The sequence below is a fragment of the Canis lupus genome, chromosome 7 (assembly GCF_003254725.2).
Source record: "Canis lupus dingo isolate Sandy chromosome 7, ASM325472v2, whole genome shotgun sequence".
NCBI classification, from domain to species: domain Eukaryota; kingdom Metazoa; phylum Chordata; class Mammalia; order Carnivora; family Canidae; genus Canis; species Canis lupus.
Window position 1 is genome coordinate 52,149,579 of NC_064249.1, and position 60,948 is coordinate 52,210,526.

The 60,948-nt window shown below is 40.6% G+C and overlaps 2 long non-coding RNA genes across 5 annotated transcripts; one reads left to right on the forward strand and one right to left on the reverse strand.

The window, feature by feature from the left end:
* Nucleotides 1-15,183: 15,183 nt before the first annotated feature.
* LOC112647841 (uncharacterized) lies at nt 15,184-58,140 on the reverse strand. Of its 3 annotated transcripts, none has more exons than XR_004817286.1 (4): nt 58,006-58,140; nt 35,087-35,213; nt 17,778-17,857; nt 15,184-15,333 (listed from the first exon to the last, which is right to left on the reverse strand). It is a non-coding gene; the product is annotated as an uncharacterized LOC112647841 (long non-coding RNA). The 3 variants fall into 3 exon arrangements; XR_003128522.2 differs by lacking the exon at nt 58,006-58,140 and adding an exon at nt 41,549-41,717; XR_003128521.2 differs by lacking the exon at nt 58,006-58,140 and adding an exon at nt 41,215-41,519.
* Nucleotides 27,739-35,600, forward strand: LOC112647842 (uncharacterized). Of its 2 annotated transcripts, none has more exons than XR_003128523.3 (3): nt 27,739-27,901; nt 30,667-30,755; nt 34,194-35,600. It is a non-coding gene; the product is annotated as an uncharacterized LOC112647842 (long non-coding RNA). The 2 variants fall into 2 exon arrangements; XR_007412081.1 differs by lacking the exon at nt 27,739-27,901 and adding an exon at nt 28,784-29,185.
* Nucleotides 58,141-60,948: the final 2,808 nt, after the last annotated feature.

Below are 60,948 nucleotides of genomic sequence, written 5' to 3' on the forward strand. Positions count from 1 at the left end.
TTCTGATCCAAATCCATGTGCATAGACATTTTTTAATTAAAAAGGAACTGAACACAGAAAGGAGACAAATAAGGCTACAGAAAAAGATAGTTCAGAACACATCTCTACTTAATTAATGCCAATTAGCTGTCCAAAAGATATATATTCAAAAGAGACCCTCCATTGGTTGAGTATGAAATGTGATATTTGCCAAAAAAGCATTGTAGATTTTTAAGCTTTGTAAAACTGAAGTATAAAACTCCAAAAATTATTATCCTCATAATCACCTGTCATTTAATTAAAATCCAATAATTGCCTTATTAGATCACAAAATCCTTCCTGGATGCATGTAATAGACAAAAAGAACCTGAACTTAAGTTTTTATTTAAAACAAGCTATTTGGTTCTTTGTCTTACTTAAAGATGAAGGAACAATAATAATGGTATTATTCCAATCATATGAGCCAGCCTTGTAGGATAGCAATTGGTAATGAAAGGGACATTGTATCAAGTAAGAAATCATGTATTTAAATCAATTACCTACCAGCTTTATTACTAATGCACAGGAAAGCCAAGGAGATATATAGAGCACCTAGCACTGTTTTTGCTTCATATTATTTTGGGGCTATTTTTAAAGAGGAAGCCCTTGGAGATTAAAGCACACTCTATACCTCCCATGATTCTACAATGAGATTTATCTCCTATGACAGCAGAGAACATGAGCTTTCCCTCACCAGGCCTGGGAGGTGGTGACCGACCTATCCTAGGGACCTAGACCAGGAATTCCAGAATTCTGTACAAAGCAGAATGGAGGGATGAATGGATGAATAATTCCACAGGGGAGTCCAAAATCCCCAGGTGATTTGAATGTGTAGCCAGGAGGGTAGTTCCTGGTCCTTGTCAGTGTCATCTGATCTCTCTTCCAGGGTGAGCATGTCTTTCAGGGTTATTACCAAAATGCAATGAGCAGCATACATACTCTTTTCCCTCTCTCACAATATGCATCTGTTAAGAGTAATGCTCTTTATTGTTAGATCATCATATTATCTCATTTAAACCTCAAAATTATTCTGTGGGATAGGTATTATTATTCCCACGTTATGATAAAGACGGTTAAAAAAGTATCTACCCAAACTAGGATAATATGGGGTGATAGCCCTGGACTCCACTCAGGTCCTGTGATTTGAGACCCAAGGCACACCAATTTCACTTTTGAAATATGCTTATTCCTGGGCCTCCCACCATAAGATTCTGATTTCATTAGTGGGTCGTGGGCATCACTGCTTTTTTAAAAATTCCAAGGGAGATTCTAACATGCAACCAACATCGAGAAACTGTCATGAGAGCTGGGAGGCAGAATGAAAACTCCTGGCCATTCCAATAAGCACAGGAGAAGATGCTTCACATCATTTTTCATTAGGGAAAAGCAAATTGAAACCACAATGAGATACTACTTGACATAATTAGGACGGCCATTATCAAAAACAAAAACAAAAACAAAAACAAAACCAGAAAATAACAAGTGTCAGCAAGGATGTGGAGATATTAGAAGCTTTATTCATTGTTGGTGGCAGTGTAAAATGGTGAGTATAGACCAGAGTTCTCAGGCAGGGTTTGCAGATGCACTACATTTGAACTGCTCCTTGAACTAGGCTTTGGAATATGAATAAAAAAAATCCTTCCAACATACCTATTTCCCTAGTACTAGGCCCTCCTGTTTTACTTCATACCGAATAGCTCAGCTGAAAAATGCTCACTGAAGCACTCCATGGACAGCAGGCTCCATTCACTAAATACCACCAACCAGGTGGCCACCCCACTGTAGCCCCTTTGAGTTGGTTCCCCACATAGAATGAGACCCTCCCCTCGGGGCGCCTAGGTGGCTCAGTTGCTTAAGCATCTGCCTTCAACTCAGGTCAGGGTCCCAGGGTCCCAGGGTCCCAGGGTCCCAGGGTCCCAGGATCAAGCCCTGCATCAGGTCCCCTGCTCAGCAGGGAGTCTGCTTCTCTCTCTCCCTCTGCTCCCCCAACCACTTGTGTGCTCTCACGCTCTCTCACTCTCTCTCTCAAAAAAAAAAAAAAAAAAGCCAACAACCAAAAGACCCACTCTACTGCACAGCTTCAAGTAGCAATACCTACTTCATTTCTAAACCCCACAGGGCTCTGAGCTTTAAAGAGGCAGAGCTGTGGAGATGAGCTTTCACCAGTATGTTGCTTACATGGAGGTGACTCTGGAAAAAAGGAGTGAGCTCTGAATGCAGACAAGCTGACTCCTCCCCAATTTATGGAACCAAAAGAGGCCTTTTCACCCTTATCCTGAGAGAGAGAAACAATCCTCAGGCCAAAGGCCTCCTGCAGGACCCACATCAAGTTGGTCCCTTGTCAGGTATGTTTAGCTCAGGTAGTATGTTTAAGGAAGTTATAGTTAAAGGTCATGTCATGTGCTCTGTGTACTTGGAATCTGCAACAATTCAGGCCAGAACACATTTCCTAATGAGAATGTTGGAAGTTTATTTTTTTCTGAATTATATCTTGTGCACTTCCAGGATCTTAGAAATAAGAAAGTAGTCTAAATTTAGTCATTTGAAAAAATAATAATAATAACAAAATAAAAAAATAAATTTAGTCATTTGGGGTGTTTGATAAACTGTTTGGATAGATTTTTTTTTTTTTTTTTAATTAAAAGGTAGTCTTCATCTGGGATAGTCCTGGGGCCTTTAGGCAGAATTGAAAAGACAGTGAGTCTTGGCTCTTCCTGGAAGGGAATTCTGTCTGGGGTCCCGTTACTACCCTCTATGTTGAGCAGCATATCTAAGAATTCAGAGGAACTCAGTCTGTGCCCTTACCCAGAGAAGAGGCTAACCATACAAACCCAAGGAAATCCCATTCCTGAAGCCTTTTTCTTTCAAATGCAAAGAGTGTGTAAGGGTGAAAAACCTCTAGCTCCCAAGACAGTTCTCCAGAGATCTGCTTCTTCATAATACAGAGGACTTTCAACCTAGTAAAATCTTCAGGCTGACAGGGGAGAATAAGACTCGCCAAATTCCTCTAGAATTGTCAAGAGATGCTTTATAATCCCTAGATGCAGCACAGTGGAATGAACAAGCACTGGCATGTGCCGTCCCCACACCCAACTGGGCAGCTCTGAAGAAGTCTTATAACAGCTCTGAGCCTCAGTTTCCCTTCAGACAAAAAAAGTAATGAAGTCCATCATATCTACCCCAGAAGAAGTCAGTATGTTATTAAACAAATGTATTTTATGAAGGTATCCAGAAAAATTCTAATAAACTCTTAGCAAATATAAAACAATTTCACATTTATAGTACTCATCTTGCCTTAATGCAGGCACCCAATCTATCCTGGGGGGTGGGAAAATGAGGAGTGGCTTGTGGCATTTGGCAACAATTTATACCACGAATAAATACACCCACGTTGACATTTTCAAAGACTGGCTCATAAGAAAAGTCCTTTTTTTCCCTGAAGCATTAAGAGAAAATGTGCATGATTATCATCCGTCTAAAAAAAATGGGGAAAAAAAAGAGGGAGGAGAAAAGGAATACAGCTGAACTGACACCGAGAAACTTGCCATTTTATTCTGCACAATTGAACTTCATTAATCATAGAAAATCAGAGATGGAAAAGACCTCATAGGTCACCCCATCTATCCCTCTGAAAGCATTAAAAGCTTTCAAATGAGACAGAAATCGGAGGTCCTGATTGCTGATGGTCATTAAAGATGTTTTTTGTGAAGAAAAATGTTAACCTCCATGTCCCTGACAAATTACACTCTGGGTGTTGACAGGCTGCCTTTGCCAAAACGCCCTGGCTCTGAGGTTGGAGGTCACCACCTCTTAGCATGAGTGCCACTAAGTGGCTTCATCAGGGGCCCCTATTAGATAACCACCACTTGCTGTCTGACAGGGCTCTGGGGGAAAGGAACAGGGTCTATTTCCCTGGTTTTCCTTTGCTCCCCTTGCATGAAAAGAGGAATGCAGTTTCCCCTCTGAAAACACCTTCCTCTCATGTTCTACTTCTCACAGGGAGCCTTCCTGCTTTTGCTACCTCTCAGTAAGAGCCTCTCCTCTAGCAAGAGCCCAGCTCTCTTATTTTAGAGAGTTGTCCTTCTCCCACTCCATATAGCTCTTGTGGGGCAAGACCCTAGTTTCCAGTTCAATAGAGTGCTCACATGACCCAGCCTACCCTATCATAGCAGCTCAGCCCTCTGACTACAATTACTGGCCAGAAATGAGCACATGACCAAACCACTCCAATATGAGTTATTCTCTGGAATTGTATATAGAAATTGTATATAGAAAGAAGCTTTCTTTTTCCACTAATGTCACTAAGGTGGCATAAAACAAACTGAAAACTGGAGCGGCCACTCCTACTACATGAAAAGTAGCCTATCAGATCAGAATAGAATGAGGACAATAATCAGATGTATGCATCTCATGAGTCCCTAAGAGCAACCACCCCCCCTTTTTTTTCATTTATGTAAGCCAATAAATTAAGCTTCTTAAGCTACTTTGAGCTAGGTTTCTCTCCCTGGGAATCCATGGAGTCCTGACTGCTAAATGTCCACCAGGTTTCTGACATTTTATGCTTGTTTAGGCATGGAAGTTTTGACTCCCCAACAGAATGACAGCCTGTTTGGGGGGGGGCGGGGTGCAGAAATCATGCTTTCCTCCTCTCTGCAGAGCCTCAATATAACAGGTCAGGATTAAGTAGTAGGTCATTGAATTATATCCAAGTATTTTTGCCAACAGGAACTTTACTTTTTTTTTTTCCCTGCCAGTATCTGAGAAGCATAGTGAATCATACCCCCAACTCATTGGTTGATGTCCTCACAAGGAAGGCAATCCAATTCCTGCTGGGGCATGCATTCTCCTCTAAGGATAGGATGAACATGCCTATGTTCAGCCTGGGCCAGCTGAAGTGTCTCTCAGCTCAGCAGGTCACTCCTGGCATTGACCTTCATTTCTCCAGGGTATCCTGTGCTATGACTTTTTGTTCAGGGCTCTGCTTCACACTGTACATATCATATATGAATCTTCTCACACCACCTAAGACTGACCCTTTTATTTCCTTCTTGTCACATATCTATGCTGTTGTAACCAGCAGTCAGGCCCAGTTTGGGGATCTGCCCCTTCAGGGTCAAGGAGAGAATCTGGTGTGGGGAACTTTCAATAAAAGCAAAGGAGACACTTGGCATCAGTCACACTTCAGCCCAAAGGCTGAAGATAACAAGAAAAAAACAAGTTACCTGGAAGCAAGTCAGCAGGTACTGCCCTAGGTGGGTAGCACACAGATGCCATAAACTGTTCTCAGGTGCACTGGCCCCAGACTATTCCTAGGCAGACTGTAGGAGGGCAACACCAGGAAGAGTAGCCCAGATCAGGGAATGGTGCCCATGAGCAAGACTCCAATATTCTGGACTCAGTCTCTTCAAGACTGGGGCTTTGTTTCTATAGAGAAATATAATCTGAGTTTCAAATGATAATATAATGGTTAGAATGTAGGGGACTCATATATTATAATACTACAGTATTTTGATAATTTTAATTATCCTTAGGAAAACAGATGATTTATATTTAATTGCCTTACTACAATAAAATAAAATGGTTGTAACTATAATTGTTATATATAATATAGAATGCACACTATAAACTAGAGTAGTCCTATTATAATAATAATTTTAAAAACCCACATGATTTAGTTAACAATTGCTCATTTTGGATGTTTGAACCTGAGGCGTTTTGGGGGGTTTTGTTTTGGTTTTGTTTCTTCGTCTGCTTTGTTGTTGTTGTTGTTGTTGTTGTTGTTGTTGTTGTTTTCTTCCAGGCTAACTGTAAGAAGAATTGTAAGACCTCAAGCAAACGTCTATTCTATAAAATGCTATACCCCACTGCCAGGTCAGGACATGCATGTTCCCTGCCTGGGTGACTGGATGGTCAACTATCAGGAGGAAATAATTGTCCTTTACAAGCTAGCCTCAAGACAGGAAAGGCTTACCTCCATTTTTAAAAGCAACTTTATTGAAATATAATTTATTTATAATATACTTCATCCATTCTGAGTGTAAAATTTGATGAGTTTTGATAAATTTGTATATCCATTTAGTCATCACCACAATACATGAATATTGAAATAAATATTTAAAAAAATGCAAACAATATAGTACAATTAGGGCTCCTAATGATAAGGAATGGGATAAAGAAATTCAACCTGAATCAATACAGATTTGTTTGGTAATGGGATTAAAACCACCCAGTACAATGACTGGCATGTTATCAATGATAATTTTATGTAAAAAGTGATATCATTTTTATATGCTAGTGTGTTAGACATTAAGTATTGTGGCACAAAATGGTGATGCAAACTATTTAAATAGTAGGTTGAAAGTGATGCAAACCCCAAGAGAGGAACATATAATGTGGAAACTAAGAGAGAAATGAAGAAGTCTGACTATAGAAATGTGAAAATCACTCATGGTAACATTTGAATTGAGATTGGATTTAAAAAAAAGAACTAGCTTTTGAAAGATACAATGTAGGAGTCATCAGTGGTGAGAACAGCTCACCAAAGAAACTGCTCCAGCAAAAGCACAGAAGCCTGAAAGTGGTTTGTGTTCATAGGACAATAATAGACCAAAAAAAAACAAAAGTAAGAAAGTAAGTTAATATGCATTTGAGGGATCCCCCTACCCAAAATGTCCTGGCTAACTATCTATCCAAAGCATGTATTTTTCTCGAAGCTTTACTTCTTTAAACTATAGAGGAGCCTGGGTGACACAGATAGTTAAGCATCCAACTCTTGGTTTTGACTTAGGTCATGATCTCAGAGTTGTGAGCTCAAGCCCCACATCAGCTCTGTGCTCAGTGTGGAGTCTGCTAGGTTTCTCTCTCCCTCTCCTCTGCCTCTACCCTCCAAAATAAGTGAATAAATCTTTAAAATACATATACACACACGGAGCCATGCTATATGATGTTTTTTGAGTATGTGTTCCTAAGGTAAAAATGGGAAGGAGATTGTGAAGTAGGGAAGAAGAGTTTAAGTTACCAAGTATCCAAGAAGAGAGAGAAAGATGTGCCCAAAAAGGCATCTAGGAGCAGAAAAATAAGGAGACCTTAAAGGCATTCAGTGACATGAAAGTCTTGCTCCATCCGATTAACCCTGAAAGTTGATTTGTTGGAATGAACCATGTATAGGAGAGCACTATTTACAGCTATGGCTTATGAATCAAATGATTTTGTTCAGCCATCCTGCCATGTGACTGCTCTCCATCACTAGCTGAGACCTCTCTCAAAGTGGAAGCTCTCTGCAGGACCCCTTTGCCCCCTATGGTGGAAGCCCAGATTCCAAGAAGTTAAACCTTGGCTGCCATCACCAATGTGACTACAAAGGAAGCCCAAATTGTTAAGTACAGTGTGATTAAATGTCTGTCAACCCTCATGTGTTTGATTCCTTCCCTCTGTACTCTTCAATTATGGGAAAACCTTAACCCTGTGGTTAAGGTTATTTTGGGAGCCAAGGGCATCTCCTGCCAAAGACCAAGAGTGATATGTACCATTATGGCCCAATAGTTCAGTGCAGCTGTTTTCTGAGACTGTGTTTCCTACAAGATGAAAAAGCATACTGCCTCTCTCAGAGGTACTGATGCAAAGAGGGCAAAAGGGTGATGGGCAGTTCAGGCACCAAGCTGGGACTCTAGAATCTCATCTCAGGTCTGCTTAGGAGATTTCAGACACTCTCAGGCCTGGAGGACTTTCAGAACACTATTCCTTTAGTCAAGTGAACTATAAATATCTCTACTCTTCTTGAGTCTTCAACTCCAAGTTTGATTCCATCACTGTCAGAAAACTGAGAATATTCTAAACAAATAAATTAAAGTACATGTATTACTCATCCAACATGTGCTGGCACTCTGCTCTTAAGAAATTGACATCTTGATTGGAAAATGAAACACCCAAAAAGTAATGAACATAGCCAGGACTGAAGAAATTTCAAGGGAGTTAATATTACAGAGAATGGGAATTTATTTTCTCTTTACTGATTTATTTTGGAGAGAATTAGGGGTAAGACTTCCCATTCTTCTCATCTAAAACAGAAATTTAAACTTTTTATACCCAACTCAAATTTCCCAGGCTTTAATTTTCTTTCACAGGGCGCTTTACAGATATGGAAAGTGGGAGACTACCAACCAATTTATAAAATTCAATGATACCTAGTGGTGAACTTTCCATTAGAAAAAGACAGACAAACTCTTTTCAAATGTTCCTTCCCTGACCACTTCACTGGTTCTTTTTTTAAAATTCTTCTTTGTCTTCTTAGTCCCTAAATGTGGATTTCTTTAATATTCTGACTTGGTCCTCATCTATACTCTTTACATACTCTTGCTTGAAACTCTCAGTCATGCTTAAGAGTGTTAGAATGATAAAATATTTTACAATTCTATGCACACTATGTGAGAAGATACTGTGTTCCAGGCACCAAACTGAGATCCAGACAGAATAATTGACTTTCTGATATCATATCACAATTTAGTTTTGTAACAACTAATAAAATCCCCATTCATAATAGCAAAACTCAAACAAGAAAAATGACTTACGTGGTCTTTCACTGTTTTCACTGATTTAGTTGATGAGATATTTTATGATTGTGAAGATACAAACTCAGTGCTCTAGCTTTTTGCTGTTGTAACCAAGTTTAGTATAATGACTGGATGTACAAAAATGAGATTATTCTGGCAGAACATATTTCTTCTCAGGTCATCCAAGATCAGCACTCCTAAGAAATGCTATGGGGAGCTAGTTCATTAATAAGATAGACTCCCTTTGGCCCACATTGTCAAACACAAATCCTCTATTCCCTTTCTTTCAGCAATGAGCTAACAGATCTAATATATCTGTCAAATGAAAGAAAAATATATAGCTCCCTAGTTTTCTCTCTCTTCTGCTTCCTTTATCTCCCAGGTGAAGCCTAGATCCTTTGAGAATGGGTAAGAACCCTGTGATGGTGCTGATGATTGATTCAAGGAAACAGAATAAAAAGGTCACTAGATTACTCATTTTATCAAAGTTCCAAGTTCCACTATTAACTCACTGACCATACAACCCTTAGCAATCTATTCAATCCTCAGGACTACAATTTCCTTAATTGTCAAGTCAGAGTAATACACACCCTACCCATCTAGAGTGGTCATTCTTTCTAAACCAGATACCAACAAACATATGTTAAGTCCAGGTATCCCTATGGATGCCCTTTATTCTTCTACAATCTATCATTATTTACTCAAGTATCAAAGACAGTTTCAGCTCAGAGAAGCACCAAAATCTACTCTATCAACACAACCAGTTGATTCTACTTCAATAATATTTTATTAAGTCTTCCTCTTCCTTATCCCTTTTCCCTACTTTAAACTTTCATCATGTTTCATCTGGATTATCTGAGTGGTTCCCAGTTGGTCTATGGATCTCCCTGCCTCCCATCTTGGCCCTGCCAATTCATTCTATTGCCAAAATGACATTTCTAAAACTTAAAGCTTAGATACCATTTTCTAGTTAATATCCCTTAATTGCATTGCTTTCGTGAAAACATTCATGTTCTTGGCTAATATTAAAATGCCCTTCCATTGAACACTGAGTGTTATATGTAAGTGATGAAATCACTAAATTCTACTCCTGAAATTAATATTACACTATATGTTAACTAACTAGAATTTAAATAAAAACTTAATAAAATAAAATACCCTTCAAAATCCCTATCCCCACAACCTGGCCCTTACTTGTCCTATTTCCTTCACCTGGTTTTACTCTTCATCTTTCCCCGACCCTCACTTTTGTCACCCACATCCTCACTGTTTCAATTTGCCTAACACTCTTCATATTCTAGCATATAATTGCTATTGTATTAGCTAAAATAAGTACACCTTCTTCATATTCCCACAATAGTATGTGTCAAGATGTGTGAAGGGTCTGAGATTTTATCCTACCTACAAGCTAACAAGTTAGCTTGCTACACTTCATGGACATAAGAATCATTGCATTAATCAGAGTATCATCTTTTGTTCCAGTTTCCAGTTCCTACAGGGTAACTCAAAGGAAGCTAGAAGGCATCTACAAACATAGCAGATGATGTTATAGGAGAACTCTGATCTTAGTGAAACCAAATATTTTATAATGAGTAGTAAATCCACCTGCCCTTTGTCCCAAATGAAGACATACTCCATCTTCCAAGATTGTTCATTATACTAACATCCTTGGAAAGATAGTAAAAAACAAGGAACAGTGCCCACTTAAACAACGTGCAGAAACTTGAGAGAGTCATACAAAATTGTCTTCCAACACACTGAATATTCTGCAATCACAGTATTTATAACACTGAGTTCTTGCTATCCCCATAACTATCCGTCACTAGATTTTGAACTTTTTTTAAAAAAAGATTTTATTTATTTATTCATGAGAGACACAGAGAGACAGACAGACACACAGGCAGAGGGAGAAGCAGGCCCCATGCAGGGAGCCTGATGTGGGACTCTATTCCGGGACTCCAGGACCACATCCTGGGCCAAAGGCAGGAGCTAAACCGCTGAGCCACCCAGGGATCCCCAATTTTGAACTTTTCTTGAGAGAGAGGGGAAGAAAAAGAGTGTGTGCACACATGTGCATGTGCACGCATATAAGTGGGAAGGGGAAGAGGAGGAGGGAGAGAGAGAATCCCAAGCAGACTCCATACGCAATGCAGGGCTCAATCTCTATGACCCCAGATCACGACCTGAGCAGAAATCAAGAATTGGATGCTTAGCCAACTGAGCCACCCAGGTACCCCTTTGAACTTCTTGATGATAGAGATTAAGCCTTGTAATAAGGATTCTTATTTAGTGTACAACACATAGTTGGGATCTCAAATATATTTATGGAATAATAAGATAATTTATGAAGAATCTTATATGCACATTTCTCTGTACATTCCTTAACAAAGAATTCAGGTAACTTCAATTAGATAATGGATATGGAATTTTCTAGGTCATAATAAACTATTTTTTAATAAGATGTTTTACTAAGTCTTGAAAATTTTCTCCAGATAAGTTTTTCTTATTTTAAAAATGGAGTAGTTGAATTGTAAGATGCATTTATTACTCAGAGCCTTGTCTCTAGGTCTCAATTTTCTTGAATGTCTTTGAACAATTACTGTAAGAAAGCAAACACACACCCCAACCCACACTATGTTCATAGAGTAATTCCTGATAGGAATCATTGCTGTGTTTACTTCTATGGACTCCCTCAGTTAGGTGAACCCAAACTTTTCTATTTAATTCCTTTGTAAAGCCTCCAACCTCCTCTAGCCAAATTCTCCAGATCCAATTTCTTTTTATCTCCTCTTAAAAATTCCTTTACACAGTGGTTACACGATAATGTATTCCCTTGCTGGGGTTTGAGAAAGGATAGTATCATCCTCTGATGCCATCTCATTTATAGAGCTAGAATTCTCTGAAAGCTATGGTGTTAGTGTTTTAGGGTATGGAGAACTGAGGTGTCAGCCAAGAGATTTAGAGATGGATATAAAATTAACAAAAACAATCTCCCTTAGAAATTGTGAGTGTGGTGAAACTCAGAACCAGCTCAATCTGCAGGCATTATATATTTTTTGTATGTCTCAAATTATCCCCTCATTGATCTATTCCTTCTTACTTGTCTTCAAATATCCTTGCCCCATTCACCATTTAATAAATTGGGAACACTGTCTCAAGAGCATGGTGATAGCACACATATAATTTAAGAAGAGACTAAGGGAACTAAGGGGAAATGGGCTCACCTATAGTCCTTTTTACATTTGCACATCATTAAAAACATATATGAGCTTTATTGTATTTTATTATCTTTTAATGGGTAACATTTATAAGCATTTATATTTATTGCCATAATTGATGTCCTTAGGCTTTAGCATTTCATAAGATTCCTTAGCATTTTCTTAATTTTCTGTCTTTTGCTGGATTGTGATTTAACTTTTTTATTTTCTAGCTATCTAGAAAGTTATAAATCCATGCATACAGTTGTATATATATATATATATATATATACACATAATGAGATATAGATAGATAGATAGATAGATAGATAGATAGATAGATAGATCTATATATATATCATTATATTTTCAGGAAGATAAAGCTATAGAAACCAGGATATCAAGAAACAGAACATTGCTGATATCTTAGGAGTGCCCTTGTCCTCCATTCTAGCCTCTAGCCTTCCAAAGATAATTGCCCCCCTGATTTTTAAGAGCATGGGTCAGTTTTGTACTTTATATAAATGGAATTATCCAGTATGTATTCCTTTGTGACTGTCTTCCTTAGCTCAACATTATATTTATAAGTTATATCCACATTGTTTTATGTGGATATAGTGCATTCATTCTCATTGCTATATAGTAGTCCTTTGAGTGAATGTACCATAATATATCTAACCATTGCACTGTTACGGGCATTTTTATAGTTTCCAGTTTGGGAGTATTAAGAATAGGGTTACTTCTGGCTTCTCCTTAAGATGTAGAAAACGAGAAAGAGCGTAACTCCCCCACTTACAACAAAAATGCTGCACAATCCACAAATTCATTACATTACTTGAACTTGTCAGTGATCTGAGCTTGCAGAACAAATAACTCATCTGAAATCTAAGTAAATACAATTGTGTGCAAGGAAAGAACAGGGATGCCTGGGTGGCTCAGCAGTTGAGTGTCTGCCTTTTGCTCACAGCGTGATCCTGGGATAGGGATCGAGTCCTGTATCAGGCTCCCTGCGGGGAGCCTGCTTCTCCCTCTACCTGGGTCTCTGCCTCTCTCTCATTCTCTCTCTCTCTCTCTCTTTGCCTCTCATGGATAAATAAATAAATCTTTAAAAAAATAAAAGAAGAAGAAGAAGAGATAGAACATAAGCACTTGCTCACCTGGGGCAGATGCTGCCAGACATTGGTTAAGTATTCAGCAAAAAATTCTTACTGAACTGTTAAGGCCAACTGATGAATCTCAAGAGAATATAGAACTCCTGAGGATGCAGATACAATGGAAACTTGCAACCATTTGCAGGCTCTTCTATATGTACCTAACCAGTGATCCGGAAAACAACTGATGAGAGTCCTGAAGAAGTGCCCCCTTGTAGTTCAAGTCTGAAGGAAGTGAACAGCAGCAGGAGCTACAGGAAAGGTATAAAATCCCATCTAGATTCTCCTTGCCTGTTGCCTCTTCAGAATAATAGTCTTAAACCACTAGGAAAAGGCAACCAACACTATCACACTTAGAGCTATGAGTGAAAGCCTCCTGTGTCTGGGGGAGGAGAACATAGGAAAAAACAACTTCTATTCCGGGAAAGGTACAAAGATATGAGGTGGGCCCAGTACTGCCCCCAGGGGTGGGGCAGGAACACAAGAAGACCACAGCCCTGAGACACAGTGCCTTTATAAAACTGAAGTTTAATTATAAGAACTTTGTATACATGCACTCCCCATCACAGGCTAAGAACCATCAAGTTACAGGTAACAATAGAATACTGTTGTGGAGGAACAAGAGCATAAAAAGAAATTCAAGCATAATGTAAAGGGAAGCTCTAAAGTGGCTTCAACATTGAGAAAAATTCTCTGGCAAACCAAAACCCAATCGCAAGACAAGGCAGTATTGAGGTATTGGAAGCATGTGGCCCGTTGAAGGTAACCATAGCAACAACAAATCTTAAATCCAGCTCAACTCCTAATCACATTCATGTATATCCCCAAGCTAAAATTTTAACAGAAGGAAAGGCATACCTATCCTCAAGCATATGGATTACTTACTGTAGCCTCCAGTGTCTACACAAGACATGTCTTTCAACAAAAATTTATAAAGCATATCCCCAAAAAGCAAGGGGGCAAAAAAATGCTGTCCAGAGACAACACAATTAACAGAACTAGATACACATATGACACAGATGTTGGAACTATCAGACATGGAATTCAAAATAACTATAGTTGATACATTAAGCTCTAATGATAAGATGGATAACATGCAATATCAGATGGGCTATTTGAGCAGAGAAATGAAACCTAGAAAGAAGAATCAAATGGAAATGCTAGAAATGAAAACACAGTAACAGACATGAAGAAAGACATTTAAGAGCTCATCAGTCGACTCAACACATTTGAGGAAAGAATCAATGAACTTGAAAACAATAGAATTACCCAAACTGAAACAGAAAACAATAATAATAATAATAATAATAATAATAATAATAATAATAGTAAAAGAAAAGAACATACAAAAGCTACAAGGCACCATCAAAAAGTAGAGCATAGGGATCCCTGGGTGGCTCAGTGGTTTGGAGCCTGCCTTCCTCCCGGGGCGTGATCCTGGAGTCACAGGGTAGGGTCCCACATCGGGCTCCCTGCATGGAGCCTGCTTCTCCCTCTACCTGTGTCTTTGCCTCTCTCTCTCTTTCTGTGTCTCTCATGAATAGATAAATAAAATCTTAAAAAAAAAAAAGTAGAGCGTATTTATAACTTGACTCTCAGAAGGTGAAAAGAGACAGAAAATGGGACAGAAAACATACATGGAAAAATAAGAGTTGAGAATTTTCCAAAATTAATGCTGTTTGTGGCACCAATCAAGGGGAAAAAAAACAATAGTAAAACTATAGAAACCAAAGACAAGGAAGTATCTTGAAGGCAGCCAGAGGAAAAAGACATCTTACTTATGAGGAAAAGAAGGTAAAAGCTAAAATAGATTTCTCATCAGAAACTATGCAAACCAAAGGAAAGTCAAATGGCATTTTAAAGTATTTTAAAACGCTGTCAATTTACTATATTCAGAAAAGAAGTCTTTCAAAAATGAATGAGACACAACTACTTTCTCAAAAAAAAAAAAAGAATTCAATGTTAGAAGACTTATATCTGAAGAAAGATCAAAGAAAGTTTTTAAAACTAAGATACCAAAATAAGAAAGAAAGAATAAGATACGAAACAGAAACTGGGATCTATGCAAAATAAAATAAAAAAGGATGAAAATAGAATTAATAAAGGCAAAATAAAATTTTCTTTATTGCTATTTTAATAGCTCTGGAAGATAAACATCTAAAGCAAAAAATAGTAGCAGTTTATTGTGCTTATAGTATTTATAAAAGTAGCATGCATGATAAAAATAATACAAAGGATATAAAAGAGAAATTGGGAGTAACATTCATGTGAATTAAGAGTCTGCTATATTTACCAAAAATACTTAACTCTGTATTTTGTAGGCCCCCTGTACATAGAACAACTGGGTGGCCAGAATATGTTGGTCATGGAGAAGAGGCAGGCAGGCTTCTCATCCACTGGTTGCTCTCAGCACCTAGGCTAGACAAGGCAAAAAACCAATCACCCTTCAGAGTCAAGGCCACAAAGCTCCTTATAAAACAACTCCAAGGAGAAAGGAAAGCCAACTATTTTTATGTATTCCTGCTTTTCTTTAAGCTTTGTCATATTTTTTCAGACACTTGGAGAAAGAGCCCACACTTAGTCTCCTCGCTATAATTCAGCTTCTTTTCTGGGGCCCCAGTTCATGGAGAGAAAGCCTCTCTAGAAATGAAGACTTCAGGCTACATAGACCATGGAAGGGGCAGTTCCCCCGTAGCTTTTTTTTTTTCTTTTCTTGCTTTCTCTTCCACCATACATACCAAGGGAGCCCACTTAGAAGAAAATTTACAACAGAAGCTGGAAATCCAATCTTTCAGGCAACAAAAAGCTGCAAGAAAAGCTCAGGAAGGTAAAATTTGAGAAAGGAATAGTTGCAATTTTGATGGTGTGTCAAATCTGCAACGGCTGAGTGAATTCCGGGAGCTGCCCAGGGCCGCCCAGCCCTAGGGGTGCTGAGCTGAGCTAAAGAGGTTGGCAGGTGGTAACAGAGACGAGCAGGACTACTGTGGGCAGCTTCTCAAGGGAGGCAAGGGGCAGCCTGGGGATATGACACAGACCCAGGCTTACCTCCAGAGCCACCTGCACCATTCTATCACAATCCAATAAAACATGAACCTGGAGAGCCACCATTTGTAAAGCAACAAGCAGCTACCTGTGTAAAATCCAGAGCTAAAACATACAGCAAGAACAAATCCTCCAGCAGCCACCAGCTCAAGACTGGAAAGCAAAAGCTGTTGGCACCATGGAGCTGCTCTGCTAATGCCTATTTTGCACAGGGAGCCTAAGAAGCAACCAAGGGTAAAGAGTCCACACACACAGTCCAAAATTGCCACCAACATGCTTCTGAGGTGGCCCCTAATGTCACTTTCTATGTGTCCAGGAGATGGTCCTGTTACAGTATCACAGGTGAGGGTGAGCTATACTTTCACACACTTTCCTCCACCTCCTAAGACTACATGGTGTTTGTGTCTGCAGGAGGCACATCTCCCAAACACTGAGCCTCAGGACAGAGTGTCACAATGACAAGCAAGCTTCAAAGAACTTCTACATGCAATTCAACAGGTCAGAAGCACTGAAACTGCTAGGAACCCCAGAATGCTGTCTGATTCCATGTCCCTGTCACCAAGAAAAATATCTTCTGCTAAAACAAAACTATTCATCCTTCAATGTCACCATCTTCCTATACCACAAACCCTTTTCTGACCATGTCAGTCAAAACCTAATTCCCTAAAGGGATTTGTCTAACACTTAAATATAACTTTTCACCTAACAAATAGACAAAGATAAAAATATCCAGTCCTGGCAAAATTAAAAGGAAATAAGGCATTTATTTGCACATTGGTACAGTTCTCCAAAGACCAGTTCAGCAATGTCCATAAACTGGAGAATGTATGTAACCCTGGACTTGGAATTTCTCTTCCAGGAATTTCTCCAACACAGACAAGTATAGACATGGATGTTCGTGAAAAGCAAACTCATATTGAGGGTAGGTCTGGAGATACTTCCTAGCTCTGCTTCCTGGAGCTGTCCCTTGGAAGCTCTAAAACCATCTGAATCTCAGTTTTTGTAACCGCAAAATGAGGTTACACACAGGGTTATTATGAAGATTAAATGATATAATGCATGCAATCTGGAACTTAATGAAAACCCCCCAACTTCCCACTTTTGTTATTTTATTGTAATTCAAATATTTTTCAGAAACTTAGAGAGCTACTAATCAGATTTGATCAGAAAGATTATGATTGATCTCTGCAATAGAATTCCCCACAGGATTCTGAAAGAATAAAAGTTCTATATACATATTGAATTTTCAAAAAACAGATTTCAGAAGAACCTCTGTATGTATGTGTGACTCTATGCCCCCATGCACATATGTGACTATGGTGTGTATGGTCTGTCTGGTGTGTATATTTCAATGTGTGTGTGAGTCCTGTGTATATACCTGTGGTGTATGTGTGAGTTTTCTGTGTTTCTCTATAGTATGAGCATGTCTATGAGTTCTGTGTACATATCTTCAGTACATATGTGTGAAATCTGTGGGTGTCTGCAGTATGTGCATATGTGTGTGTATCTCTGGTGCATGTGTGCATGTCTGGGTGTAAATTCTGTGTGTCTGTAGGGTGTGTGGGTCCTTTGTGTGAGTCTTGCCATATGTGTGTCTACAGGGCATATGTGTCTGTGCGGTTCATGAGTTCTGTGTATGTATGTGTGGTGTATCTGCACGCAGATTCAGTGTGTGTCTGTGGGGTGAAAGGAGTGGTACAGGTGTGTGCATGTCTACAGGTTGTGCATGTGCCTGCATATGTAGCCAGTATAAAAATCTGAGCTCTAAAAAAAAAAAAAAAAAAAAAAAAATAGAATCTGAGCTCTGGTACAAGAGAAACCTGAGTTGGGTTTTTGTCCCATCACATAGCAGTTCATCTTGCACAAATTATTCAACTTCTCTGTTTCCAACTTCATTACCCTGAAAAAAAAAAAAGGCTATTATGCCCTGTCCATGGACCACGTGAGAATAAGATGATAGAATGCATGGGAAGTACATAGCACTGTGTCCAGCACATAGTAGGTGCTCAGTAAAGTGCAGCAATTTTTCATCATTGTCATACTCAGAGAGATGACTGAATAGATGTTATCTGGGTAACAGGACTATAGTAAAATTTATAATGTTTATTTTGCTTGAATATTTTGCATGCATCTATATTATCTCTGAATAAACCAGTACTGAAAAAGTACCGTACTGAAAAACAGTACTTCCCCTTCTCAACAACAACAACAACAACAACAAAAAACCCTGAGATCTACATCAGTCATCACCACAATACAGGCAAAATACCTCTTAAACCCAGATCCTAGTGCCAAGTATCTCTCTTTCAGAATGCATCTCTCTACTCTTCCCTGAAATTCTCATCTTTATTGTATTATTGTATTTAATCCAGCACTTCTGGATTAAAAGCCCAGGCTGTGATGTTATGTCCAGAAATCCCTGCTTTAAATTCCCATGACACCTGGGATTGGCCAGTTGTTGGAGCAACTGTGTATCTTAATCCCACTAGAATTGATTTTTTAATCAGATTAACTTGTTGTCACTTTGGAAGGTATGATGGTAAAGGGCAGCTCAGTGTTAGTCCCTGTCAGAGTGTGAGACGGGGAAGCCAGGAGTGATGGAGATAAGTCCTTGGCAGAAAGGGATTTTAAAGGTGAGCACCTGACATCATGGGCTGGGGGTAGGGGGCGGGTGACTAGAAGCCCTGCATGAGTAAAGAGGGGGTGGTATGGGAACACGGAAGAAAAAACTCACTTTCTTTATGATTTGGTTTAGGTCACATTCCCCCACAAGGGCAGGGTTCTCATTTAGCACATTTATCTGAATCACCTGGAGAGCTTGCTAGAAATGCAGATTTCAGGCAAGACCCTTGCCTCTCCCCCAAGAGATTCTGGCAAAGGTATGAAGTGTGGCCTGGCTATCTACTTCCCTGGTGAGGACTGGATTAATCACTACAGAGCAATAAGGAAGGTCCTTGGGGTTAAAATCTCACTGTGAAAAATCGATTGCTTGACCACTTTTGCAGCTGTGTGTCTTCAGTTTAGTTACACAACCTCTCTGGGCTATTCATGCCAGGAAATAAGGGTGATGGTCCAGAACAAAATGATGATGAGGCTATAAAGGTTGGATAGTTTCTGCCTAAAGATAAAAGCTGGCTGATGTGAAGCCAAAGCCCAGTTCGTCCATTCTCTGAGAGGGTACAGGGTGCTCTGAGGATGGTTTCTGACCCTAGGGTCGCCTAGCCTGTTTCCCCGGCCTCAGAAGCTTCGCCAACCTTCCTGGTCCTGCAGCTGCTGCCTCCTGCGAGTGTGCTCCACTGCCCCCTGGTGGTCTCATCTGGGAAGGTGAACGGCCTCTTTCCCGGTTGGGCTTTATCCAGGGCCCGAGCAAAGGCACAGCTGCCAGGCCAAAGGTAGAGGACTGAGTGAGCCACTCTGGAGGCTCTGGGAACGGAAATGCTCCCACTACCACTGCCGCCTGCTCGCTGGTGCTCAAACCGTCCCTGTGGAGCGTCGCCACTCTGCATAAGGGTTTTGTGTCCTTCAATGCTTCCCGAGCCTTGAGGCAGGCTCTTGCTGCGAGCAGCACACACAGAAGGGATGGGTCTGGGAGACGTACCTGTTGCCTCTGGAGCTGAAAGAGCTCGGTTTGACCCATGAGGTCATTGCACATGCGGGCAGGACTGCTCAGAATTCTGCACTAAAATAGGTTAAGAAGTCAGCTCTGAGGGCACACCTCGAAGACTCCCAACAGTCACTCAGCTTCAGCAGGAAGAAGGACCCAAAGGCTGAATGAGAACTCTGCACTCCTGGGAAAACCTGACCAAACATCTAAACCTCAGGGCTAGCTGTAAGCAAGGCTGGTCAATGGTCAGAGTGAACCCCCCATCCTGAGAGCCCTGTTGCCACCAGCTTGGCCTTTCTGACCCTTCCTGTTGAAGCCTTAGGCTGCACCACTCCTGAGTCCACCAGCAAGCCCCTTGGCTCTCCACACAATTACACACCCTGCCCTGTACCCCATTTCCCTAGGCACGTACCCCTAAGCTGGGCCTGTGGGCAGGATGAAGCCCCTATTTGCACCTTCCCGAGTCACCTTGGTGACTTGGTTATCCAATTCTTTAGTGACCCTATTGGTGTCAGATGGAGGCTACAGGGATTTGAGGGTAGCTAGTGACAGAGGCCACAGAGATCTGGGTGCCATCCTTTAGCTGAAAACATACTACCTGGACGTGGTCTGACCACAGGGAGCAGGCGTTCAGGATAGCTGTCACGTGCCCCTGCATTCAGGGACACCCTCTATGGACTGAGGACTGGCTCATTTCACAGTCCGTGATCCCTACCTGGGTGTCTGTGAGGACAGAGGGGCGCCCAGAGCTGGTCATCTCACACAACCAGCCCCAGACAGTGTGGTGAGAGAAGGAAGGCTGGGGCTTCACGTGGCCCTCATGAGCATGAGGGAATGAACTAGATACTGCTCAGGAAGCCCACTCTTCTTCCCATTAGCAGGCTCTGGAAGGGCAGGTTAGAGCTGGTCATCTTTAATGAGAAGATGTGTAGGGACCCATGACAGCATGAAGCTTGTGTTATAAACATGAAGTCTAACCTTTGCTGTCATCCTTGTGCTAGAAGTGATCTCAGAGCTGCAATCACCTTCCTTCCCCCACAGGAGTTCCTAGACATTCACCAACCGAAGACTACTTGCCCTGTTCCTCGGTGTTCTCCCCTAGAAACAAGCCCCCACACTGTCCCAATTTAAACAGATAAATAAATCTGTTTCCTTGTCTTTGTAAATAAAAATTACAAAGACAAGGAAAATGAATGCATCACATTTCTATAATGGATTAGGCCTACATAAATTGATTGTAGTATAATTCATCCCACTTAACTCTTGCAGCAACACAGATGAAGTAGGGCTATACCCAGTTTTAGAGACAAAGAGACAAGGGCTCAGCGAGGCCAAACTAGGATGTGGCAAAAGCTAGATCTGACCCCTTTACTCTGTAAGTTCCTGGTCTTGGTGCTTTGTCTACAATTCCCACTGCTGGCCTGAGAATTCTTCCCACTCCAGGACTGGCACCATTTCCCCTCTGCTCTTTTATTCTGGCCTGTATTAATGCCATCAACACTTCCAACTGCCTGATGTCTGGCTGGCTTCTTCCTCACAAATTCTCGCTTTCCACCAAGCATGCCTTATAGTTGCAGTTGGGCTCTGCTCAAAAGGAAGCTGGTGTCCACAGAGGAAGGAGTGTTTGCCTCAGGCTGCTCAGATGGCACATTCCATACCCACAGCTCCATCTGCCCCAAGAGAAGTCAGCTCATGGCATTTCTCCTGTTCTGACCTCCCCCCCACAGCCCCATGCATACACTGCTCATGACATAGCCGTTCCTGCCTTCACAGGACCAGTCCCTGGCGTTCAGGGCTCACTGCTTCCTCCCTCCACCCACTACATCCTGCTTTCAACCTTTGTCATGTTGAAAACATCCTGAACAGTTACAGGAGAGCTTGGCAATATTTTCCTCACTTGACCTTAGACCACCTCTCTCCTCGCTTCCCTCCATCTCTGTTCCTTCCTGGTCCTGCTAACCTGTGACAAGGCCCGGGCCTGGCTTTCTTCTCTGTCTATACTCACTGGCTCAGGGATGTCATCTGGCTCCAGGGACTTCCAATACCAAATATATATCCTGAAGACTCCTGTTTCTACTACATACGAGCTCTTCAGTTTGATGTTATATCAAAGGTAACGTGGATGCCTTATTTCGTTCAGGCTGCTATAACACAATACCACAGACTGGGTCGTTCATAAACAACAGAAATGTATTGCTCACAGTCCTAGAGGCTGGAAGTCTGAGATCAAGGCACCAGCAGCTTGGGTATTTAACAAGGGTGCACCCCCTGGCTCATAGATGGCTGTCTTTCTGCCATCTCCCCACATGGTGAAGGGACTGGGAAGCTCTCTGGAGTCTCTTTCATAAGAGCACTAAATCCATTCATGAGGGCTCTGCCCTCCTGACCTAATCACCCCCCAAATGCTCCACTTCCCAATGCCATCACTCTGGGGATTAAAATTTTAACATATGAATTTTGAAGGGGACACAAATATTCAGTCCATTGCAATAGATAAGACCAAACTTCATTTCTCTTCACACCTGATGTTTCCTCAGTCTCCTGGCATCTCAGTAGAGACAGCTGCTAGCTGTCTTCTAGCAGCTCAGGCCATGGAGTTAACCCCAGCTCTCCTTTCCTTTCCCACCCTCCTCCAGTTTGCCAGGAAATCCTGTCGGCCCTACTGTCAGTATGTCTCTAAAATGCACCACTCCTCCTCGCCACTGCCCCATCCGCTCACAACCCCACGCATCCTACCTGGATCATTGCAGTTGCCCCTGACACATCTCCCTGCTGGTGCCTACGTCCTCAAAACCACAACACCCTCGGCTCACATGTTTGAGTTTTCTCACCCACACACAGCAGGAGCCAGCACACCTTGGCCCTCCCAGTAGATGCCATGCACCCCAGCCCACCCTCGACCCTACTGCTCATGTCTGTCCTGGACTGATTACAAGCAGCACGTCTTTCACTATCAGAAGGTGCCAGCTGGACAATATATTATATGTTGTCCTCTCCCCATGCACTTGCCTGATCCAGATCTTGCTCCTGTGTGCCCTCCATCCTACTTCCCTCCCTTGGGCCTCATTATCTCTCCCCCTATGTCTTCTGTCTCTATCTGGAACACTCTCTCTTCCCAAATAATCTTATGCCTCCTTCCCCAATACCTCCAGTTGTTCAGATGTCACCGTGAACAACTGTAATGCTTCCCCACAGCCTCCTCTCAGGACAAGAGCCTGGTCTACTCTACTGTCATACCCTGCCACATCCTTCCTTAGGGCAGGTATCCCCACCTGGCAGCTACATTTCTTTTTTCTTTTTTTTTAAGATTTAATTTATTTATTCATGAGAGACCCACAGAGAAAGAAAAAGAGGCACAGACACAGGCAGAAGGAGAAGCAGGCTCCATTCCATGCAGGGAGCCCGACGTGGGACTCCATCCTGGGTCTCCAGGACCACACCCTGGGCTGAAAGCGGCGCTAAACAGCTGAGCTACCCAGGCTGCCCTACATTTCATTCTTACTCCCCTCACTGGAAGGCAAGCTTCCCAAGCCCAGGGTTTTGTCTTTCTGCTCCTGGCTTCACCTCTAGGACCTGGAACACTCTTGGCACATGGGAGGCGCTCATTAAGTTTTCATTACAAGAATGAACAAATGGATGGATGGATAGATGTTTAAGTTCAAGAAAAGTCACCAAATGTGGAGCTTTTTGCTTCCTGCATCTACCTGAAAACCTGTTACATCTAATTATAAAGCACACAGAGGGCAGCTTCGATCAATGTAAACCAAATACACGTTAGAAATAACTCACATACTGGTCTGAGGTTCAGAATATGTGGCACCGATTTGGACTGCATCACTGAGGCAAGCCTCAGGACTCTCCTGACCCTCAGCTTTATTTTTAGAATAAAATAATGTCTATAATTGTTTCTGGCACCAATATTCTACATGTTAGGTCCCAGAAAAGTGACAGCACAAAAGAGCAAAGTAAATAAACAGAATCATCAGGAAAGTGAATGTTGTGCTGCCTTCTCTCACCTTCTGCTGTGGACACCCATCTCAAAAGGTGTTAGCCAATGTGTGCCTGCTCTGGAAGCTCTAGGACCAGCAGAGACACCTGAGCAAGGAACACTAAGGTCAATGACCTTTAGTGTGCTGCCCTCCCCAGAGAGCACTAACCTATAAATATTTATGGGGCATTGACCTTATCTGTAAGCAATATGCATCAACCTATTCAGGTGTATTAGCCACTCACTATACTCACCTAAAGCTGTCACCTTAAAAACAGTAAACAGAGGAAATGCACTTGGGGGAGCAGAGAACACAAAATGACCTGTCTGGGGGCATGATTTCTCAAAATGCATAGGTACCATATGTCATAGGGTAAGGGCCAGGGCAGAAGAGAGAAGAAAGAGATGTCTCCATGACGCCCATCTAGTGTCACATCCGTCTCCATCCTGGGTGTCTGGAGGCCCGACCTGGTTCTCTGCTCTCAGAAACTTTACAAGGAATCTTAGGCCAAGGAATGAGGAAGATTATTTGTTCTATAAAATATTTTCCTTAACAGATCATTAGCATCCCTTTGAATTAGCAAGTATGTTTGGGTGTTTATAGCTCATTTATTATATTTATTCCTAGGTATGTTGGGTAGTGGGGGAGTGTTGGGTTATAGGAAGACAGAGATCCTAAAAGATCATCAGAAATAAAATTGAATCATCTCAGAATTAATTCGCAACTTAAAGAAAGATTATCAATTTATCCACAAAAGAAAAAAATCAGTCTACACAGAACTTTTGGAAAGGGAACAAACTGATTTGCATTAAAGAGCTGGCAGGATGGTAAACGGAACAATCCCTGTCATGGCCAGGTGTCTCCCCTTCATTTTCCAGCCCCTGCTTCAGGGGCTGCACCATCACACAACCACCCCAACTCATGTTTTCCCCCTGTGCCAGTGCTCATGCTCCCCTCTAATGCCCCCTGGAAGGTCTCTAGAATCCTGTCCCTCCTCAGGTAGGCCTGTTTCCCTCTTGAGGCACATGGTTGATTGGGCGTCACTCATAGGCTCCATGAAAGCAGGAGCAGCCATGTAGCTCTAGCCTGCCCTCCCCGGCCTGCTCCTCAGAGTTCCCCCATTAAGAGACATCTTCCATACAGAAACATTCCCAGCTATAAAAAGGCCACGTCACAGAATCAGTCAGGAAGTCAGAAGATCAGCTCCATATGTGCCAAGTAAGGATTCATTTCCTCAAGGTTCTTGAGGAAATGAATGCTGTTGTCAAAGTGGGTCTCGTTCTCACACATATTTGTTCTGACACATCTTGCTCCCTGGCCTCCTATCCTGGGTTCCTATCTCTCTGGTTTTCATCTGGTTCTCAGAGAATTGAGGATGGGGCCGGCTCTTCATGGTACACATTATGGAAACAAACTCGAGACCAGTATTCTTTTACCCTCCTGCTGCCACCCTCACACTCCAAGGCACAATCTATTGCCAAGGCTCTGGTTCACGGAGTTATACATACACTGAGTTTGTAATCAGAATCTAGCAGAATCTATTTTAAATACACGGGGACTACAGTACATATGAATATGCTAATCAACTAAGCTTAATAGTTCTCGTTTGTATTAATGCAAATTAGGCAGCTGCATTTCCCACCAAATATTTTCCTTGGTATTTACTGACGAAATCAAGGTCCTTCTAATAAGTTCTAATATTTAATCTAAAAGCTCTAAAGAAGGTGCTTTAGTTGAGCATAATCTAATTTCACTGAACAAAATTGCATCTAAAAGCAATATAAAGTTACAATTTGTTCCTTGTCAAATAGTAAAAATGGCCTTTAAATTTTACATGGTTTTGACCTTTGGTTTTTGCATTTCAATTAAACTTCCCTCAGAGCCCAGAGGATCAAATGTTCCCTGAGTGTGAATTAGGTCCTGGTGAGAGGTGTCAACTGACCCTCTGCTTCTTTCCTTTTCAAACTGACATCTGTCTCCCTTTTGACACAGAGCAGAAATTTTCTCCCTCAATAGCTGGAGCGGAGGTAAACAAAAATAGTAGGTCTGAACAATATCTCATCTTTAGACCCTTGAAATTTCTATGAGTCAATCTTCAAAACTCATTCAAAATGGATCACTATGCCACTTTGCCAGACTCCTATCTATCACTGGTCTAAGAATGACCCAACCTCTCCTGTTAGCCATGTTCGAGCCATGATTTTATCTGTATAATACCTGGGGGCAACAATTATTCTCCTCAGGCTTGGTAGGAACCCAGAATGCAGAGGAGAGGTCATCTTTTTATTTCCGATCAAATAGAATCAGGTGCTCAGGTCTGAGAGGCCATGACGCCACTCAATATCCATTCTCCCCTTCTTTCTGGTAATAGAGTCTGATTTTTATTCAGGGCAATGATGCCCCCCAGCTAAAATCCCACACTTCCCAGCTTCCCTTACAACTAGTGAAACAAAAAGGTAGAGGAAGTCCTGGTTTCTTAATGATATGGTGGAACCATCTTACTAGCCCTGGTTGTTACCTCCAGGCACTTTTACGTGACAGAAAGAAATCAGATGGGTTTTTATGCTATATGCAACTGAATTTAATCATAAGCCTTGTGAAATTAAAGTAGTTAGCACAGTTCCTGGCACATAAGGGCTCAATAAGTCATAGCAATTAGTCAAGAATCAGATGAGTAATCAGTCTAGATGACACACTGTAGAAACCAACTAAGGACTCAGAGAGAGACAGAGAGAGAGAATAGATAACACCTGCATATCTACAAATATAAAGCATAAATGGAGAACTATATGTATCACTTCAATAATAATAATAATAATAATAATAACAACAACAAATATTTGGGGTTATAGGCACTGGGCACCATTTCAAGCATTTTACATGTATTAACTTTTGTATACCCCAATATTAATGCAGCATTTGTAAAATTATATATTTTATAATATAAATATATATAAAAATTGTGTGTGTGTGCGTGTGTGCACACACGTGTTGAATAAACAAATACACAGACAGATAGATGACACCTTGCTTACCTCATCTGTTCATTACCCTGGGTGAGATCTAGGTCAAGTGACACACTAACTCTTCAGGTCCATAGACAACATATTCCTATGATCATGGTTTCCCCAAGGCTGAGCTCATTTTATCCCCAGCTAACTGGGGAACCCTCAGTAAAGATCATATGTCTCTTCCCTCAAAGAGGGAATTTTATCAGTGCATCCCCTTCCAGAGCTTTGCAAACATATAGCACTCTTCAAGATTTTGCCTCACCCTGACTGGGTGGTTCCAGGATGACAACTTTGGCAGGGCACGGTGTTGAAGGAGGGCTTGTTGAAGACTGAGTGGCCATCTGCCACACCACAGGGCTAGGCTGATACAGAGAACTCTGGAGCTTCCACAATAACCTACCATGAATTGAGCCCTTACACATATTTTAGTACCTTTTATCTTTACAATGACCTCATGAATTGGAACACTATTTTATCCAAAACACACTAAAGAGCAGAGGTACTCATTTTTCTTCCTTCCTTCATTCAAACTTATTAAACACCTATATGTACCAGGCAATAACTTTTAAGGATATTAGGGAAAATGTGGCATATGATCTTTTAAGGAGCTTAAATGCTGGTGGGGGAAGGGCAGAGATAAAAAACAAAAATCAGACATGTGACTCATGCTGTAATGAAGGTATTAAATATCATGGGGACATATTAGGACTAGTCACAGTGGAGGTACTGTTAGGGCTGAGGCCCAGGTTGGGACAGAGGTAGGAAGCAGAGGGAAGGTATTCCAGTAAACTGGTGCAGTTATGCAAAGATTTTGGGGGTAACTGGAACATAGGCATGATGTCTTTGTAAAGTGTTGACCCCCTAGGCTGAACCATATTTCTTGCTATTTCCTTTCTTGTGTATTTCTAGTTAGGGTGGTCTCAAGGGAGGTTCCTTGGAGATCTGAAGAAGCAGAAGTGAAGTAGCAGCTATTTTTGTAGCTCACACATACAGTTGCTTATCTGCAGATTCACCTCAGTAGTATGAAACAGTAACTGGGGAAACAATTTCTCTGCCTTCCCCTGGATCCTCCTCCGGCCCCTGAGCCAGGTATCCAGTCAGCTCTGTGATGAAAGAAAGGTCCTGGCTTTTGCAAGACAGCCTCATCACAAGGTAAGAGACACCGAGCATGGACAGAGGTTTCAGGCCATGCTCAAAAGTCACAGCTTGTGCTTTCAGCTTACAGCCTGCTTATGATCTTCCTTTCCTGACTGCTGTTCCCAAAGCCACAGCAAACAGGAAGAAGCTAGAAGACTTTTGAGGAGCATGGTAGAGAAAGCCTAAAGAGTCTTGAGCAAAGTGTGAGTAGAAACCTAGATGACAAGAACACTGCCAGTGAGGACTCAGAGTAAAGAACATTCTACTGGGAACTGGAGGAAGGGGGACCTCTATCATGTGGCAGCAGAAGGTCTAGCAAATTGTCATCTGCTGTAGGGGAAAGCAGAACTTGTACGGGATGAACCTGGTTATCTAGCCAGGGTGATTTCCAAACAAAGTGCTGAAGGCACTGCCAGGTTTCTTCCTGGGGCTTATAGTAGAATGTGAGAGGAGAGAGATAAATGAGGGAAGAACTGTGAAATAAAAAGACATCAGGATTTGATGGTTTTGAAAATTCTCAGCCTCTCCAGGTGGCAAAAGATGCTAAAACTGAGAAATGACTTCCAAGCACATCAGGAAAACACGGTGTAGAGGTGAAATCTTGCCTCAGGATGAAGCCACGACCTTCCTAGAGCTTCTGAATCACCTCTGATAAATTACTTGTTTCAGGGTCTAATTTTTGGAGAAACAACCTGAAATGCACTCTTACTCTTTCCTAAATTCCAGGGATCTGAAACTTAACCTGCCCTCCCTCAGATTCACCTTGCTCTTGGGCTATTCTTTCCCCGTATCCCATAGAAGGTCCTTTTTTTTCAGTCCAGCATGCAAAAACTGGAGTTCTCCAGAGCATCATCTCTCCTAGGATATTCTGAACCATTTCCATGTCTTCAAATATCAATTGGAAGGCTGACACCTCACAAACTTGTATTTTGATCCCAGTCTTCCCTTGTAGACTATATCCTATCTATCCAAACTCCCTCAGGAAATCTATACCATAGTGTTGTAAAAGCACCTTCAGTTCATACATCCACAACTGATAATGCTCTCTTATTCTGTTTTCCTATCTGTTTTTATTTCTATCTCTCTCACATATGTGTGTGCACACACGTGCATGCACACACACATACACACATGCACACCAGAGCGAATCTCCTTTTCCAAGAGTTATATATCTGGCCTATAGAACTAGATCACCTAGATTTGAGTCCTGGCTCTAGCATTTCCTGACTCTGAAAACTTGGGACAAGTTTGTTTGTTTACCTCCCTATGTCTCAACTCTTCTCTGATGATTTTTTTTAAAAGATTTTATTTATTTATTCATAAGACACATAGAGAGAGAGGCAGAGACATAGACAGAGGGAGAAGCAGGCTCCTCCAAGGAGCCCAAATGTTGGAATCGATCTGGGATCCTGGGATTACGCCCTGAGCCAAAGGCAGACGCTCAACCGCTGAGGCACCCATGCATCCCTCTTCTCTGATGATCTGAGGTTAGTGATAGTTCTTACCTCATTAGATTATGGGAAAGATCAAATGGACTATATGTATAAAATAAAACAATGTCTGGCACATGTTACACTCTCTGAAAATTTTAGTTCTCAATATTGTTATATTCTGGTGAATTGCATCACCCAATAAGCCAAGGAGGATGCCCTGAAGTCCCCTATTGCCCCGTAATACACACATATCCTATTCATCATCAAACTTGTCAATTCTACTTCCTAAGCATCTTCAGAATTCATCCCCTTCTCTCCATCCCAATTATCACCTCTTTAGTTCAAGCTTTCATGATTCCATCATCAATTAGAAGTAGTATATAGCTGCCATAGCCCTTACCTGAGTTTTATGTGTCCAGTAACCAAAACAACCCCATCCCAAGATATATATATCCAAATCCTTTCTCCATATTGTAACCAGAACATCCTTCTAAACTCTCATCATGCATTTCCCCTGCTTAAGAGGCCTTAAGAATAAAATCTTGACTTTTTAGCCTCACATGACACAATGGGCTCCACATTCTCTTTGCTCAGTGCTCACTGTTGTCAGCCTTACTCACATCCCCTTGCATCCTATGTTCTAGTCATTTTGATCTATTTACAAATATTGAATTCCTTGAACTGTAACATGTTCCTCCTCCTAGAAACTTTGGTGCTAAAAAAGAAGGACTCATAATATCAAAGAATACTCTATCATGATAAGTGTCCAGAATTTAGCAACAGGTAAGTAAGAGAATGTCTATGGCTAGAGAGGGATGGGAAGATCAGATCAAGCAGGAAGCAGTATACACTAGCCCTGGGCTGCTCTGACCCCATCACAGGGCAGCCCCTGATTGAATGTAGCCCCAAATTCTGCTTTGATTGCTTCCAAGGCAAGGGATAACTTCGGTACTGCCAGGTAACTAATCTAATCCCAGCAAAGGTTAGGAAACCCACCCGCGGCAGTACGTCCTTCCTGCAACAGTGGAGGAGACTTTCATGGCAGAAGCCAAACTGGGGACACTCTGAAAGGCTTTTATGCTATAGGATGTAGGTTTCCTTTTTTTTTTTTTTTAAGCCTTTCTTTAAAAAAAAAAAAAAAAAAGTAGTCGAGAGGCTGTCAGGCAGCTCCGCGTCTCCATTAGAATTCAGAGTATTCCACGGTAATTACAAAACAGCTGTAATGGAAAATTGGTAGTCAAACCCATTTTCCAGCGACTAGAACGGTGAATGGGCTCCATTATGTTCCTAATTCTCATTAACTTAATTTGCATAGGAAACAATGAAGGAATACATAATGAGGTACAGTGGGCTAGCAGCCCAGCCCTCGCCCCCCAAAGAGCTGGGTGCAACCTACAGTGACCCACTCGGAGGGAGGAAAAGCCCAGTGCCTCGCTGGCTCCACTTTGTTCCTGTGACCTGCGGCTGCAGGCCAGAGCTAATCCGGGGCAGCGAGGTAGAGGGTGACTCCAGGATCCCCTTGCCTCTGCACACAGGGTGCAAACTCCATTTCTTCGCCCATCCCCGCCCCCGCTTCTGGTAAGACTGAGAACTGGAGCAGAAGGAGGAGGGAACGTGTTTTCGGGTAAGCAATTCCAGGCTTTGGCTGTGTGTGCATGCATCTTGCTTCCTACAAATCTGGTTTAAGTATAATTAGCCCTGGCAAAAGTATGAGATCAGCAACCCGGGAGCTGGGTGGGGTAAGGGTACTGGGCTGGGCCTGAGCTGGCTGCCTCTGGGAGGAGGAGGCCAGCATGGCCTCACCCCAGTCTCTACTCTAAGCAGTGACCCTTTCAGACCAGAACCACTATTGGCAAACCAAATGGAACTTGAGACAGAGAGGGATCATAGCCAAAGCTCAGAGCTTAAACAGCTAAGTTATCTCCTGACTCCATCCACCAAACTGTGAGTAGTGGAAGCCAGAAGTTGTACTCTCTACTTTAACAAAGAAAATTATAAATTGAAAAAAAGTGGTACTTTCAACCCACCATTATCGGATATTTATGTTATTTCAGACACTATACCAGACAGTCTCTCTGAATCCTTACAGCAAAACTACAAGATGGGGGATCCCTGGGTGGCGCAGCGGTTTAGCGCCTACCTTTAGCCCAGGGCGAGATCCTGGAGACTCGGGATAGAATCCCACGTTGGGCTCCCAGTGCATGGAGCCTGCTTCTTCCTTTGCCTATATCTCTCTGCCTCTCTCTCTCTCTCTCTCTCTCTCTCTGTGACTATCATAAATAAATTAAAAAAATTTAAAAAAAACAAAATTAAAAGATGAAATTATATCCATTCCACTCATGAGGAAACTGAGGCTCAAATAATTCACTATGCTGGGGTTAGTTGGCTATTCAAAGGTGAAGCCAAAATTCAAGCTGTCTTCTAAACCAGCTAGACTAGTTAGGCCAATGCTCCCTAACCTTGTTTATTTCATGGCACATATGGAAAATTGTAACATTTATATAGTACCCTACAATGAAGGAGAGGGGCTTGGAGCCTAGAGAAAGTGCCCTAATCCCCAACTGAGTAATATGATCCTTATTTCTAGCCATACTGGTCAGAAAACTCAAGTATAGGAAAAACAGGGGCTCCTTGTGTAGATAACTTAAGAACTACCAGGAAGGTGGATCTATTCCAATAATATCCCAAGAGTGTCTCTGGGTGAGACAGAAGTGCCTGAAATGCCATTATTGGTTTGGATTAATCACTGCCCTCCACCCATCCCTCTTCTTAAAGGTGTATCTCTGTGGATGGTGTGTAACACTCATCCCACTGAGAAATGTAATACAGGGAGTATTTCTCTTAAAGTAACAAGACTTGGGTTATAATTCTAACTCTGCCCCTTCATAGCTGCAAGACCTTATGCAACTCACTTCCTGGGAGCTGACCACATAGTGTTCCTGCTCCTAAAACTCTGTAAATGTACTTACCTTAGGCTTTCCCCTTGACGTGGGAATGGACAAGCGGTAGGTAACATGCCAAAAGGAAGAATGGCATAGGCAAAGTAACTGAAAACAACTCCCTCCAACAACCTACCTTACCCAGCTGGTCTATACTAGCTCCTTTACCAGCAAAACCTCCAACAACTTTCTGAAAACCTACTGAGCACCGGACATCACATATATGTGGTTTATAATCCCTGAAAAACATTTTCAGATGAGTTTTGTCTTCACCATTAGATGAGGAAGCTGTCACAAGGTGGTAAAGCCACAGAGTGGAGTGTTTTCCTGACCTAGGTGTCCATCCCCAATCCTGAGCCTTTATTTTTTGTAGCAAAAAATAAAGAAGGCGGTCTTTGGCAAAAGAAGTCTCTTCTTTGGCAAAACTCCTTCTGCACCTAGAGTTGATGGCACACACTCTTCACTACTTCAGTGAGTTCTCCATGCTCAAAGTATATTTGAAAACCCAGACATGTCCCATCTCATTTGCTCCCCAACCTTATCCTTGGAAATGCTGTCCACACCCATGAGACCTGAAGACACATAGTTTAAGCAGAACTTCTAGTTGACTTGACCCATTGGGTTGGTTCTTCATGTGGCATACCAATGAAGCCCAGACAGGGACACTCCTGAGAACTAACACAGTGATCACTCATGTGTAAAACTAAGGAAAACAATTAGTCTGCACTTGTGTGAACAAAGATCTTCTGCCTTTCTGTCTGTGCCCACCAACCACCAGTTCATACAAGGCTTGGTAAATGTTTGTGGATTAATGGATTGACTTAATTAATTAATTATTATACTGAATTATTATTATACTTAATATATTTATTTGTATTTATATTCTATTTGATTAATATAATTATTATAATTAATTATTAATACCCAAGGCTATTTACTAAGTACCTGATATGTTGCAGTCACTGTGCCAGAAGTCATGGAGAACTTCACGTTTCTCTGGTTTGTATAGCACATTCTGATTTTCTGTCTACATCTTCATATTATTACTCAAAGCTGCTTAACTGGGACTAGATAATGGGAGGTTATCCTTCTTGATGCTAACCTCACTGTTTGGGTATATGCTATAGGTTATGGCAGGAAGGAGACCAAGAGACCAAATCCAAAGTTCTAATGTTGTTCTACTTCACCCTGATGTTAAAGACAAATATCAGATCTTCTCCCTAACCGGAACACCAATCCCAAGCAATTCCCACTCTCAAATGGATTGACTTTTAGGTTAGTTTTCCTGTAGGTTCTCTAAACACAATCCCTGGTCTCTCTATTTATAAGAGAACAAAGCTGAAGATGTTCTAGGAAGATTCAGGGCTGGTTTGTTTGTTCCCTTCTTCGGTTCACTCAATGGCACTTACACACCAACAAAAACCCACTTATGGTTGAAGTTTCCCACGCTGAGTTGCAGGCTCTCTGTGTTCCCCCAGTAAAGAGCCTCTTGCTGTGTTCCCGGGAACCAGCACTGCACCGCACAGCTTTGCCAACTGCGTCACTTTTAGATTCTGGGCTTTGAAACCAAATAAAAATTGATATGTGTGTAATCACATTTGTTTAATTAAAGTAACACATCTGTGCAGTAAATATTCCAGCACGAGCTGGTCAATAGCAAATCCTCAGCATGTACAGTAATAATTGACTAATGTAATTAAATGCATGTCAGAGTTTTAAAAGAAAATATAATGAGATTTCATCATTTTATATGTACAGGTAATTAGTTCTTAGGAATGTGAGTAAAAGCAAATTATCTACAGATTTGAACTATCAGCAGATAATTCAAATGACCTAGTTTGGGAGAGAAAATGGTATCTAAAAATGAGAGAAATTCAAACCAAAACAAACGTTCCCTACGATTAAATCTGAAAGCTATGTTAAGAAATGAGCATGTATAATTTTGCTCAACATGTTTCCATCGAGCTTTCATTTTGGATGAGTTGAGCCGTACTGTGAGTACCAGGTTGGAGTGACATCTCTCCTGGCTCACACTCCTCTGTTGGCTGTTTAGGCATCCAGGCACCTTCTAGTACCAGGCTCTGGGTCATTTTGACGAGTGTTTCTTTTGCTTTGTATTCAAGCTGACTTCATCTTCTGCTGCTTCGTTAGAGTTCCTGTCTGGCCTGAGTATGATCATCCCGACTCTGGACAGCATGTGCACATGAGGGCTGTAGGAAGGGCATTCCAAGGGTAGAGAAAAACTTGACAGATGCAAGGAAGTATGAAAGCACATGGCCTTTTTGGGAAGCAGCGAGGAGCTCAGTCTGACTGGAGAAGATTCCAGTAAGAGAAAAGGGAGAGCTACCACTGTCAAAATAGGCTGGAAGTGATGGGCAGAGACTTGAATGTCAGCCAAGAAGCTTGAACATCCTTCCTAGGCAGGAAGGCAATATGGAGTTGCTGAAGATGCTGTTTTCTGCTACTTCACTCAACCCTAATCAAACCAAATGCTTCAAAAATCCCAACACTCAAATGTGAACTCGTTGCTCAAAGAAACTGTCAAGTCCTCAAGACCAAAGTCTGGCCAGTTTGAGATTAGGATCCATCCTCTCCAAAAGGAAGCTGTCTGGATGCTTCTCCCTTCCTCCTGGTGATTCTTCAATTCAAATCCCTTCCTTTCCCTACATTCCCAGAAGTGATGACACTGGCCACCTTAATAAGCCCTTCTTGGTGACCACAGCTCTGAACTATGAATCCTGCCTTGAATGATTCTTATTGCCATAACCAGACTGAGGGTGGGCAGGGGCAGTGTGAGTTTATTCTGTGCATGTAACTGTAGGTTTTTGATATATATTCACAGCTTGTTTGCTTGCATCTTTGCTGTCATGATCGCATGTCAGCAGACAGAGTGGCCATGACAAACATAAGACATGACCATCATCTAATATGAGAGTGACGTGTTCCTCACTAGTTGAAAGGCAAAAGCTTTACTTGGTGACATAGTCAGTGGTTGTACCGAGGGACATGAACCTACCCACTCCCTGGCTTGCACCCCTCTTGACCAGAGCCTTCCTTCTATGAGACAGTTTGTGCTGGTGCATCAGTGGCCAGGACTAGAGGCCAGCAGGGCCCCACATTTAGGGCTTCAGACTTGGAAGTTCCTTGAAAAGAAATAAAAATGCAATAAACATGAAAAAAAGGAAAACTGTCAATTTAGAAGAGACAAATAACAAAGTACAGATATTATTTGTATCAAAAAAACTAAATATATATATATAGCAGTAATATATATATATAAGAAATGGAGAAATATGAACATTTACTAGCATAAAGAATTTTTAAGTTTGTTAAGTTTTAGATGTGATCATTGTATCATGGTTATCTTTTTCAAAAGAGCGCTTATATTTTATAGAAATAAACCAAAACACACCCAGGTGACAGGATATAATAATGTCTGTATTTCCTTCAGAATAACCTAGGAGAGGATGGAAGTAAGTATAGGTAAAGATATGAATGAAACAAGAATGGCCACATACTGATTGTTACTGGAGCTGGGAGATAAGTATATAGGGTTAAATTACCAGTTTCTTGGTGTCTGTATATATCTAAATTTTTTCATTTAAAAAAAAAATGATGATGTTTATGATTTGCAATCAGCCAAGAGTAGAGGTCTTTCTGGGCTGGGTTGTTAGTTTATGGCCAGGGTTTGAGGTTAGACTGAAGCTAGAGCCCTGGGTTCCATTTGTGGCTAGGGTTATAAATTTTAAATTTATCAGGTATGGAATAATTTATTAACCAAAGAAAGAGTCCAGGAGTCATCAGAACAAGGTAGCAACTATACGACCATGATTATAGGGTAACTTTGGGTGTGAGCTTGGAACCAGTCTGTGGCCAGCTTAGTAGGAAGCTTGAGACTAAGAAGAAATAGTCTGTAGCCAAAGTAGGTCATTGTTTCTGTATTTGAAGATGGTCTATACCCTCCATTAGGAAATTACCTATTTCCAGAGCTAGAATTCACATCTATGAATATTCTCTGTAGCAATGGGGTGGGGTAGATGATATGTTAGATCTAGCATGACATCAGCTCAATGATTAAGACTTAGAGGCTGGTGTGTAGTTGAGGACAGGGTCAGCTCTGACTGATTTGGGAGTGTTAGTTTGTGACAGGGGTTAGAGAAGCCTAAAGTTAGGTTTCCTGTTAGGGTTAGGAGTTAATTTTACACTCTGAGCTGCATGTTAGAGTTACCTAAGTGGGTAGGGGAAATAAAAATGCCAATGCCTAGGTCCTAGCTAAGCCCAACAATCCTAGAACTCTGAGGCCATGGCCATGGCTTTAGTGAAAACCACTGGGTTAGGGTGTCAAAGAATAACCATATCAAGGGATCTTTTTGTATCTAATGTTAAAGGGTGTCCTATGACTGGAGTTGCAAGCATAAGGAGTCAATCTATAGCTACATAATAAAGAAAACATATTTGAGCCCCCAGAATGATGCAGCCAGTTTACTTTATTAGCACTGTGTTCTAATCCTAGGGGTTCTGATTCAAAGACTATTCAAGAAGCACATACACAGAATAGGTCTTGATTCAAAACAATGCTCCTGGCATACCTATATGCCTCATATTGGAGTATTTTTACCTAAAGCAAATATTGATTTCTCCACTGAAAAGACCCAACAATAACTTATCTAGACCCATCCAGAGGTCATTGAATAAAATGGTTAATTAGGAAACTGAATTTCTGCCCTTGATCCATATGCCAGTCCACTTAGCTAACCCACCTAGTGGGACCTTACCAATAGCTCTGTATAGTAAAAAGTGTAATACACAATGGGGTTGAATGGAGAGAAAGTCAGGAGTATTATAAACTTAAATGATGGAGGATGGCAGAGAGGGAGAACGCATCTTTTTGCTTCTCCTTAATCAGTAAATGCTTCCATGGAGAGGTAAAATTCTGCAGCCCAGCACTCTGCTCTGGATTCCAATTAAACAATGCATAAAATACATAATGTACACTTATTCTTTGTACCCATGAGTGTGTCTAAGTCGTAGCCCTGTTCATAAGAATATGAACAGATAATACATTCTGGATATGGATATCAGGGACTCAGGATCAGCTAGACAAGGAAGACATGGGAGATGATATTGGTGGGCATGCAGAGATGGCAGGGTCATAACACCACAGAGTTGACCCCTGTCAGCTAAAAGGGCTCCAAATGGTCTTCTAGCATCTTTCCAGGAGAAAAGCATGTTATTGCTTCCCTATCAGATGGTCTCTGATACCCAGAACTGGTGAGGATGCTTTTTATATGGGACCCAAGACCACCAGTAGGTATTCTACCGTTCTTTTGGGGTGGCCTACACTCCCATTTAAGCCTTGATCTGGGTGCTGGTAACACTGAAGAGGTAAGTATGGGAAGAAATGTTGCAAGAGGAAGAGCCCAGAGAATTGGGAGGTAGGGTAGGTTGAAAAGTATTGTTGCAGTGGTAGACAGTGTAGTTGCCTACCAAATGTTATCACTTCTACCTAAAAACAGAACCGCAATTTAATTCAGGAAGGCAATGAACACAGTTTAATACCATTTCCTGGCCTTCCCTATTTGTGATGATCATGTGATATGCTTATGACCAATGATAAATTGTGAAATTCTGCTGGAGGGATACATAAAACACCTCATCCTCCTTTACTCATATTTTACAAGTTCCAAACAATTCTCTACTTGCAGCAAGGACAAGGGGCTTGAAATCATTAGTTCATGGAAAAGTCCATCCTCAGGCATGTCTCAGGATTGAATGCATTTTTTCTGAGCCATTCTTCTCCAGCTACTGACAAGAAAACAGACCTATTCTATGTAGGTGCCACTTTTTACTATATTATACTTTCCCCCATTGCTTCCTCAACCACTAGCAACACTAGGGAAAGGATCTGAGTAGCTCATGCCTTATTCCTATTCACCTACAAACTTATGACATCTATAGTGGAAAGGAGAAAAATATACAGATGATCTGCAAGAATTTCTTTAGGGATAGTTATGGCTATGGTAAGAGCTAGGACATGCTGGATTCTGAGTTCGGAACAAAGCTCTTCCACCCTCACTTTGAATTTCTTTAGGTCACAGTAAACCAGAGTTTAGAAAGCATGGCCAGCCACAGAGCATGCATCAGTGACTGTTGAGAATCACAAGACCAAGAGGCTAAAAAGCAGAACAAAAACTCTGGGAATGCCTTCTGCAGCCAGAAAAAAACCAAAGGGAGTTCTTTGCTGAGCAAAAACCAGCCAAGAGGAAAGAACTAGACCTCAACTGTCTCAACTTACTGAGGTTAGACCTCAGAAAACAACTTTCCAACTCTTCCTCTCAAATAAGCAGGAGCTGAGAACTCCTATCCAGGCTGAGTTACTTGGAAATAAGAACTGGGAAGGAAGGTCAGGTTACCTTTGAAGGTAAAACATGCATCAAATGGGAACCAGAATCTATGTGTCAAAGGCCAACTGTGAATAGCTAAGTAAGGATCATAAAGTCCAAACAAGGATGAGAGAACCAAAGAGTAGGGGGCCCAGCAGATAGCAAGCAAGATGGAAGAAATGAGTTTCCAGTGAAGGAGTCCATAATAGGGAAGATACTGTGACAGTTAAAATAACAACATCTCCATGCGACAAGTATTATTATAGTATTACTATTTTTTTAAGATTTATATATTGATTTGAGAGAGATAGAGTGGGGGAGGGGCAGAGGGAGAGGGAGATAATCTCAAGCAGACTCTCCACTGAGCATGGAGCCCAACATGGGACTTGGTCTCATGACCTTGAGATTATCACCTTAACCAAAACCAAGAGTCACCATTCAACCAACTGAGCTACCCAGGCATCACAACAAGCATTATTATTATTAACATCTATTAATGTAGATGAGGAAGTTGAAGGTCTGCAAGATACATAGTCAAACAGTCAGGAAAGGACAGGATTAAAGTCAAGAGTGTGATCCTCAAATAAGAATTATTGTATTATTCTTTTGTGGCACTAAGTGCACAATGAAACAAATTCAGTGTGTGTGTGTGTGTGTGTGTGTGTGTGTGTGTGTGTGTGTATGCTGGGGAAGGGGATAAGAAGAAGGCAAAGGATTACCCAAAAGAAAATGATGATGATAATGGATAGTCCTGAATGTCTAAGCAGGGAGATTTTTACTTGACTTGACAGTAAAGAAGATCCATTGTAACTCCTTGAACCAGGGCAGAGACCATAAAAGCGGTGTTTGGGGATGCTTAATCTTGCAGGAAGAATTGAAAGATAAAAGCTTTGGGAGTGAGGCACTCAGTCTTCACCAATCAGAGTTATCCTCCTCCCATTCCTTGGCCATTGAGTCTAGCTTGCGTCTCTGTCAATTTCCCCCTTCCATCTTGTTATTTGCTATTTTTAGGCTGGACTAAAGGGTATCGGCTATGATCACTTGTATTGGAATTTGCACCTCTGAGAGAAATTTTCTCCTTAAACCCAATCCTCACTAGTCCTCATTTCATATAAAGGAGAGAAATGTCACAAGCAATGCTTTCCCCAGCTACGTTCTGGGGCTGAAGTTTACTGCGCATCTAAAGGGGAAAACCCTACAAACAGAGCCAAGCAGAGCAGGCAGCCCTATATCTCAGAAGACGGGATCCTCTTGGATAAGAACTTGGAATAGATGGTGTCAGGGTCTCCTCCAACTCTGTGATATCATGATGATGAGATTCTAATTCTTAAAAATGTGTCAAGTTCAGCCTTCTGCCTTGAAGCAGACCTGCGCTCCTGGAGGAAGCTCAATTCCTGGAGCTTGCCAAGCCTTTCTGCATTCCAGGGTTTTGGCACTTGCCGTTTCTTCTTCCTGGATGGTTCTTCCTCTTGCTCTTTGCAAAGCTGGCTCATTCTCTTCCTCCAGGTACTTGCTTTAAATGTCTTTTGCTCACAGGGGGGTTTCTCAACCACCTACGTAAGTAGATCACTCTGGTTTTTTTCTTTCTTTTTTTCCCTCATCTTAAAACTCTGTTTATTTCCCATGTGGATCTTACCACACTCTGATAATCTTACATATGTATTTGCTTGTTTGATGTTTATCTCCCCAACTAAAATACTAACTCCACAGATTTGTTTATTGATGGATTCCCAGAATGCAACACAATGTCTGGCACATAGTGAGTACTTGAAATATACTGGATAAATGGAAGGAAGATTGGCTGAATGGATGGACAGATGGATGGATAATGGACAAGGGAGAGAGAGAAGAGTGACTGAATATTTCATTATGTGTGCCATAAAAAAAAAGAAGTGTTCTGAGGTCAACTGGGCTGCAAAATATATTCTCTTTCCTTCTTGGTAATTCGTGGAGCACATGAGCAATTTAGAGGTCTGAAAATTCCCTGTAAGATAAAGCTTGCTTAATTTTATTTAACCCAGCATTTCCTAAACTTGTTTTAACTTAAAATACTTCTTTTTCATGATACCCTTACTTAACATTCTGCCAAAGAGTGTTCTTAAAAAAAACTAGTTTGGAAAATCTGCTCCTTTATAACCATTGCCATGTTGAATAGTAATTATTTTTAACTCCCTTTGCAGGCTGTGAGGTCTTAAGAATACAGACTGAGACTTACTTATCTTTGTACTTCCATTGGTTAGCACATGACAGGCACAAAGCAAATACTCAGAAATAACCAAATTATTGAAAAGGAAAGAAAGAAGAGAAAGGGAAGAAGGGAGAAGGAAGAAGCCTAAATGAAGGAAAAAAGGAAGGGAAGGAGAACATAGCTGGGTTACTTAGCAAGTAATTACTCCCTGGTATGTACCTTCAATTGACTTAAAGGCAAATAATAAAATGTTAATAATGACCTTACAGAAGTCAGAATTACATTAACCATCTCAGATAAATTCTAGATTAGTAATTTACTAAGGGTTAGAAAGTTAATTCACAATAAACACCTCCCCACCACCCTCTCACACACACATAGTGTTTTATGATGAGCTCTCTATTTCTGAGAGTCATATAATTACTTTACTTAGAATGGCAACAGTATTATACACTTATTAAGAGTATAGGTTCTGAAGTCAAATCCAGTCTCTACCATTGTCTGAGTCTGAGCTGCTATAATAAAAATATTATAGACTGGGTGACTTAAAAACAATAGAAATTTATTTCTCACAGTTTTGAAGGCTGAAAGTCCAAGATCAAGGTGCTGGCAGATTTGATGTCTAGCAAGGCTCTGCTTCCTCGTTCATAGACAGCCATCTTTTCACCATGTCTCCACATGGTGAATGGGTGAAAGGGTGAAGGGGCTCTCTGGGATCTCTTTTAAAAGGGCACTAATCCCATTGATGAGAGTGCCACACTCACAATCCAATCATATTCAAAAGATGGCACCTCCAAATACCATCACACTGGGAATCAGATTTCAACATATGAACTTTGGGGAAACACAAACATTCAGTCTATAGCAACCATATACAAGCTATGTGAACTTTGACAAAGTACTTAACCTTTCTAAAGTTCAGTTCCTTCACATGTAACATGCAGATAGTAATAGTATACAGTTACAGTGCCATCATGAATATCAAACTATATAAATATGCCATGGGCTTAGGATACTGCCTGGTATGAAGCAAGTAATCAGTAAACTACTACCACTTCCAGGACTGCCCTCCTGTAGATGACATCAGGAACCACGGCATTCCATCTCCCAGGTGAATCGCCTTTAGAAGAATGCTAAGAGAAATGCCTACCTCAGAAAAGCAGTGCTCGGACTGTAAAATTTGGAGCCCACAGAAGGGCAGTTTAAGGGGTTGGGGCTCATGAAATCTTACCCCAAGATTCTAACACACCTTTGAAATCACACATAAGCCTGTTTCATCTAGCACTTTGTAGATGCTCTCTGAACCAAGAGGTTGGTGGGAAACCACAAATAAGCACACTTTCTCTAGAGAAAATTCAACCCACCCTGGCTTGTGGAAATGTATCCAGAGCTGCCTTTGTCTTTGTAATCATGCCAGATTCATTCATTTTTCTCTCCACTGCTCTTTGGGTTTCATAAATTATAAACACAGGTAATTTCTACCTGCAAAGTTTCTGAATGTTTCTAGGAATAGGTTGGAGGGGCAACAAGAGGCAAGACAGGCCACAGTCTTGACCTAGAATGGGATTAAGGTGGGGTGGGGTGCAGTGGGACATGGTTAAAAAATTAGCTCCTACCTGGGGCTGGACACAAAATAAGTACATAGGAAAGACTCTTTGAAATGAACTGAATATAAGAATAACATCCAAGAATTATTATTTTTAAAGAGGATTTAGGTTCAGAACAAATACAACTCCCCTTTTCCGACTTCAAATGCGCCCTAGTTATGGCCGCACTGGAAGAGTTACATGCTCAAAAGACTGACAGGAACTCAGAGAGTAATATAATCCCCCTGCTCCCTGACAAGATTCACCTTAAATAAGCCCAAATGATCTTTACCTTTCTTTTAAATAAAATTTAAACCTATCTAGAAAATCCCAGACTCATAGAAATGGAAGAGACTCCCTCCTGAAATCCAGCATCTTTGACAGGTGGCTATATATGCTTGGAGGGTGAAGAGGGAGATAGGTTCAAAAGCTCATCCCACATCTTTAATCTTTAGAAAGTTAGTTCTCATATCAAGCTGAAACTTGCTTCACTGTAACTTCCATCTGCTATTCCAATTCTGCTGTTTAGAGCCAAGCAAGACATTTGATGCCCTTTCATTTCTCACCTCACCTTCCATCAACTCTCCTCTACACTAAACACCCTCCTTTTCTTTGAATGTTCCCAACATGCTGTGGTTTCCATACCCTTTACCATACCCATGACCTCTCTGTGAATCCACTAGTTGATTGTGTCTTAAAATATGTCTACTAGAACTAAGCCCAAGGCCCCAGATGTGTTTGAATACATGTAGAGCAGTGAGACAATCAGTGGTTATGAACAGCCTTCTGCAATAGAAACACTTGGTTCCACCACCTTTGAGCATTGTGTCCTGCTACAAGCTAAATTCAGAATCTAAGCTTCTCCATCCATAAAATGGGTGTGATAATAAGGTTGTCATGAGTTTTAGTCATGTGCAAAAAGCATTAAACACAGTTCCTTGTACATGGCTAGTGCAAAATAAATGGTGGCTACAATGAATGTTAATTTTATTTGTATTGTTAGACATGATATTCCATTAATTGTGTAAATTTTTAATAGCTATTCATGCCATTCATTTACAAAAGATGAGTCAGCCAAAATACAATTTGTTTCCATAGAGTGTTATCAAGCAAACATCTCCTCTACCTTATATTTGTGTAACTTATAATTTGAATTCAAATTCAAAATTTGTCTGTATTCATGCATATCTTCCAGCTTATTGTTCCAACATACAAATATCATCTATTATGAGTAAAAATAGAAAAGACCTTCCAAGACCTATTCCCTTGGCCAGGAGCCTCAGGACTTGATCACATAGCATTTGGAAGCTTTTCTAACATAAGCAGTACCTCCATGTAGTTGGGGTCATCTTGTGTCATGTTTCCTTTCTCTATTTGGGACTCCAGTGCCCAAACTTCCATCATTAGTATTTTAACTTATGAGTTCATTCAACAAGTTAAACACATGTTTATTGAATACCTTCTCTAAGGCAAGCACTTCTCTTAACTGTGTCTATGCAGTGGATGAGGCAGGCAAGACCCCTGCTTCACAAAGCATACATTCTGGAAAGGAAGATAGAGAAGCAAGAAGTGCATGCACCAGACAAGTTCAGATCATGATAAGAGTTATAAGGAAATAAAGCAGATGGCAATATGGAGAGGGATGTGGGTGGGGAGAAGTCCACTAGACTGAGTGGTTCCAGAAAGCACTCACTACTAAAACGAGGCTAGGAGCTGCCAGACCCAACAGATGCACAAGTCAGCATTTACCAGTCTGTTTGGCTGTTCCTTTTTTATGGACATGAATGACACCAAAATGTTAAGTCATATAAAAGTGGTAAATTGCTCTATCTTCAAAATTCCTAAAAGCCTGGCCCAGGTTGTCTACCCACAGCAAGTTCCTTGGGCTTATCAGACAGAGAGCCTCATTTGCCATTGGCAGGAATGCCAGCAGCTTGGTGTGGTAATATGGAACATCATATGCTCTTCTGAAGTTATGGGAGTAATTAAATTGGGAAAACATATTTTTACTAAATTGGTTAACTTGAGAAACAAATCTTATGGGATCCATAAGAAGCTGGGTACAATCGGTTTACTTGTTGGGAAAGAGGCAGGGAATTGTTTCTCTAAACCTCAGGCCAGGGAGAGCCCAAGCTCATTCCCAGGATCTCTTTAGCTCAATGTTCAGAGCACTGCCCTCATTGGACAAGTTGATTTCTCATGAAAAGAAGTCTCCCTCTTTTCTATTCAAAAGATTAGAGATGCACTGGCAAAGGGCTTATAATTGACATTCTTCTTTCCCAGAGTTTCAGGCAACCTGCCCTTTCTAAGCAATTTGGCCTGCTTCTCCCCAGGCTAGCCTCTTGCTAGCTAAGTTCCAGTCTTTGCTTTTTCCAAATCCTAGTAAAATCACATGAGAATATGGGAAAACTTAACAGTGCTAAATATACCTTGGCCAGAATCTCCACCCATAAAAGGAGTGTGATAATAAGGTTGCCATGAGTTGTGCTCGTAGTGGAGAATCTCCACTGTTACATGAGCTCTGGAGCTGAGGTGCAGATTAACTTGTTAGCTGAGCCTAATATGGAAAACAAGCCCATAGGCCTGAGAAGATGGCCTCACTTTTTCCCATAGAATAAGGAAGACACTGGGTCATGTACCTACTATTGCAAAGAAGAATCTCCTTCCTTAGGTAATCAGGTTGCTCTGCACATCCACCCCATCCCACCACAAACCCCTCACCAATGCCTTCAACATACATTCTCAAAGTACCATTTCCCTGGAATAATGCTATGTGCTGTCTAGAATTATAGATATATGTATCATGTATTCTATGAATGCATAGAAACTTTCTGGAAGTATTCATGGAAAATGCTCATGGTAGTTACCTCAGGGAAAAATCTGAGTTGAGGGAAGGGAGGTCAAACAGAATTTTTTTAAAATGAAAGTTCTTAATATGTGGAAGGAGAATATTTCAGGAATTACTTGTGCAATGAAAATTAATTGTGTAAATACACACACTACCTGTATCTGAATAGAAATGAACTGGATAGACTCCAAGGGGAAAAAAGAAGAAGCTCAAATGTCCACGTAGCAGTAAGTATGAGAACATATAAAAGATATACACAGAATTTCTGAGGAAATTCTACAACCAGCCAAGTGATCATTCTGTGAAAACTATATGCAAACACAGATTCTGAATAAAATTGCTCAAAAACATATTAATTAGTCCAGTAATAAATTGTGTTAAGGGACACCTGGGTGGCTCAGTAGTTGAGACTTTGGCTCAGGGTGTGACCCCAGAGTCCTAGGATCAAGTCCCACATCGGGCTCCCTGCAGGGAGCCTACTTCTCCCTCTGCCTATGTCTCTTCCTCACTCTGTGTGTCTCTCATGAATAAATAAATAAAATATTTTGAAAAAAAAATTTAATGTGTTAAATAATTTAGAATAAAATATTGGGAATTAAAAGGAATGATGGCAGTGCCTGGGTGGCTCATTCAGTTTAGCATCTGACTCTTAATTTCTGCTCAAGTCATGATAAGAGAGGGTCCTAGGATTGGCCTGTATGAGGCGCCACGCTTGGCATGAACTCTGCTTGAGATTTTCTCTCTCTCTTTCCCTCTGCCCCTCTCCCTGTTTGTGTGTGCACACATATGTGCTTCTCTCTCTCAAATAAATAAATAAATCTTTAAAGAATAAAATAAATGATGGTGAGTATCAAAATAAATTACATGTTGAATTGAGACTAGTTGTAGGACATGTGGATTCAAAATGAAATATTTTAACTGAAAAAATATACATAATATAAAAATAATTAATTAATATCCTGGTTCTGAAATTCCACAGTAACCACACACACATACATACACACAAAACCAGGAAGCAAATCGGAAAGCTAAAAGCATGGCATGAAGTAAAATGGCACTAATTTCCTCATCTGCAGGAATAGACTTTATTTGCTTTATTTAGGCAAGTACTTAAACTTTCTGTGTCTCTGTTTCCTACAGTGAGGACATAATGAATAAACATACATACATTGTTTAGCATATTACATGGTATATATTAACAGCTCAATAAACATACACTGCAATACTAATATTATACTTATCATTATTTTATTGACTTTGATACTTCTATAAATATAGGGGCAAATATATATTAAACTACTCACCTTTTAGTAGAATTAAAAACCAGACTCAGACTTAATTCATAAGAGAAAACAAGAGTAAATAAAACATAATCTATATATAAATGACACAACACCAAAAAAAGAGAAACAATAAATTAAAAGAATGAAATAAATGTAAAAATTGAACATAATATGTCACTTAAGTGCTTTTGGCTACTATTATCAGAAACCCGGATGTATACTGGCTCAAAGAACAATTAAAAACTTGTCTAAAAAAAAAAAACTTGCCTAATTTAATGTGGCAGAAACAAAACATGTAGAACAGCCACAATGGCCATTGATTCAGAAGCTCAGGGATATTTTCAAGAACCCAGGTTCTTCCCATCTCTTTGCTCTGCCACCTATCCTTGTGAGGACATCAGCCTCAGGCAGGCAGCAAGATGGCACTCTATGCTCTATGGCAGGCTGAGGTGCAGTGTCTAGACATGATGAGGCCTAACAGAGGAAAAGACTGTCATTTCCAATGGCTTTCTTAGAACCAAAGACATTTATCCAGAAAAGCCTCCAAACCCATTTGCTTTCTCAATGTCTTGGCCAGGACTGAATTGCCTGCTCATTGCTGAGCCAGTCACTGGAACAGAGTAGGATTACATTTAGGCCTATCACACCTACCACAGAAGTAGGGCAGACTCCGGCTCAAGGAAAATATGGAAATATGTAGGCTCCATTAGGACAAAAAAGGAGAAAACAGATTCTAGGCAGAGGATAGCAATGTTCACTATGTGTATCAGTTTTGAAAATAACTATCAATCTAATTAACTCCCTCATTAATAAATAAAGGCCATTTTTTATGTTTGGTCAAAATATAAAATATACAAGATACAACTCAAACAAGGTCAGAAGGAAAGGTTAAATGCTTAGCCAAGATGTATGTACACAAAAAAGGAAACAGGATGGAAATTGCAAACAAAGCATTAAATAGGCCAAGAGGGGCATTTTAAATTGATTATGGGTATAATCCACAATTAGGATACAACAAATGCATGTCTTCATCTCACATTATATTATAGCATCATGAAATGTAAAGCAGAGCCTCTGACAAACAATAAAACTGAGAGCCATATAGTAATCACAGAAAAGTTAAACACATTTCTCCCAGGTTTGGACCGATTATATTGTCAGAAAAGAATGGAGGGTTCCTAACAGTATAATTAATAATATTTATGTAAAATATTTCTAATTTAAATGTCTTCTAACTGCACTAGTCTGATCTAAGGTAAAACTCATTTGACAGCTCCAGTTGTGTTCATTGTAAGCACCCATCTAATTAGGCAAGCAGTAACTACCTTGAAGGGTTCCCTTGTTCCTTATAGCCCCTCAGGGCTCCTCACCCCCAGAGCTGCCTCATCAATACCAAAGATCAAGCCCTTACATATCTCTGTTCTGGCTGCCTCCTTCAGCTGCCCAGACACCATCTTTGCTGTAGCTGGGCCTGATAAGGGTCAGTTCTGCTGCCCACCTACCTTGCAGAGGTTTTAGTTCTTCCCTCTCTGCACAAGTCTAGAAGAAACCGGTCTTTCAAGTCCCATGGCTGAGAGCAGACTAGTCTTTAGCAAGGATTTACTAAAAGCTTATAATAAGGAAAAGAAAAAACAAATCGTCCTTGTCAACAGATGAGCCCACTTCACCTTCCTGTGCAGCTGTGCTCTAGTGTATCTTCTCAGGCTAAGTTCAGCCTTCCCAGGCTTGAACTCCCAGGCTTGACTCTTGTTGCAGGCACTGGCTGACCATGGGAAGGTCAGTTGTATTTAGATGGAATAATACCCTCTCCAATAGCTGTGTATGCTCTGGTCCCATCAGTGACATCAGATAACATTTTTTAAAACTCCCAGTACTACATTTCATCTTAGTTATCTCATACAGACATGTATTTAACTCTATATACTACCAACAGAGAATGCTGTATCTTTTCAAATGTACATGAAGCCCTATGAAAATGCATACTAAGCATTGTAAAATCTGAATAAATTGTAAGGAGGAAAAAAATTGCAAATAAATTTTACAGAGCAGAAACAACAAAACACAACCACTTGGAAGATGAAAAGGTATTCCTAAATCACACTGTTGAAATTTTTTAAATAGCTATTTAGAAGTCGTAATAAATAGAAAATTATACATAAAAACCTTGGTGACATTTTTTCAGGGATATGAATCCTAAAAAATTAATGTAATTAAATTCTTACAAAATTAAAAATGAAATGTGAAAAGAAATGAACAAATGAAATACATCCAACTTGGTTAGCAGAAGAAAATTAAGATAAACACAAGGAAAGCAGAAATTTAAAAATATATTTTAAAATTATGAATTAAAATGATATAATCAATAAATTCTGGAAATAGAGTTTTCAAAGGAAAAGCCAAATAGCAAAATACAGAGCAACATATTCAAGTAAAAATAAAGACACATAGGTTAAAAATTAGAAATGAGAAAGTACACATATCCATAGACTTAAAAGACACAACAATGATGAAAGAAGCAATTTTCTATTAAAATTTAAGTGAATCAAAACTTAATCATGAAGAGAAAGAATATCTAAACTATGAATGAAACACAATGGAAAAAAACCTCTCAGTGTTAATATTTATTAACTTCTAAATGGCACAAGGAAATATGTGGGCTTAAAACTCTCAAGGAACAATGTCTATGCTTTGTCAAATGTTCCAGGGTTTATTTTTATGACATTTCCAGTTTGGCCTCCATAACCTTGATCCTCAAATTTGACAGAGAGAATGCAAACTTATATACCCAGATTGCCCCCCCCATACACACAGAACCATATACACACACCTACAGATCTGACTTACTGATAATACAAATGCAAAAATCCCAAATAAAAAGCAACACAAATTAATATCATAAGCATACCAAAAATACACATGATCAGGTAAATGGGACTTCCAAAATTTAGAGATGGTATGATTTCAGAAACCCACCAATATCATATCAATTTTGACGAATAAAAATATTCCTGATACTAAGACTAAGCTTTCTTCCTTTAAAAAAAAATCTATCTTAATATAGTAGTGGACATTGGTTAAATGATGAAGCACCAAAGGAGCTCACATCAGAGTGAGCAGCAATACAAATGATACCAGATGTCACTGCTTTTACATAGGGCTTTGGCAGATGTAGCCAATGCAACAAAACAAGAAAAATAAATGAGATTTATACATTTAAATAGGGATGCAAAAGGAAAACATAAATCACCAAAATATTTGTAAACAAACACAAAATATGCACACATGCATGTACACACATATACACACACATGTCACAGTGGCTTTCCATTAAAAAAATCAGCAAATATCTGAAATATCTAGTAATAAATGTAGGAAGTAGGTAGCATTTGATGAAGAAAACTATTATCTTTACTGAAGCAGGTAAAACATCTTGAATGAATTACAAAACAAATAGTATTCCTGAATAAGAAGAAATAGTTTTTCAAAATAATATTGTAAGTATATCATTTCCTTCAAAATAATTCATAAGTTTCAGTTTGCTTAATTCAAAACACTGAAATTGTTTGAAAAGGTAATGTAAAAATCCCTCTAGAAAAATAAACAAGGAAGCCCCCAAAAGAGAGTAATGAAAAGAGACTAACACTGCCAGATAACACTTACTATAGTATAAAACTCAGTAATTAAACCAACGTGGTGCCAGAGCAAAAATTGTCAGATGAATCAATGGCACAGGGAAGCAGTTCCAGAAATAGATTCTAATAAAAATTAAAGTTTTGACCAGGATCACATTTTAAATCGAGGGAGAAAGAAAAGAATATTTAATAAATGGCTCTTAGTCAACTGATTACATATTTGAAAAGAAAATGTTAGATTTCTGCCCTATACCATACCCCAAAGGCACTGACCCATTAATTATAAAATGGAAGAAGGAAGGGAGGCAGGGAGATATGGAGGATAAAACCGAAGAAAATGTATACTATTTTAAAATGTGATCTATACCTGAAAACAAAGATATCCTTAAAAGACTGGATAGCTAAATTTTAATACCTAAGTGTCAGGAACTTATGTTTGGGGTGGGGGATCACTATTTAATTTTTAAACAAAAAAATCTGGATGAAATATTTTTATCATATATGAGAGCTATGCAAAGAAATAAAATCAGTGGGGGATCCCTGAGTGGCTCAGTGGTTGGGCGCCTGCCTTCAGCCCAGGGCCTGATCCTGGAGTCCTGGGATTGAGTTCCGCATCGGGCTCCCTGCAAGGAGCCTGCTTCTCCCTCTGCCTGTGTCTCTGCCTCTCTCTCTCTCTCTCTGTGTCTCTCATGAATAAATAAATAAAATATTTTTAAAAAAGAAATAAAATCAATGTAAAATCAGCAAGGAATGTGAGCAGGTGATTCACAAAAGGGAAACCAAAATAAACAATAATAAAAAGAATTTAGTATTTCATGAAAATTAAAACTATGATTTTTTACCTGTTTATCAAAATAATCTTTTTTCCTTTTTTCTAAATCACATTTTTTTCAATGCTGACAAGGTTGCACTGGAAATATGTACATCCAAACATTGTTAATGAGAGCTTAAATTGGTTTAGATTTTCTAGAGGATAATAGTATCAAGACGTTTTCATTTGTTAAAAAATATACTTTTGGCAAAGTTTCCTAGAGAAATAAGTTGAGATTTGCCCCAAGATATGTGTATAAATATGCCCACAAATGCCATATTTTTAATTTTAAAAATTAATAAGGAGCAACCTTCATGCCTTCAAGTAGGGCTTTGGCAAAATACGTTTCCAAAAATTTGACAAAGGTGTTCATGTATAATGTTTTAAGTGAAAAAGTCTGATGACTAACTTTATCACATACAGCATAAATATGAACATAAATTTGTAAAACAGAAACAAAGATAGATGAGAAAGGGGTGGGGGACAAAGAATAAACATGTCAAACGTTAGATAAGAGGTGGGAATGTAGATGGGTTGTTTTCTTCTTTTATCTTCCTAGCTGTTTGTTTTCTAATTTAATGAATAAGCATCACTTTTAATACCATAAAAAAGATGTCATTTAAAAAATAGTCATTGCTTGGATCAGAATCCTTATTTAGGTGGAAATATTTGGATTAGAGTCATATCTTCTTGAACTTATGTTTTAAATGTCATACCCACAAATAGTTATCACCATCTTTAACCCTCATAGAAACCTGTGTTAAGCCCCTCTTCATTTAAGGCAGTGATATGTACTAGAGACACAGATACATAATAAATTCACCAACTTCAAAAAATTAGAAGTCCATTTTGGCCTCATATGTGGAACTTGATGCACCAACTTGTATTTATTTAATTATTTTCTTTCTCTGCTAGAAATACCTTAGCCTTCCTTACAATTGAGGTACAAAAAATGACTCTTTTTCCCTTGCAGCAGATATAAGGGCACATTGTCATGGAAAAGATGGTAAGTAGGCCAATTGTTTCTATGCTTCTGATAAAAAGAAAGAGCCTCGCCCCCGTGGTGGTCCCAAGGAAGAAAAAAGAACAGTATTTCAGACACTAGAGCCCCTTCGGACAACCCACCTGGTGCCCTGGGGGGACAGCATGAATGGGAACAGCCAGGGAAGTATAAGAACTCTGGCCTAGAGAAGTATAGCAAGGAAAAGCTTGACTTGATTGGCCTCAGGGAGCATTCCCCACACAAGATCCTCGTGAGAGTCCTTCTCAATCCCAGGGCAAATTTGAAAAAGATGCTCATAATATAATATATGTTTTGGTCAGCCTAGATTGCAATAACAAAATACCATAGACTGGGTGACTTATAAACAACAGAAATGTATTGCTTACAGTTCTGGAGTCTAGGAGTTTGAGATCAGCATGATAGCATGGTTGTGTTTGGGAGAGAGGCCTTCTTTACAGTTACTGACAACCGGCTCCTCACTGTATCCTCATATGGCAGAAATGGGGCGAAAAAGCTCTCTGGAGTCTCTTTTATAAGAGTACTAATCCTATGCATAAAGGTTTTACCCTCACGACTACATCACCCTCCAATGGCCACCACCTCCTAATACGGTCATACTGGCGGTTAGGATTTCAACATATGAATTTGGGAGGACAAAAACATTCAGTTCATTGCAATATATGAAGTGAAAAATTCTGATACATAACTGTATCATGTATAGCATGAATATGAACTTAAACTTGTGAAATGAAACAAATTTCCTCCCATCCAGTTGTGTACCACCAAGTAAGGACTCTGAAGAAAGGGCTTTCAACAGCAGCAAGATGTGAGAGCCAGAAGACACAGCAGCGCCAAGGAAAAGCAGCCCAATCCATAACTAGGGAACTCCCCACACAAGTCTGTCATTTAAGTCGATGCCTCCCCCATTTGGATTTATGAGCCCTTGTGATTTAATTTTTCTCAAAACTTGATTATACATTTAAAGACAGGGGACAAATCCCAGTAAGGAGAACTACATAAGCTAAAGTGAAGGACTGGAAATGCTATTGTACCTGTAAGGAGCAGTAAGTGGCAGCGTTCTCTCTCCATGTGTTTATTATTACAGTTTGTCTCTGCTCTAAATTTAAAAACTGTTTATCCCTCCTCACATCAGAATGTGTCAAAAAAAAAAAAAAAAAGGCATAAGCTGCATTTACCCAACTGGATTTGTCAAAATAGAACCATTTCTTTTCCTTCCTCTCCTTTGTTTTACTCAAGATGTCTGGTCCTCTCACTTGAGTCCCAAATTCAAGAAAATAATAATCAACGATTGATTTATTTGTGTGGACAAAATGATTTGATGCTGTTTCTTGTCGTTGACAGAATGATCTGGGTGGAATTGCATTCCATTGATAAAACTGTGATGAAATGTTATTTGTTGGATGAATAAAGTTAGAAGTCAAGAGAAATTGCTTTGGCTCACATGATATTTTTTCAGCCGTCAGTCATTTCTTGGCATTTGATCACATCATTGTCTCGGTTCCCATCATATTGACTTCGTTGTCTGTTATTAATTGAAGCATGACTTTTCTTTCAAAACTACAACAGAGAGAACAAACTCTGGAAAATATAAGAAGTTTCACTTGTACTTTTCCTAACTCCTTGACTGTCTGGGCCTCTTTGGTGAAACTCACCTTCCTTACTCGTGTACTTGAAATACCACAATCAGGTATGTCCTGCTTTTAAAGACATATGCTATAAAAGGAAACTTGCCATGACTTGACTCTATTCAGGATATCTTCAAATGGCTTCAGGAAGATATGAATTTTATAGTAGAATTACCTTGCTATGAAGTAAGAATACCACATGGCACTGAGAAATAAAAAACTAAGAACACCTAACAGTCTACATACATCCCCACAAGCATAATGTTGAGTGAAAGAAGCCAGACACAAAAATGCTGTGTGAGTCCATTTGCCTCAACTTCAAAATTAGACAAGACTAGTCACTGATGTTGAAAGTCAGGGGAAGGATTACCCTTGGAGGCAGTCCTAGCATGTAGCAGGTAGGGTACTTCTGCTAGTAAAGTTCTGGTTTTTGATCTGGATGGTATTTACAGAGATATAATCACTTTAAAAATCCCATCATGGGGCACCTGGCTGGCTCAAGTCAGTAGAGCATGTGACTCCTGATCTTGAGGTTGTGAGAGTAATCTCTACATTGGTTGTAAAGATTATTAAAAAATATATAAATAAATAAATAAAAATACTATCATGCTACACACTTATGGAAATCTTTCCATGTATATTTTAATAAAAATTTACCAATTTAGAATATTGTTTAATAACTACAATTTTTTTTTCTTTTTTAGCCCTTCACTGGTTAGATGTGGTGGTGAGAAAAAAATGAGACTGTAGTGATCTTCAAGTTTCTTTTGAGCATTAGTGAGCGGGTGGTGCACACAAGGACACAGAGAATATAGTAGAGGATTTGGGGAGGGACAAGGGGATAGGGATTGAAGGGCTGGATTGGAGAAGTTGAATTTGAGGTGCTTGAAAGTCAGGACACCCAGTCAAAACTCAGAAGGACAATCAAAGTGGAGCATATACTCAGCAATTTTCAGTACAACGATGATAACTGGAAGTAGTGAGGAGATGAGATTGCAATGAAAAAAGGCAAAATCAAAAGAAGAGAGCTGAGGAAAGAATACAAGGAGCCTGTGTGATGGGCTACACATTTCCACCCCAAAGGCCGGACAGGATGGATTTCCTGGGCCCTAAATCTTCATGGACCCAGACCTGCCCCTAGGGCTCATCTCACCCAGGGAGGTGAGGCTCATCCCAGGGCCAGTCCCTTCCCCAATTTACCATCTTGATCTTGACCTCAACTTTACACATTCACCCAAGTTCCTTGCAACATATTTGATGAATGAATGAATGCCTTACATACAAATCCCAAGTCATAACAGCATTGATAGGTTTTGCAATGTCAAACAAAAATGAAGTAGAAACCACAGTTGAATGTACTTGACATGTGTGTGCTGTATGTGTGTTGGCAAAATAAGGGAAGAAATTTAAAGCATTTTAATAATTGGAGGGGAACAGGGACCACAGGTACAGGAATTTTATATTGAGATTGGGTAGAATGATGGGAGGTGAGGTGGGGACAGTCATTAACAATTCTCTCATTTATAATTCCCTGTCCCCCTCTCCCAGTTCAGTTCAATAAAGATACCCATAAAATAATTCTCATTCATTCTATAGGTAATCAATAATATCTGACAACAGGCAGGTCAGCAAAAATGACAGTTGTATCCACAACATGGAAATTACCAAAGAAAACCATTGTTTGTTTTGAAATTAATGCTTCTTAGAATCAATAACACATTGAAAAATTGATATTGACTACAATGTGTTTGTGGTGACTTTCAGCAGGGTTGCAGGGTCCATTGGCTCCTTTTTTACCACAGACGTTAAATTAGTAAGTCACTGTGCACATCAGTTATCCCATTGTCTGACCCATCCTGATAAAAGAGAGCCTGAACCTAATAAGAACTCAGGGAATATTAACAACTATTTGTAAATTTGCACTTGGTGTACTAGTGTTTTCTCATTTATGGGTAAGAAATGGTTATGAATTAACAACATTAACCATGTTTTTTGGTGGATGGGTGAGGTCAAGAAGGAGAGAGATAATCTCATGTAGACTGTAGTGAGTGCAGAGCCCAACACAGGGCTGGATCCCACGACCCTGAGATCATGACCTGAGCCAAAATCAAGAGTCAGATGCTCAACCAACAGATGCTGAGCCACCCAGGCACCTTAGCAACATGAGCAATATTAAGGATTTAGTGCATTTGTAGACACTCACCTGTGTCCAGCTCAGACCCTAAGAAAACTCATAAATAAGTCGAATTCCCCTCAAAGTCGAAGCCTAACCTAATGAAGCAAGATTTAGGCCACATCTTCACCAACTCCTTTTCTTCCAGATGAGGAAATTGAATCCCCAAGAGATAAAGAACTAAGTCTAGAACTCAATTTTCCTGAATCCCAGTTTAGTGAACTTTAAACCATAGCATCCCATCTTTTCTATACAAGGAATTTGCATAATTGCAGCAGAGGAAACACGATAAATATTTAAAGCAGTAAAAACTATTGTGTTCACAGTTTATGGTTCATGCTGTACTAGAGAGTGTGTTCACAGAGGGAAGGGATCCCAGAGGCAAAGTGTCGTAAGGGAAAGGTATGGTAGTCTAAGAATCATGGATTATAATCCCAACTCTCCCATCTTCTAGCAGGATGACCTGAAAGACATTGTCTAATCTCCATGAACTTCTTTAAAAAGGAGGCAAAAAAGTGAGGGGGGGGGCACCTGGATGGCTCAGTCAGTAAGCATCTGAATCTTGATCTCAGCTCAGGTCTTCATCTCAGGGTCATGAGTTCAAGCATGCATGGCATTCCACACTTAAAAGAGAGAGAGAGAGAAAAAAAGAGAGAGAGAGAAATATCTTCCTTAGAGGTAGCGCTCAGGAATAAAGCAGTAACTAGTGAGCACCAGCCTCAGTGGACAGTCAGTATATGCTAGCTCTCTCCGTTTTCTCTCTCTTTCCTGCAGCAGCCAATCAGGAGTTCATAGGGGATCTAGACTGGAGAGGCATCCCAAGCAATTCAGATGTTTTCTTTCCTCCCCTGAATTGGTGTGTGGAAAGCTGCCGTCCCTTTGACATGACTGCCTTGAGGCTCAAGCTGTGAACGCCAGCCCTCAAGATCATCACTTGCTGGACCCTATTGGCCCAGGTGTGGGGTGTCTCGGTCACACCCAAGGCTCATTCTCTAAAGTGCAGCCCTGGAGAACAGAATACCAGCCTTCTCACTTACTGAATGCAGTGCCCCTGGCTGCCAATATCTAGACCGACCTAGGCTTCAAACAGTTTCCATCTCTACTTCTTCTTCTAAGAAATAGGTAACTTCTCTCAGGAACCTTTCTTTCATTTATCAAGTGAACTGTCCTCTCAAAAATAAATGGACCAAGATGAAGTTCACTGACCTTGCCAAGCTGCCCTCAGCGGCTCTCAGGGCCCCTGGATGATTGTGTGTGGACCTTGACTAACTCATCCACTTGGGGCCTATACACAAACAGTCTTCTCCACCAGGTTCTCCTCAGAAAGCTCCCTCCTCCTCCTGATCACAGACGGTGTGAAAGCAGAGATATGATGATAGTGATTCTCCGCATTCCGAACTGCCGACATAGAGACTAGAGGAGGCAGACACACCCTGAGGCACACAGCAACACTCACAGAGACTTCCCACTCCCACCCGACTCATGCGCAGGAAAACACACAAGCATGAAAATTATCTTTTTTTTTTTGCATGAAAATTATCACACACACACACACACACACACACACACAACACCCACATTCAGCATGTACTCACATGCACACTTTTGCAGAAAGCCTGCTGTGTGACATGCTTTGCATGCCAGTGTCTGTCCAGGTACTCTTTGGACCTCTTCCCCTGCTTCTCCACCTGCAGCCCCTGTGGCAGTGCAGTTCAGGCCTCATGGGTCTGACGGAATGGAACTTGAATTCCTATTCTACTTGTCTCCACTCAAGAGCCATGGACCTTAGGCAGGTCATCCAACATCCTAAGTCTCCATTTCCTCATCTGCAAAGCAGCAGCAACAATGGTTTCCATTTTGTAGGGCTGCCATGGTTTCCATCATGTAGGGCTCTAATTGAGTAATATAAAATACTTGGCACACTCCTATCAAATTCTTTATATTCCATAAATGAGGTAGATAGGTTTTAGGTCCACAATCTCCTGTTCACAGAATTCAGAAAGAGATTTGGAAGCCAAAAGATTTTTCAAAACCTGACTTGACTGACTTGAGTTTTTTTGATGCTTATTCACCTCAGTGTTGATATTCATATGTTTTGCTGCAGAACTCTTATTGTGTATCACTAGGATATTGCTTCAGTTGGTACTGGAGTTTTACTTATAAACAATATTTATTACTTTCTTTTTCTGAAATCTGAAAAAAAAACTTGAGTTTTTAAACAAATGGTCCCAAGGATTTGGACAGGAATTATAGACCAGTATAACTATAAATATCTGCAGTTTCTATAACAAAAATAAGAACATATGGGTAATAATAACTATTAAAATATGATTAGATTATAATGAAATAACAACTCTTGTTATTACCATTACATCTACATACCCTGCCTCATTAGTGCATTTGTCTGCATATGAGCCATGAAGGTGGGTTCACATGCTGCCCTTCTTCCTTTCCAACTCAGACATGGATTTTCTCCTCTAGCTTTTCTTCATGTCAGGAGTGACCGGAGCTTCTCATAACCTGCCAGCGGGATAAGTGCCTTGGTCATCAAAGCCACCCCGATTTTGTTTCTGAACAAAGTCTTCTTAACTATGGTAACACATACCCACCTCTCTTTTGCACGTGCTCACCCACACACACCTACACACACACATCAGGACACTGTTGGCTCCAGTCCTAGGTTCCCTCTAAGGTAATATTACAGAGCTGATGGGGAGGGAGAAGGAAACATCTCTCCCCAGAAGCACTGTGAATACTCAGACAGCAGAGGTCTCGCATCTCACTCCCTTGAATCCCCACACCTGTCTGAGGACCAGGACCAACAAAAATGACCAGCAGATACCAGTACAACTGATAAATACTTGGATTTTCCTCCTTCTTGAAACTACGACATAGACAATAAATAGGTGGTTCTCTTTAAGTCCCTGTCAGGCCAAACCTGTACTTTTCTGGCTCAACAGCCTTGGTCCTCAACCTTGAAAGCTCATTAGAATCACCACAGAGATTTTTTAAATTCCAGTAGGTAGACCACACCCCAGACCAGTTAATTCAGGATGAAACCCAGGCATTAGTATTTTTTGAAGCTCCCCAGATAATTTCCAAAGTGTAACCAACACAGAAAACCACTGTTTTCCAAGTGTCTGGAAGGAAGACCACACCTGCATGTGTTACTAAGCCCCAACAATAACCTTCCTCAAAGTGAACCCAAATAGATAAGGACTTTGGCCTAAGTACTAAGAGAAGAGAATCTTCTCCCAGAGAAAATTGTGCAGGTTTCCCTGGAATAGGAATCTGGAGGGCAAGTAGCATCAGGTTCCTTAGAGGACTGAGCCATGGAGGATTCTGAAATCAGAGCTCTGGGTGAGTTCACAGTCAATCTGAGGTCTATGGAAGGAAAGGTCAGGTAAGATACAGGTGCCCAGTAAATTTGTACTGCAGTTAAGTAGTGAATAATTTTGCAGTATAAGTATGTCCCGAATATTGTACTAAAATTATGTATCTGAAATTCAAATTTAACTGGACATGCTATATTTTTTTCCTAATTATGGCAATGCTGGAGTAAGGGGGCAGGTATTCCTGACTGCCTCTTACTTGTGTCATGAGAATTTGTTTATGTGAAAAAGAAGAAAAAGCAGTATGTTTTTTCCAGATGACATCCATTTCATTTGTCAAATAAACAGAACCTGCAGTTCTCTTTAAGAAAAAAAATCAAAATCAAAATCAAGCTTATCCACATATCTTTTTCTTCCAGAGCCTGGTCCTTCATATCCTGCTGGCCCCTTTCCTACTTGTCACAGGTGCTTCTAAAAACTGTAAAGGAGGGTATGCAGGGCTGCCCTCCCTTTCTGTGGGCATTGCAGGAAGACAGAACTGAGTCACTCCCAGAAACACCCTCAGCCACCTCCAGCCTTCTGGTCGTCCCCCAGCAAATCCCAAAGCGTCCTGGGCTCAGGGACCTTGCCTGCTCTAAGCACAGGAAGCGTTACTCAGAGAAACAAGGGCAGAGAGAACTGGGCTACAGCAGAGATAGTGCTAACTGGAGCAAAAGATTTTGCCGACTGGAAATTGTAGCTCTAGGCGAGCTCAGACCCAACGTACCTGGTAAAAGACCAAGCCTGATTCTAGCCTGGCTCCCTTAGGGAAGACAAGACTAAACCCCTATTGAGGAAAGGCAGAGAAAGTTTTGATAATAATAATGAAATTAACTAATTATGAAGAAGTAAATGTTTGTCTCTTTCTTCTGTCTATGAATTTTACAGTCTTTATAAGAAGAAGACTATTTGCTCCAGAGACTCAAGATCTCCTGGTCAGTCTGAATCATGCCTCACCACTGAAGAGACTCTGAAAGGGACATCAAGGATGGCCTTAGAAGCTGCCACCTCTCTGTCCCCAGCCCAGCAGAGCAGTGGGCACCCCTCGGTGAGCACTCTGGCAGATCCTGGAGGGATTAGTTTCTATAGGATTTGGCTTCTGCAAAATGCTGTCTTCCCAGGCTCAGAAGCCTCCTCTGAATCCCACAGCATGCTGCTACACCTCTCTTACATAACCTGGTCCCTTCCAGCCTTCACCATCTGTGTGCATCAATCCTACCAGACACATGAGGGGGGTGTACAGGGCACATCCCACATCCTTTCTGTCACACAGTCACTAGTCTAGTCCTTTGTCCCTTCCCCTTTAAATATACATGCATACTATCTCTTTCATTTTTCAATAGGCTCATAAGGCCAGAAGGGCTGCAGTTACCAAGCTCATTTTATAAGCTAGAAAACATGATTTGGACCTGTGACTTTCCCCAACGGGCTAAAATTTTTCTGTGGCAAGGCCAGCTCAATGCTCCCCACCCTGGAGTCCTGCCTGCCTCGGTGTTCCATCCCTGCACAGCACTGCCTCTTCACCAGTTTACTGAGGCTTGAAGGGCTTGCGGGACACAAGTCTCCAAACACTTGAGAACTTTCACCAAAAACATGGAGACCAGTTGTAGCCCATTTCTTCAATAGTAAATAAATGACTGGTAGTAATAGCCATGTCAAGATACTAGGTAAAGGACAGGACCTTTGATGTGTGCTGTTTGGGTAAAACATACAGACTAAATCCTTTCAAATAAAAATTATTGTCAGCTACAATTCATTCTCACAGCTAGAATGCCATCTCAAGGAAATCCAAGCATTCCAAATCAAAGTAGCTATTTGGGGCACATTCATTTATTGAGTCATTAACTAAAGACATACCGAGTGCCTACTCTGTGCCAGGCATGGCTTTGGGAGCTGGATTATGGTGGAGGTGGGAGCCAGGAAGGCTTTCTGCTCTCACGAAGCCTATGTCCTA